General features: G+C 39.7%; 1 protein-coding gene across 1 annotated transcript; it reads left to right on the plus strand.

Annotated features, from left to right (window-relative positions):
- The first annotated feature begins 1,603 nt into the window (after nucleotides 1-1,603).
- On the plus strand, nucleotides 1,604-47,183 carry MMP20 (matrix metallopeptidase 20). Its single transcript, XM_008579626.1, has 10 exons — nucleotides 1,604-1,736; nucleotides 9,339-9,586; nucleotides 13,484-13,632; nucleotides 15,873-15,998; nucleotides 16,820-16,981; nucleotides 19,590-19,731; nucleotides 29,347-29,483; nucleotides 30,439-30,595; nucleotides 45,270-45,373; nucleotides 46,600-47,183. The coding sequence occupies exons 1-10, from the start codon at nucleotides 1,611-1,613 to the stop codon at nucleotides 46,698-46,700; spliced, it is 1,452 nt and encodes a 483-aa protein (XP_008577848.1). The 5' UTR covers nucleotides 1,604-1,610; the 3' UTR covers nucleotides 46,701-47,183.
- The last annotated feature ends 24,906 nt before the right edge of the window (nucleotides 47,184-72,089 follow it).

Genomic DNA, 72,089 nt, shown 5'->3' on the forward strand with positions numbered 1-72,089 from the left:
CCAGATGGCAAGAGCAATATTGAGTAATTTCTGTGACTGAGATGTTCTTGACATTTTTTATACATTTTTTTCATTTTACCTCTGTCCCCATAGTTCTATTCTCTCAATAACCTACTGATTAGTTGGTTAATGTTGGTCCTCCTGTGTTAGCATGCATCATAATTACCTGGAGGGCTTATGAAAACACAGACCTCTGGGCCCCATCCCCAGACTCCCTGCTTCAGTACATCTGGGTGAGGCCTGAGAGTTTGCATTTCCAGCAAGTTCCCAGGTGGTAATGATGCTGCTGGTCCAGGAACCACACTTTCAGAATCATAGATCCAGTCATCCAGTCATTCACTCAAAAAACATTTATTATCTTTCTTGAAGAACCAAGAAAAAAAAAAAAAAAAACATTTATCAAAAGCCTACCAGGAACCGCGCACCAAAATCAAAAGGTAAACTGGACATTATTTTGTAAGAGCTAATGCGTACTGAGCACCTTGCTAAGAGCTTTGTTATGTTGTGGTTTACTCCTTTATGACAATCCTGAGAAGTAGCCATCTTTTCCCCAATTTTACAGATGAAAATACCACAGCTGAAAGAGATTAATCATCCTGTTCAAAGTCAAACGGAGAGATGTCAGAATTCGGATCTGAACCCAGGTCTAATGGATGCCAAGTGCTATTAGCAGATACCATGATATATGCTATGCTATTCCTATAACACTGAGGAGTTTACAGAGAGTAATATTATTGTCATCCTTTTGCAGACTGAAAAAAACTGATGTTCACTGTGATTAAATAACTTACCCAAGGTCACACAGCTAGGAAGTATCTTAAACAAAATTTAATCTGACTCCAAAGTGCTTTTCCCACCACACAACACCATTTCTCTATGATATCTCTAGATCAAAATCCATCTTAATAAGAGCCAGGAAAAAGAATATGAAACCAATTAACCAGAGAACACAGAGTTCTGTAATGTTTTGGTTAACTAAGACATAACTCGAGTAAACTCATTCAAAACCTTTCTAGCAGTTATCAGTTCACTTTCCACCTTAAGTCAGCAAAGTGTAATTTAATGGTGCCTTGAGGATTCAGGATATTACATGTCTCAAAACCATCATCATGAACAGAATTTGTTACTGAGAAATGTCGAAGTGGATGCAGTAGATACAGGCGACTGGTTTGAACATGTGGGGACCCCAGGATTGCTGTGAGGACAAATTGAATTGTATTCTAATCATTTACCTTTTCTGTAAATGGAATGGAAAAAGACCAGCAAACTGAAACTAATCAAATGTTTTGGTTGAGTTGGGTTCAAATCAATCAAGTTTACCCCAATTTTGGTGAGTAGCTGACTAATTTCATTAAAGGTGACTGTTTTTCTTCTTTCACCACCTGATAAATTGCAAAGAATGAAGCATTCCCTGATGCCTGTGTACAGTTGTGCTGCCCCGTCATCAGGGAAAGAAATGAGCTGTATAATTACCATTTGAGACATGAATCATCCTTCTCAGAGGGTCCAGACCTGTTTGACTCTATAAAAGGAGCTCAGGGTCGTAGTGCAAATGTGCACTGTCTCTGCCATCCCCCAGGCTGATATAATTACCAAGCTACCTCGAGGAGATGAGGGTGCTCCCTGCATCTGGCATCGCTGTCCTCCTCGTCACAGCCTTGAAATTTTCCTCTGCAGCCCCCTCCCTATTTGCAGCCACCCCCAGGACCTTGAGGAACAACTACCACCTTGCACAGGTTTGTGAATCTTTGCCCTCTTCCTACTCCTGCCTCAGAAAACCTCATAGCATACGATAAGAAAATAAGTAAAAATCTGTCATTCTTTTTAAATTATTTTATAAGTCCATCGACATCTACTCAATGCTATCTCCTATCCGTCTAAGATTGATGTCTGGGGCATATTAAGGCATGTGTTGCATAACTGAATTAATAAAGGAGTATATATCTACCTAGGTATCTTGCTTCATGCAGAATTCAAGGTGGCTTGTAAAAAACATAAAATACAAAACGACAAAAGTAGTATTTGAGGAATAATGTAGGAAAAAAAAAATAGAGGTAGAAAAATAAAAACCGAGGTATAAAAGTTGCACACCAAAGGCAGGCTGTGAATTTAGTACTAAGCTTTCTAGCAGTCTCAACAAAAAGGATTTCCTGTGTTCACATTTTCTTAATGGCTCTTGTATTCGAGATAACCTTGATCTAAATTTAAAGTGGACAAAGTTTTTCCTGGATGTCAACTGCTTCTCATTTGAGGGGCTTTCTTCTCTAAAGCATATTCCCCAACTACCCTTATTTACTTACACATTCTATATTTTCTTCTTTTAATATCTCTCCCATTTGACTGTTGGAAAGGATCTGATCTAGTTAATTCATACTACAATTTTTGCAAAGACCTCATAACCCAAAATAATTCAATGTGTATTTGCTTCCAAGTGTTTTTGCATTAAAGGAAGGAAGGTAGTAATCCTTAACCTAAAGAAATTGGTTTCCAATGATGGAATTTCTGACATTAGTGGCAGATATGTGGAGGAGATGTTTTTGCACATGGGCCTCTCTTTCAAGAGCCTGTCAAAATTCTAGAAACTCTGCGATGACCAGCTCTGCCTCGGGGCCGCTTTCCCACTGCCAGGCTGCACCTGGTACTGCTTGGGCCATGGCACTGTAAAGCTAATTTTCACCCATGCTCACCGGCATAGGGACCGATTGTTTCCACCACTAGTTCATTCTCACTGGTCAGCTCCCCTGTTACACCAGTTCAGTAAACATTTTGAATAGCAACCCTGCCCTGCATATAGACAATACGGTAGATGCCCAGTAAAGGCCTGTTGAATTCAACTTTGACTTGAGCCCACTTTTAGATGAACTAAATTCAAAAGAACTCAGAATACTGAGATCTATTGAAAATTGTGTTTTATCAGTGCCATCTAGTTCGTATTCTTTCTTCCCAGATGCAATTTCCCCCACCTAGCCTCATGCCACTCTGATTCAGATGCTACAGAGGTTTTGTGACCTTCAGAAGGGTGGCCATGCTGAGGCCAGAACAGATCTGAGGTGGCCGGAGACCCTGATTCCAGTCAAGGGTTCAGGCAAACTACAGTCCACAGGCCAAACCTGGCCATGTGTGTTATATGCCATAACCATATATATGCCATCGCCATATTGTCTATGACTGCTTTTGTACCACAATGGCAGTGTATATAGCCTGCAAAGCCAAAAATATTGATCATTGGCCCTTTATAGGAAAAAAAAATAGCCAGCCCCAGTCTATGCAGGAATGAGGCCAGAAACTCTTTAAAGGAGCTATTCTTGCTGGCCTAGCAGATCAGGGATCAGCTAGATGTGTTTAGAAAGAATGGGGTGGCCTTGGAATGATGGGGACCTTTAGTAACTCCTTACTTCTTCCTCTCCAAAATAAGTCAGTCTCTCTTATGACATACTCAGAAAGACCTTGTCCACATCTTGTCACCTGGCACACAGCAATGGTCCTGGTCATCAGCACTGGGCAGGGAGATTCATCCCTCTTTAGGAGGCTGACGTGATTTGGCCAGACCTCTAAAGTGGGTCCCAGAGACTAGAAGGGATTCATGTCCCACCTTATAGTTTAGAAAAATGTGTAATAACCTTATCCACCTTACAAGATCACAAACAAGAACAGCATGAAAATAGGCAGCTTAGGTTCATTTACTGAATGCTTGCTATGTGTCTGTGCTGGAGGAACACATGGAACAAAATGAGTCAAGTCCCTGCCTTTAGGGCGCTTTCATGGGGACAGCAGAACCAGTGGGGAGGTGCCAGAAAGAGATAAACATGCCAATCAATACGTGCACAAGATTATTTCATAAAATGATGTGATACTGGGGAAAAATTAACCAGGATGATAGGGAGTGACTGGGGCAGTGGGGGAATGCACACAGGGGAGGGACATTTTTAACATAGTAGTCCAGAGAGGCCTCGTGGAGGAAGCGACATTTGAGATGAATCTGATATGTGTGAAAGGACCAGTCAGTCACGTGAAGACCTGAACACAAGGCAGCCCAGACAGTGGAAACAGCAAGCGTGGCAGCCCCAGAGTGAAGGAGCTCGGGGTGCGATCTCAGACCACCGCTGAGAGATCACGGAAGAGGGCACTGCTGAGCCCAGGAACAGGCCAGGCCTGCGGACCATCTGAGGCCCAGGAGCCTGATGCAGGCTAAGCAGAGAACGTGCTTACAGAGACCGCTGTCTTCTTTCTAGATCACTCACTCGCTGAGAGCAAATGGCTTCTTGTGCCTGGAAACACCAGGCAGGCCATGTTCCCAGACACCAGCACTTCTTCCAAAACCCATGGACACAAGAATCTACACTTAAAAAGATAAACAGGTTCTAGTTGATTTATTTAATGTCCACTTGCCTCCTTTAAATTCTCATTTGCCAATTTGCATAAAAGGCTTTTTTTAATACATAAAAAAAATAATAAAGTGCTTACCTCTTCTCATAGTCCAGGGTTTTATTCTGGTTTTTCTGCCTGTTTAAAAAAAAAAAAAATTAGTAGCATCAATACGATATTTAAAACAGGTTTTTTTAATTGTCTTTTAAAATAACAATTTTTTATTACTATATGAACTCATAATTAAAGAAAACAAAAAATAAAAATACAACCTTTCAAATACAAACTATTAAATTCAGGTGTTGTTACTACCATTTTATTTTCTGTGATAAAGATTATTTTTAGTTGTTATTGTCTTCAAAATTTGGTTCTTACTTTTCTCACTATTCTCTCATAAGAAAATTTTTATTTTTATACTATTTTTATCACATTATTTTAAAGCCACAAATATTCCAGAGTATATGTGAGTTATAATCTATTTAACCACTTCCTATATTAAAGAAATAGGTTATTTCTTTATGAATAATGTTTCTGTGAGCATCTTTGTACATCAGCTTAAACTAAACAATTATTTTTTCAGGATAGGTTTCCAGAAGTAGAATTAGTGAGTAAAAGGGCATTTTAAAGTCTTCTGATAAATTTAAAAGCATTTTCACATTGAGGACCTCACTGATCCTCACAACAGTGTGGTCAGTTGGACAGAAACCAGCCCCATTTCATAGATGAGAAAGCTGAAAGCAAGAAATTAAAATAATTGCCCAGGCTTGTCAGTGAAACAGCCCAGACTACAACCTAGGATTTTTCAGACAGCATCGAAAGTTCTCACAATTCCATCTCTATGACTTAGCCAAAAAAGAGAGAAATGTTGAAGAAACCATACCTTGAACTTCACCTTGTCCAGAAGCATACTTAGGTCTGAGCTCTAAACTCTCAATTCTCAGGAAGGACACTAGGAAAGCGCACTGAATGAGGAGTCTGGAGGGAGACCTGGGCCACTGGCTTGCACGGAAGGACCTCCGGGCCTCTGTTATTTTTATTTGTCAAATGTTGGAAAAGAAGTAGAGAGAGTACCACCTGATAATCAACCCTAAAATTCTGTGATTTTAACAGTGGGGGAGTGGGGAAGATGAGGAGCAAATGGGACAGTTCTGGTGAGTCCTGAAATCTTTGGCCCTGTGCCAATATTAAGTGTTGAGCCAACTGCATGCAAACATTAGAATATAACACAAAAGCAATTCTAAGTGCCTGGTAGAGCAGTTTGACTCAGAAAAGTCTGCAAACGCTTGTCAATAACTTTGGCCAGAAAGTTCACAGAATTTTGGGCTCTCAGGACACATGATAATTCTTCAAAGAAGCTTATTTTCATATTTTGCCTAAACAAAAAGAGCTCGCACATTACTGAGCATCTACTCTGAGCCTAGTACTGTGGCAGGCACAGAGCCGTATTTGTGAAGGAGTCACGGTCCCCAAAAGGAAGAAGGTTGCAGCTGAGTACGTGAGAGTGACAAGAAATCAGTGGAGAGGGTGGTTTATAGTGCAATGTAACTGGTGCTTTACTAGTATAAGAACCACGTCCCACGGGAGCACCCGGTAGGGAACAATTCACTTACGTCACCAATTGTAACCAATTTTTGTTCTCTTTTTAAGTAGGAATAGTTTCCATCTTTGTTTTTGCTTTATTAGAAGATACTGTTTTAATCCTACTTACTATAACCAGCCTTAAACCTTTTGTGCCATAGATCGAGAATCTTATGCATATTTTAACCAAAAAAACATTTGGTTATATAAATTGTTTGGTTACAGTGTGGTGTTGACAACACCAAGGTCAAGGGTTTGGATCTCCATACCAGCCAGTCGCCTATATATATAGGTTATACTATATATAAAACTCAGTGATTAAAAAGAAATACTCTTGGGCTGGCCCCGGGGCGCACTTGGGAGAGTGTGGCGCTGGGAGCGCAGCAACGCTCCTGCCACGGGTTCAGATCCTATATAGGGATGGCCGGTGCGCTCACTGGCTGAGCGCAGTGCGGGTGACACCACACCAAGGGTTGTGATCCCCTTACTGGTCACGAAAAAGACAAAAAAAGAAGAAATACTCTTAATTCCATCATTAAGGTATAACCATTGTTAATTCCTATATCTATCAAAACACTTTTTTATGATTCAGGGCCAGGATTCGGGTGAGGCAAGAGAGGCAAGAATGAATCCTGTCTTTATTTAAAATTTCAAAATTTTGTTTATCATGGATTTTTTGCATTAATATTGGTTTTTTAAAATTTTGCATTAAAATATTTATCTTAATTGCTGTGTTTTTGGTGACCCACCACTGTCCTCACCCTCATCCTGAGTTATGACTATACGTGTCACTTTTGTTTATATACACTGCTCATACTGTAACAGTAGTGATGAACATGCTTTCCACTTCATTTATCATGAGCAGCTTCCCTTATATGATCATATTTTATGAAACAAAATTTACAATGTGGAGTGTAACACATAATCTAACAGGGAACAAAATATTTGAAATCAAAATGGTCTCAGAAATGTGGAGCATCTGTTCTTATCCCCAAGCTTGGCTCTGAGGTACATAAAATTCAGACATGATCACTTACATGCATTATCACAGCGTCAACTTGTGCAAACAGGAGTGACTCATCCAATCAACTTCATCTTGCAAAAAAGATCAGAAACGTAAAATGTTCACTGAAGATGGCCTGACCAGAGATGGAAATGGAACCATCTAGTCACGCCTTTGTTTTAGAGCACCTCTTCTGGGTTCCATGTGGTTGCCTCTCCCTTTTCCTCCCCTTGGCTTCTCATCTCACCTAAAATTTTTACAAGAGACACTACCACAAAAGCAAGGTCCTCTCACACGCAGGGCAGGAGTGAAGGATCGGTTGACCCTGCAGTGAGGAAACAGTGCACCCTCTCCAAACAGTAAGACTTATTCCTTTTATTTTTTCCTTAACAATAACAGTCCTACCCCACATCACGGGCACGAGGGGTGACAATCAGCTTTGTATCTCATGAATATTCATAACCAATTAAAAAAAAATAACAGTCCATGTTCATTGTAGAAACCTTTGGGATATAGGAAGGGGTAAAAAAGAAATTAAGCCACCCAAACTTCAGAACCCAGAGGTAATCAACATTAATATTCAGAATGCTTCCTTTTCATTATTTATTGTGTTCTGTGTGTTTGGTTTATTTATGAATTGTGATTATAATCTGCATAAAGATTTTCCTCTGCTTTTCTTGGTATATTGCCATTATATTAAGAGCATTCTTCGATGCTATTAAATATTTATATTTCAAAAGTATGATCTTAGTAGAGGTCTAGTAATGCATCTCATGAATATACAAAATATATCTAACAAATCCCCTATCGTTAAGACATTAAAGTCACTTCCAATTTTTCACTATTTTTATATATATATAATGTGTGCATAATACGTAAGTAAATAATTTGCATAATATATATGGTTAATATATAGGTGAATGATATTTTATTTATATCTAATAAATAAGCAATTGTAAACAGTTGGCCCTCTGTATCCACAGCTTCTGCATCCTAGGATTCAACCAACTGTGGGTCAAAAATATTTGGGGAAAAAAAACAATTAAACATAACAATACAACAAAAAATACATAAATAAAAACAATACAACTATGTACATAGAATTTATATTGTATTAGGTATGAGAAGTAATCGAGAGATGAGTTTTACAGGTGGATATGCATAGATTATATGCAAATACTACACCATTTTATATCAGAAATTTGAGCACCTGCACTTTTTGGTACTGTGAGGGAGTCCTGGAACCGATCCCTCAAGGATACTGAGGAACAACTTTACTATATAAATATAAAATTATATAAAATGAAAATACGTAAATCTTTAGCTGCTCTTCGGTTATTTTCCTGAAATAAGTCACATAGGTAAAATTCCTGGGCCAAAAGCAGGCCTCAACCCTGTTTTTGCATAACCCTGCTTCATCCATTTTACCCTAATCCCAGTCCTGAGTCATAGAAGTGTTTGAACAACTTATACTAAAGGGTTTAAGTCTTTAGATACACATGAAAGCCTTATAATTTACGGCTCATTTTATTTGCCTCACCAGATAAAAAGCTGGCCCTAGAAAACCTGTCCCTTGGAAACAAAGTTCACCTAATGTGTGGGGCACACCTGAACTAAGTGCCTCAGCTGAAAAATAGATCAACCCTCTGCCTTTGAATAGGATGAGAGTTGGAATATAATATCTCTGAAAGTTAAAAACTACTGATTCACATTATGCATGATGAAAATATGATACCAATAACTGTTTACCAAAGAAACCAGCTAGCCCTTTTTTTTGCAAGTTGGATAAATAACTTCAATAACAAATAATTAATCCATGGGAAAAATGTTCACATCAGTTTCCTGCCATAGTTTTTATAAAATTAAGGCAAAAATGCATATTCATTATATTCATTTCAGAAAAGCTATAAAATGCAGATGGACAAAAGAAAAAAATCTAAAAGCCCTACCACCCAATAACAATCATTAATAATTTGGGATATCAAAGCTTTATCTATGCAAACATGTCTAATTTTTTCCAAAAATGGGAATCTAAGCTACACACTATTTTTAATACATTAAGAATATTGTTTCCAGGCCGGCCCGGTGGTGCACTGCTACAGTGCGCCGCTTGGGAGCACGGTGACGCTCCCGCCGAGGGTTCGGATCCCACGTACAGATCGGCCGCTCACTGGCTGAGCGAGGGGCGGGCGCAACACCAAGGGTTGCGATCCCGTTGCCGGTCCCGGTCCGGTACGGGCGCGACGCTGAGGGTTGCGATCCGTTGCCGGTCACGAAAAAAAGACAAAAAGACAAAAAAAAAAAAAAAAAAGAATATTGTTTCCTGTCTTACCTGAGCATGAGTATTTCCCAGACTATGCCCTGGAAGTGTCAGCTTCCCTCTCCATTTCAGGCGTATCTTGACAAGTACTACACAAAGAAAGGAGGACACCAGATTGGTGAGATGGTTGCAAAAGGGGGCAGTTCCATGGTGAGGAAGATCAAGGAGCTGCAAGCGTTCTTTGGCCTCCAAGTCACTGGAAAGTTAGACCAGACCACCATGGATGTGATGAAGAGGCCTCGCTGTGGAGTTCCTGATGTGGCAAACTATCGCCTCTTCCCAGGTGAACCCAAATGGAAAAAAAATACTTTGACATACAGGTAATGAGATCGAGTCTTTCCAAACTCAGAGAGAAACACCTTCGGTCTCTTCTCTTCTTTAAAAAATGTCTTCCCTCTGATCTGTATAAAAGTTATGACTCCTTAGAACCACAACAAAGAGTAAGAACTTTTTAGGGCCAGCTGTTAGACAGTGACAATGGACAATTCACCAGAAAATGTGATTTCAGGATTATCATAATGACTGGCCATTTTAGACATTACACACAATTTTACTAGTTAGCAACATCACATTAATCTTCAAAGGAAAGTAGTTGTCTAGCATTAATGTCCTGACAGTACAAACCAGTTTTCTTAACCTGCCCACTAAAAAAGATAAACTCACCTATTAATAAGTTATTTCATTGACTCTGAAAATTACTTATTGATGATGTATTAAGTGCCTACTACAGGCATTCAATTTTGGAGCTATAAAGGTAAATAGATCACATTTTCTGACCTTAGGGAACTCATAGTCCTTTGCGGGAGACAGACATGCAAACAGATAGCTCCAGCTCTGTGTGAAAAGTGTGAAACCACAGGTGTAAACAGAGAACTGGTGCGGGGGGAATCTAGAGGGAGCTACCAAGTTGCCCAGGAACTGGCGGTGACATCTGAGCCTGATATGAGCTGGCAAAGTAGAAGCAGTTTCGCCCTTAGCCCCAATCTCCTGCCACCCTCTCCTGGTACCCTCCCCTTCCCCCATCCTCTGGCCTCATCCAGTGTAGACCAAGGCGACACACCCAGCCACAACCTTTGTCCTTCCTCCCTATGCTCTGAGTACAGAAGCTGGAATTCCCGAGCCCAGCAGCCTGACCTGCTTCTGGGGACAGCATAGTCCTACTCACCAGGTCACTTCCACCAAGGGTGGGCCATCTACAATACCTGCCCCTTGGTCTGCCTATGTGGGCCTTGCTCATGCCAGATGGATGCAGCATGGGAAGAGAAGAGTGGCCTCCATTTGTAATCTTGCCCCAGGCCTTGCAAACGTCAGGGGTTTTCCAAGTAGAAAAGCAGACCAAGCAAATAGCAGCAGACAGTGGAACGGCCTGGCGCATTGGGCAGCATTCCTGCCGACAGTGCCTGGTGCGTGCACTGGAGTAGAGGGTGCCAGAAGGGGAATGCTGGTTAATGAGATCGTCAAAGCAGCCTGAAGGGCGGCTAGAACATGATGTGAAGGAGTTTGGACTTCATCCCAGGGCAATGGAGAGCCCGGCCAGGATCAGGATCAGACTGCCTTTTTAGAATGAGTCCATCTGAACGATACCTGGAGATGGAGAAAGGCTGGACTGTTACAGTAGGCCAGCAGTGGTGTGCTGGAGCTGGCTCCTGACGGCTCACAGGAGCCAATCTTTATAATGTCAGGAATTTCGCAGCCAGCTGTTAAGTTTCCACGAACTTTGTGAGCTGGTTGCTAAGACACAGCCAGTTAAATTTAAATTATGCAAACTTACAATTAAATAAATCATATTAAAAAATAAAGCTAATGAAAATATATCACTTTCTATTTTCCACATCTCATTATCTGTGTTTATGAGGCTATTACATCTGTTTCGTCCACATAGTGGAAACACTACTCAGTGGTTTGCTCCTGCTCCTCTCTTCCCAACGTCGCATTCAGTGATGGCAACTTGGTGGCTTGAGATTAGCCATAGTGAGGGTATTTACAACGCAGAAACCAGTGAACCATACAAATCAGGAGGGTTATTTTTTCCTTCCAGAAGCGGTCGTTAAACTGTTCCAGCACACGAGTGAGTCCATGTGATCAAACGAGGGGCGCGAACACAGCCAGCCGCCAGGGGATTCGGCTTGGCCACTCGTTACCTGCCATGAGCCTATAAATCCATAAGGTGGCGCTCTGAACAAAAAAATCAAAGCAATTGGAAAAGAAAAATCTCTTAAGGAGTTGAGCACGCAAGTTATTAGGAGATAAGAGAAATGCATATAAATCTATAGAGCCTTTTCATAATTTTCTTAAAATAAACTGTGTCCTAGAATCTTAGTCTATGTACAGTGAAGACAAAGGGCACAGATCAAGATAATGTGGACTTGGAGAGGCATAATATCCTGGCGATAAGTTGGGCACCCCCACACTGCCCACCCACTCCTGCTCCCAAATAACTCACCTGCCCTCTTTCCCTGAAAAAGACACTAGAGGCTATCTTTGTATCTGGATCTCGGAATAACTTCTTATAACATAACCCAGAAGATTAAAAAAGGAAGAACACAGCACAGGGCTTAAGTGCTGCTATAAGCTTTGGAGTCAGACAGACAGAGCTCAAATCCTGACTAAGCAGAAAATGTAGATGATGATGATTATAACCTACCTCTTGCGGGTTGTTGTGAGGATTAGCTAACATACTGCATCAGAAAGGGCTTAGAACAACATCTAGCACATACTTTGTCTTCAAAGAATATTAGCTGTTATTACTATTGCTGTATCAGTCTCTAGACCCTGGGCCAGGATCTTCTCCATATTCTTTTCTGGTGCTTTCTCTTTTCTCCATCCTTGTCTTCTCCAGCCCAACACACAGTCAGCTCAAAGATATGGCTGACTTATCCAACATGTGAGGGGATTTCAAGGCACCCACAATCTAGAGTTGTGATAAATCACAGACTCGTGTTATACAAGGGGCTTGGCATATTCTGAAAGCATTAAATAGTCTCTTCGAAGGTCTTTCTGGTTTCCCTCTTCAACTCTACAGCTCCCTCCTCTTGGCCTCAACCCCTGGGGTGAAGGAGCTCCTTGTTTCTTCCCTCTCCAGTCCTGAAATGAGCTGTTTACCATCTTCTCTGTGGAATATGATTCTTCCTTTTGGGACCCCAGGATTACTGCTGTTGGTTTCCAAATGAAATTATATCCCTTGCATCAGAATAACCTACGATACTTATTAAAATGCAGATTTCTGAACCACACCTGTATATTTAACAAGCTTCCTAGATAGTTATGACAGGTCCTAAAGTTTGAGAACCACTGAGTAGGCCCCAACACCACTGGCTTTTATTCATTAGCTCGTCTATTTATCAAGCATTTGCTGAGCATCTACTATGTGCAAGGCACTGGACTAGGAGCTGGAAAAAAAGAAAGTAGGCTCTGTCCCTGCTCCCAAGTTTGGCACTCACAGAGATCTAGCTTCTCACTTTGCATCCATTATTCCAGCCCAGCCCAACGTCCAGGAAAAAGTTTCTCTCTCCTGACCTTCCTTTGCTTGCTAACAAAAATCCCAGCCCCTGGGCTCCAGAGCAGAAAGTTCTAGAAAACCACCAGCTTTTTCTCCACCTATGTTTGCCCAAAAAGTGCTACATTTTTCTGCCTTCAAATGTCGTTCTTACACCAGGACTTGCTGAAAGGCTCAACCCTTTTTCAGTCCCAGTGAGCATCCTTTTTTAAAGCTAACACTTCCTCTTTAAGAATGCATTATTTTAAGAAAAAAACATTTCCCAACAACCCTGGGGAAATCCTGATGGTCTTTGAATGGGAATTTGCAAAACTTCAAAACTCCACGTGTGTAATTTTATAACTGAAAATTTTCAGTCCCTTTCGGGGAGAAAGAGGTCCTCTCTCAATGAAAACCACGTTAAGGAATGGACTTTTTACTACCTGTAACATTACACAAGGATTATTTTTTTTAATTAATGGTAGTGCAATAGCAACGAAAGCCAAACTCTTTCAGTACCTCAGTGCCCTCTTATTTCTCCCTTTCATTCTTCTTCTTGTTTAACATGCAGCAATTTAAAATAAATAAAAGCAAAATGAGAACTCTTGTTTGAGAGGAAAATAACTAAATTGTAGATTTATGTTCAACATTTTTATTTTTAATACAACCAATAACATAATTCCTGCCTTCTTCACTTGGGAGCATTTACAGAAAGGAAAACCTGTTCCTCTTATTTTCACAGAATATCCAAATACACACCTTCCATGAGTGCTGTGGAGGTGGACAAAGCAGTAGAGATGGCCTTGCAGGCCTGGAGTGGCGCTGTCCCTCTGAACTTTGTTAGAGTCCTCGCAGGAGAAGCGGATATCATGATATCTTTTGAAACTGGAGGTACTGTGCTGCTTCTTGGTTCCATCTACTAATCGAAAGGAGAATATTCCACCAGTTTCTTCTGCATATTTAATCCAAGTGACCAGCACAGTCCTCCCCCACACAGTGCTGTGATGGACAGAGGCCAAGACCACGGTCAAGTCACGATCTTCCCCTGGCCAGAAAATAGAAAAAGGCGTACTTAGGGCCGGCCCAGTGGCGCACTGCTACAGTGCGCCGCTTGGGAAGTGCAGCGGCACTCCCGCCGAGGGTTCGGATCCCACATACAGACCGGCCGCTCACTGGCTGAGCGAGGTGCGGGAGCAAGACCCAGAGTTGCGATCCCGTTGCCGGTCCCGGTCCAGTACGGGCGCGACACTGAGTGTTGCGATCCGTTGCCGGTCATGAAAAAAAGACAAAAAGGAAAAAAAGAAAGAAAGAAAAAGGCGTACTTAGCATTTCCTGTCATCATTAGACACAGCTATAGAGTACAGTCACTGTAACAAGTTTCATTATGGTTTTGCCCCAGTAGGGGACACATTCTGCCAGACTGGCCTTTCCCATTGTCTAGGAGGCCACCTGACCTCCCATTCCTGTCATGTTCATCATTTTATACCCCCTTCCATATAGGCCAAGAATCTCCCATCTTTAATCCTCCCTGAAGGAAATAAACTCCACGGAGACCTTGATGCAGCTTTGCCCCCTGCAGCAATGGTTAGGGAAGTCCACACATGCAGACTACCTTTCAGGAAGTGCATGTGAGGTCCTGCCTCCAGCTTACCCACTCCTTCCTCTTACCCACTCTCATCCTGCTAGGGAGTAGAGGCATAAGTTTGCACAGGGATTGGTGCAGAGCTCTGAGTCCCCAGAGAAACATGTCTGGGAAGTAGATAAAGGAAAGGCCAGATGGCCCATGAAATTCCTTTTCCTTCTCAGCTTCCTGACAGTCAAGGTAAGTGAGAGCCCTGCCTTTTCCCCTCCACAGACACATTTCTAAGTGTCCTTGTCGTTTCAAGTCCTGATCTTAATTTTAACTCGATGTCACTGGGGGAAAACATGCTTAGGAGCTAGGCGAGAGAAGATCAAGCAGGTCCTGAGTACAAACCCTTTAGAAATGGCCCTGGGTGTAACCTGGTCCATGGCAGGTTCTGTTCCTACTGGGGGGAAAAGGCCACCCCTGGTGAAGTAGCAGGACAGTGTGACTCAGGGCAGACTTGGGGGCCATGGAGTTAATGTCTGGTTCTCTCCATCTTTCAAGCTGGTGTCCTGTCTCCTAACACACAAGCTGACTAGTGACTGTACCACCACTGCATTAAGTCCTCAGGACATGCAACCTGACTGAACACCACTAAAACCTGAGGCGTGGCATGCCAGAACTTTGTTTTTGTTTGTTTGTTTGTTTGTTTGTTTGTTTTTAAAAAAACAAGATATCCTCACTAACATTCTAAAAAATTGTGAAATGTTGCTTCTGCTACATCCCTCATTTTGTTCTTCTTCCTTTTCTACTAAATTTGTAATGAGCTATAAATTAAAATATAGATCATAAAACAAAAAAAAATGTAAAGCTTTAAAAGTTAGGATTTTATAATCACTTTTGCTACATTCATGAGTTTTATGCATGAAAGCATATCAAAATTACAGAGAAATTTCCTTTTTGACACTTCCTTAAATTGTATTATATTGTGCTAGAAAAACAGAAAGCACACACATGCTCAATTTACTACCAGCACCTCAGCTGAATCGTATTTTGAAAGCTCATTCTGCAACAGGTTCACATTCTGATCAGCAGATGAGGTTGCTATTGAATGTCTCTCTGTTCTTTCTCCTTTTGTAATGCATGGAGTGAACACAGTCCACAGTGCATGCACTATGTGTCAGTTAACAGAAGTCACAATAAAGACAATAAGAAAAAAAAAGTTTTCTTATCTTTAGGGCTTACTATCTTTGAAGTACAAAATAGCCCTTTTTATTTTTCAATGGGTAGTTACTCATCGACTGGGAACTTCCTATCATTAAAAATAAATATTGAAAAGTAAATGTAAGTGTCGGTGCTATTCAAAATGTTATCCAGGGCTGGCCAGTTAGCTCAGTTGGTTAGAGCGTGCTGCTGATAACACCAAGGTCAAGGCTTCATATCCCCATACCGGCCAGCCACCCAAAAAAAAAAAAAAAAAAATGTTGTCCATTCTCTGTAATGTCATGTGCCCCTCAAGATTGCTAGAAGAACTCAATCCTGTTGGCATTTCTCCCCATTTGTTTAGATCACGGGGATTCCTACCCATTCGATGGGCCTCGAGGGACGCTAGCCCATGCATTTGCACCTGGAGAAGGCCTGGGAGGAGATACACATTTCGACAATGCTGAGAAGTGGACTATGGGAAAGAATGGTATATATGCACAATTCACCATAACCTGGAAAATATTGTACCTTCTTCTGGGCTTCCATCATGAAACCTTGAGGTTCAACGTCCCAAGCCACCCTTTAACTTGGGGGGCTGGCTAGGAAAAACAAGTAAGCCAAAAATCCAAAAGGGAACACCATAAGGGAAAAGACCCACCCCCAGTTGTGCTGTAGACGTGTCTGATCTCTGTTTCATAGCATATACTCTCAAGAACCAGCAATCCCCTCCTCAACACACAGCTCTCTTTTCCTTCAACCACATAGTACAAGGATTTATTGTTTCTCACTCGTACTTGCAAACAGGCTACGTTCAGAAATGACCCAAGGGAATCAGTACTTTCCTGAGAAGCATGATGGGGATGGGTATAAAGGTTTCAGAATATCATGCAAGTCATCTGGAAATCTTCACTGTGAAACATGTATGGATAAAGAGGAGTAGCTATAATAGCAGGGAACTACTAAAGTATTTGTGGTCTAAATCTATGTATTATTGCCAAATATCAGTGCCACTCTTAGCTCTAAGGTCCTTCTTTATCCATCTACGAAGTATCATTGGCAATGAGCAAAATGGATTGATTTATATCTTCATCCTCCCCCACCAGAATCCCCTTCTAGCCAAGGGGAAAAGAACTAAAGTCAACAAAGCTAAGTGCCAGAATAACCTACCAACCTTTGAATCGTCCAGTTATGAAAAGGAGATGAGTTAACTGTGGTTTGGGCATAAGTTCTCCTATAAAGACAGAAGATGGAGAAAACAAAAACCCGTGTTGATGTTGTCTTTTTTTTTTTTTCTCTCATCCTATTTAGGTTTCAATTTGTTTACTGTTGCTGCTCATGAATTTGGCCATGCACTGGGCCTGGCCCATTCCACAGACCCATCAGCACTGATGTACCCAACTTATAAGTACCAGGATCCGTACGACTTCCACCTCCCCAAGGATGATGTGAAAGGGATCCAGGCACTGTACGGTATGATCGCTATACTTCTTTAAAACCCTGAAAAGTGACAAGAACCCTGAAACTGACATTCATTCAGTCTCCAACTTAAAGAAAGTGTATTTTCCAGGAGCTACCTGCATAGGTAAAGATTAAGCTAGAGACCACAGCCACAACTATGCCTTCTTGTGAAGAGCTTATTCACCAGTTATGAATATTGCTTTCTTCTCTAAGAAGTGCAATTAGGGCCGGCCCGGTGGCGCACTGCTACAGTGCGCCGCTTGTGAGCGCCGCGGCGCTCCCGCCGAGGGTTCGGATCCCACATACAGACCGGTTCCCACTCACTGGCTGAGCAAGGTACGGGCGCGACACTGAGGGTTGCGATCCGTTGCCGGACACGAAAAAAGACAAAAAGGAAAAAAAAAAAAGAAGTGCAATTAAATTTTACATCTTTCCTCCAGAGCATATTGGTCCCTGGATGGCCATAGAAAACAAAGTCATTTATCTGTTTTTTTTAATGCAGGTCAGGATTCACACACTAGGAGACGATGACTATATTTTCTAATTCTTATACACGGTGCTCACCCATTTGCAGATAAGTGACCATATCTCCCTAAAAATAGCAGTGATGATGATAATAACTCCATGACTCAGCTGTATAGACCAATCTGCAGTTTACAAAACTTGTTCACATGTGTCATTCCACACCATCCTCAGGACAAGCTGTAGGGAAAGAAATGTTTTCCTCATTTCGTGCCTTAGAAAGCTGAGGTTCAAAGACAGGAAATATCCCAAGATAGTCAAAATTACCTCAAGTGTAATTCTTTCAAAAGGTAATAGGGATTATTAGAAACTCGATATCCAATTTTCCTTAAGGGAAAAACAAATCTATTAATTCATAAGAAGGAATCTTGGCAATTTTTCATTCATGAATAAAAGGCAGAAAAAATCTACATAACTGACTTTCCCCTGAGCCTCGGAGAACTGGCTATTCATCCTTTGCTTGCCACAGCCTCTCTCCTTCCTGCCAGCCTAAAGGGCCTGGAGAGCCCAGACCCCCAGTGCCTTCCTGTGTGTTGGCCAGACCATCTGGCTGATTAGAAATGGGCACACACATCTTGAACAGATTTCACCTGAGGTACAAAAGACAGGTTTTATCCAAAGAAGCCTTTCTGCCAGCTCCATCCATTTCCAACAGAGGGTAGGTACCAGTTCTGCTCCACCCTGCGGGACAGAAAAAATTTTTGTGCATGTCTCCATTCTACAAACTCAGCTCCAGAACATCTGGGGGCAGAGCTCCAACATGGAGCAATTTCCATGGGCAGCCAAGAAGAGCCAAGTCCAAATACTTGCCCTTATAGATCGTTGTGCACCGCCAAGTCACTGCCATTCTGATAGCCATTGTCCCTTGGCCGGGAGGCAAAGCACATATTTTGACATTGCCAATTTTACACAAGTGAATGAAATGTGAAAACATGGGTTTATGTTGCCAGGGAGCATACACATCACCCACCTCTAGCCACCTGGACACTTCTGACATTCCCTACCTTTCTGATCTGATCAGTTTCTACTTTCTGATCTTCTCCTGAAGTCTCACCCCACCTGTGATCCTCGCCACGTTGCTAACCCCTACTCCATCTCTGATCTCAACCCCTCTCTGACCCTGTCCCTTTCCCTGTGTCTCGCTTCTTTCCTGATTCTCTCCTCTGGTTACAACAGCCCACTCATATTTCTGCAGCTGACAGATAGTCCTCAGAGATGCAAAGCAGGAGTTGAAAATTCACCAACAGCTCTCTGAAGGACTGAGTCTCTGTTTTACAACAGGATCCAGCAGAAGATACCTTCAAACAACACCTTCAGTGTGTATCAATTCCACAAGAATTCACCCAGTCTTTCCTGGGTGCCTCATAGAAGGCTTAAACACAGTGCCAGATGCCAAGGAGTATATAAAAATAATAGGAACACACACAAGAAAGTTATAATCTTATTGAGAAAAAAATAACTCAATTACAAAGAAATAATCCATGGCAATTGTTAAATTACATTTCTGATTTGGAACACCAACAGTGATCAACAAAATATGTATAACAATAAAGTAATAGCAACCAATTTTTTGAACATTTACTTTGTGCCAAGCAAGCACTCTACTAAGTACTTTACAGGCATTATTTAATTCTCACAATGACCTTCTGAGGTAGGTACTATTATTACCTCTTCCTATTTACAATTGAGGACGCTGAGGTTTAAAATGGTTAAATTATGGGCCGGCCCCGTGGCGCACACGGGAGAGTGTGGTGCTGGGAGCTCAGCGACGCTCCCACCGCAGGTTCGGATCCTATATAGGAATGGCCGGTGCGCTCACTGGCTGAGTGCGGTGTGGGTGACACCACACCAAGCGTCGCGATCCCCTTACCGGTCACGAAAAAGACAAAAAAAAAAGTGTTAAATTATTTGCCTCAAATCACACAACTCAGCAACTAGGGAAGCCAGGCTTCCATCCCATGTCTACATGTCATCGACAGCCATGCTCTTTATCACATATAGAGACGGAAAGTGTACAAGCTCCCCCAAGTCTCTAGAACAGAGGTGTTCAAACTCCAAAGTCCCATTTCTATTTTGACCAGATCACCTTGAATCCTAGGACCTCGGAAAACATTCCTGGGAAAACCCTCGGTGCCCCTTGGCCCCCCTCATAGGCCATCCATCCCCGATCTCTGTGACTCCAGTTCATACTTTGATGCAGTGACAATGCTGGGAAAGGAACTCCTGTTCTTCAGAGACCGGTAAGCTTCAGACATGCCACCGACTCTTGTTGGGCCTCAGCTCCACCTCTAGACAAGCATGGCTTTAGATGCCCTTGTTGCCACCATGTATGAAGATTATGCAGAAGTGCTGTCCTGTGTGGCAATAGGGTGGGAGGTAGGGATTTGGGGGGAGATTTAGAACTGCCAAAACTAGTGTTTGTGGAGCAGCTACTATGGTGTTGGTGCTGTGCTGTTTTCCATATATATGCAGTATTTCTTCTAACCTTTTCCACTGCAGAAAGAATCCCCGATTTACAGATGTAGAAAGCAGTTCAAAGAGAGCAAGTAAATTTCCCAAGGTAACAGTTAAGTAAGTGGCTTAAACAACAGAAATTCATTTCTCACAGTTCTAGAGGCTGGGAAGTCCAAGATCAAGGTGGCTGCAAAGTTGGTCTCATTCTGCAGCTTCTTCTCTTGGCTTGTAGTCCTGCTGTATGCTCACATGACCTCTTTGTGCACATGGAGAGAGAACACATGAGCTTTCTGGTATCTCTCCTGTATTAGTCTGTTTTTGTGTTGCTATAACAGAATGCCTGAAACTGGGTGATTTATAAGAAAAAAGGCTTATTTGGCTCATGATTCTGGGACAGCTGCATCTGCGGCAGGCCTCAGGCTGCTTCTACTCATGGCAGAGAACAGCTGGCTGGTGGGTACAAGATCACCTCTTATGGCAAAAGGAAGCAAGAAAGAGAGAGGAGAGGCACCAGGGTCCTTTAAACAACTAGCTCATGTGGGAACTAATAGAGTGAGAACTCACTCATCACTGCCAACCCCAAGGGAAGGCGTTAGTCTGTCCATAAAGGATTTGCGCCTATGACCCAAACACCTAACACTGCCACATTGGGGGTGAGATTTTGACATGAGCTTTGTGGTGACAAAGGTTGTGGGGACAAGTATATCCAAGCTATATCATCTCCTTATAGGGGCACTAATTCCATCATGAGAGGCCCTACCCTCAGGACCTCATCTAAATCTAATTACCTCCCAAAGGCCCCATCACCAAATACCATCACATTGGTGTTTCAAGGCAGTGCTCTAACCGACTAGATAACTGGCCAGCCCCTTAAATACCATCACATTGAGAATTAGAGCTTCAACATATGAATTTGGGGGGAAACAAACTCTAAGTTCATAACACAGAGTAATCACATTGTTAACCATGTTGTTGCATAATACAGATTTTTTTCTTTAGATAGATGTATGTATATTTTAAATATGAAAGGGAGGCAAGTATTTCCACTAGCTGTGTTAATTTACAAACTTTTTTCACCCGACAATATTTTATTTTTCCATGTCAATGAATTTTAATTTTTTTATTTTATATATTATTCCAATGAATAGATATATCTTTACTTATTTAACCAATCCCACACGTATCAACATCTAGATTCTTTCTAATTTTTGAAAATGAGGGACAGCTTGAACAAAATTGTCAACAATGGGTAGGTATTCACTTTTCAAAAGCAAGTTAGAGCAGAGCCCAGGAACCGAGGCTTTTACATCAGACTACATGGGTTTAAATTTTGGCCCATGATGAGGTGACCCTGGGCAAGTAACATGCCAGACATACAGTAAAAGGCAGTTACTATTTCCAAGAGTGGGAATCAAAAACTATGAACAATGAAATGAAGACTTAGAAGGAACTTGAGGTACTCATATTTGGAGAACCCGATTTATTCTTTTTTATGATTTATTTTTATTGATGATTTTTCATTTTTTAAGACCTATTGATTATGTGTTATTTTTATCCATTATTACCAGAAAGTCAACCAAGCAGAATTGGTGGGCAGTGACCCGGGAGTGGTAGGCAAGGCACAGGACAGGGGGAGCCTGCAACGTGGTGCTAAGTACCATCGGCTTCCCCTGAAGGATAGGATTGCCAGAGTCCACACCGCTCAGACAGAAACAGCATGTAGCACTCATTCACTGGTGTAGAAATGAGGTTCCAGCCATCATGGAGGGTGTAGCTTATTCTTTAGGTAACTATCAGTGGATGCGGTAGGAGAAAGGAGACAGTGAAGTCAAAGATATTATACCATTTCATACAATGATAGTTGTTTTCTTTAAAAAGCAAACAAGAAACCCCTCTGTTTATCAAACTATGTGCCTTTAGAAGTTACTAATGGCTACTTGAAGGTGATACATCTTTTGACGTGATGTTGACTATAAATACTGAAGGTGGTAACAGTATAGAAGGGCAGGCATAGGTGCAAGAGACACGTAGAAATGAACGATCAGCGGAGGCAGTACAGGAGGGATGGGTGACTACCATGAATCGGCTTCGTCATCCCCTTTTCATCTTCACCCATTTCAGATTTGATGAGCGAGTGTGGTAGGACAGGGAATTCCAAAGAACTAGGAAGAGGTATGAGGAGGACAGAGTGTCAGGAGTGGTCCCTTCCAGCACTGGACTTGCCAGTGACTCACCATGGGACCTTGAACCTCTCTTCCTTCTCTGTAAAATAAGGGCATTGTCTGATAATAATAGTGACCTCAATGTGTTCAGTACTTACTATGCCAAGCACTTTGTTATCAAACCCTTGCAATACCCTTGTGAGATATAAAGTATTACTCTTTTTTTATAAGGCATAGAAAGGAAACTTAAAGAATGAGAAACTTACTGGTGGAGCCGGGATTGACACCCAAATTATCTACTCCAGAGCCATGCTCCTAACTTCCTGCTCTACTGCCTCCTACAGTGCCATCAGAGCTAGAATTCCATGACTCTATGAATCTGAGCCCCTGCCAGCTGCCACCAAAAGTCCCAAAGTGTTTGCTAAACCCAAACAAAGAACAAAGAATTCTTTCAAGCCACAGTTATAACAACAGCCAGGGAACCACTGATTATGAAAGAGCTCCCAGTCTGTTCTCTCCCACTCACCAGCCTGGAATTCCCCATCATCAATAAAAATCTGTTGATGGGACGTTTCAACTTGTGGACATAGTAACCACATGGTTTGTTTCCAAAGCGAGATGGAATGCAGTGCCTTTTAAAGTCACCATGAGATTGTTAGATATTCTCCATAGTGTATAAAAGTACATTCAAATGTTCTGTTTGCAGAAAAATGAACTTCAGCTATAATAAGTTGAAAGGTATATAGATTTTTTAATGTACATACATTTACTCTTTATAATAGACGACAAAATATTAAGGCTATCTCAGCTATTCTTAGGCACTTAGGGAAGAGAAGAGAGAAGTGACTGGATTTGCAGCTGTACCAAATTATATTTGCATCTCTCAGATTATTTGCGGTTTTACCCAATATAATTTTAAGGATAATATCAAGAATATCACAATGAGTTATAGACCTTAGGCAAATAATAGGTTCTACAAATGGAATAAGCATAAAAATTGATCGTGTCCAAATTCTTCGTTTTAGAGATAAGGAAACTAGGCCCAGGTCTCTCAGCCTGGCAGATCCTGCACTGCAACCCAGGCCTTCTGGCTCCCAGTCCAGAGTCCATCCTATCACTAATACAGAAAATGTTCTGGCTCTGAAATGGAACTACCAAGAAAAACACTGAATTTTGTATATGCCTTTCGACTGTTATGCATTTCATTTAGCAAGAGAGGCACTCAGAGCTGTGCCTGTGCTCCCGGGCTCTCTGCCTGCAAGTTGGGTCACCAGCCGCAAGGGGAAGATGTTCCTAGACTGTCTAGGTTCCCCAAAAACGTCTGATATGCTTCTCCACATTTGTTTTTTTCTCAAAATACAATTTTTTATTTCAAAAAGTCTGTCACTCACTAATTGTCACATTTTGAAAGATGTTATGTATCTTAGGTTAGGATGCAAAGCAGGACAGGGACACTAGTGTGGTGAAGAGAACAACGGAAGAGTCAGAGAGGGTGGCAGCCTCAGGGCTGAGAGGACAACAGCGTGGTTTCTTCGCTGAAAAGATGGGAAAGTCAACAGGATTTGCTGGACACGGGAAGAAAAACTCAGTGTTAGACATGTCAGATTTAATGTGATGACAATTCTAATGGGGCTTTATACAAAATGCTCATGCTCAGGGAAGAAGTTAGAGTTGGAGGCTTCCTGGATTTAAATCTCCCACATGGAAAAGGCAGTTAAAGATATGAAGATGGATAGCAGCTCTAAAGAGAGAAAGGAAAGAAGTCTACAGAATGAGCCTAGGAAAGGACAGAAGTGGAGAAGAGGATTCCACAAAGGCCAGAGAGAAGCAGCATTCAAAATAATAGTAGTAATAGTAATAATAATAACTGACATTTCATGATCATTTACAATGTGCTGTGTGTTACGCTAAGCATTTTACAGACATTTGCCCATTTGATCCATGCTGTTATTGTCTCCAGCTGGAATTTTAACTTTGGTCTGCTTGACATCAGAGACAAAATCCCTGTGGTACGGTCCCAAATAAATCAGGGAAAAGATGCCTATCTTTTTTTTTTTTTTTTTAAGTGATCAAGAGTAGAAATTGCTGCCAAGTTTACCAGATTGAGAACTGAAGAAAAGGAGCTGACTGGCAGGATAATTAAGAAATGTAGCTACAGCAGAGGAGTGAGGAAGGAAGCCAGGTTGTGGGGGGTTAAAGAGCAAATGTTGGGGGAAATGGAAATAGAGACAAGGGTCCTTCATTTGAGAATCTTGTTAATAACAAAAGAAGTTATGCTAAGATAAAGCTGGGAGAGGCAGCAGAGTCAGAAAAGGATTTCAAAGATGAGAAATTGTCATGTCTGAAGACATGAAAAGGAGCCACTGGAGAAAACGATATGCAAAATGCTGTGGGATATGCAAAATGCTATGACAGTAAAATCAGTAACCGCCACTGTTAGATAATACGTGTGAAACAGCAGCCGGGGATGCCAGAGGCTTGAGGAAAACCTGCACGACCGAAGAGGAAGTCTTCCTCCCTCACACTCTCCCTGGGGCTTTGTCTTTTCTGGCTCTAAGTTTTCTTCATTGAAAGCCACAAATGGCACTGTATCTACTTAGACCAGTTCTCTGCGATGTGCTGTATTAAGAATTCAGACGAAGAGGTAGAAGGTGAACTAGGATCCCTGACTAGTCGTTTCTTCCCAACTCTGTCCTTCTGAGTGAGGATGGGGCCCTTTATGTGTTCACAGTTATGGCTTATGAATATGGATCCCATCAGGCTCCTCAGATGGCTATCAACATTCTTAATTCAGGAACACTCTGCACAGCTTTGACTACTTTTAATCCACACCACGGTCTACACATGGGTTTTTAATTTTATAAGCTGTGTTTTTCTTGGATGCAGGGACGTGGATACTGCATAATTGATTTCTTGGCTTCCGAAGCATTTTGAGATTAAGCAGCCCTAGTTAGTGAGCCCCATGAAATGAACGACTTCTCTACCAATGACATAATAGTTTGTACGTCAAAGTCTCCAGTGAAACAAATTTAGAAGGAAACTTAGCTATATTGATAAACTCTAAGTTTACATTTTACATATCATCGATTAATAAATTTGCAGAGTGAAAATGTCTTTTAAGTATTTGCAAATAATCATAAGAGTAGTCCAGAGTTTATAAGACACTTTCATATGCATTATCTCAATTAATCCTTTGAAATATTTGTGCAGATATTATTATTATTCTCACTCGTATGTGACAGAAGGAAATTGAGTCTCAGAAAAATAAAGTAACTCACATGAGGTCACACATCCAGCAATAAAAAAAAGTTTCAAGCATCCCTCTTTTCTTTCACTGCACCACATTGCCTGATCTCAGGGGAGTGAGCAGCAGTTAAATTAAGAGCATCAAAAAATAGAAAGAAGGAAGACACCTCTTCCTGAAAATAGCAGCCAGGACAACAGAGAAGAGAAGAGCCAAGGAGAGTGTGGGATTGAAGAGGATGGGAAATGAGGGCATCCATTCAACTTGTGCTGAATCGCCTTCAGAGTCCAGCAAGTAGGAGGCGAAGGCATCTCCTGAGAATGAGAGACAGATGAGATCAGCTTAGGTAGGTGGGAAGTGAACATGGTTGGCTCTAATAAAAAATAAAAATAAATAAAAAAAAAAAAAAACCAAAGGTTCAACAACATGAATCAGGTCCCTAGATGTGCCAGGCACTATGTTAAGTACAAGGATGAAAAGATGAATAATACATGATCCTGCCCCCAAGCAGTCCAAGTGCCTGGAAAAGAGCTGCAATATGCGAGGTGAAGGTTATCAGTGACCTAATCTCAAATTTGATGAATTTGTTACTGTTGTTTAGTAAAAGGGGATAAAAATTTCAGATAATATGAAAATCACTGATCAAAGAAGTTCCGCTCAAACCTCTGGCACTCCTTTGTTTAGCCAACAAATATTTATTGAACCCTGACTACATGCCAGGCACAGCGTTAGCTACTGGCTACATAAAGATAAATAGTGCAGCTAAATATTTAATCAGGAGATCTATAATATCACTAAGCTCCATTGTTTTGCAATCAGATTACAGACTATCGACATGATCTGTATATCTATTTTCATTAGCAGTTTCCAATATATACTGCAGTTGTTCTTTTTCAACAGGCTCATAGATTTTTTTTTTGCCTATATTTTAAATTCATTTACAGATGTAATGGGGGTTACTTGCTATAACTTTCTTTGAGAATTTAACTTTATTACCATGATCTATAGCTCTAAGAATGGAAATCCTCTGAGTATGTTATTGTTTTATTACCCACCAGACATAGTTTTTCTACGTTAGTTACTGAAAATTTTCATGACTACAAATTCTTTTTGGAATTTGTGATAATTTATGTATGTGATGGGTAGCATTTATTTCTATCTTATGCATACAGTATATGCATTATAAAATATCATAACAGTGTTTAAACCAGGGTTTCTTAATTTTGTCACTTCTGATATTTTGGGCCAGCTAACTTTTTGTTGTGTTGAGCTGTTTTGTGCATTGTAGGATGTTTTATGGCATCCCTGGCCTCTATCCATTAAACTCCAATAGCACCACCCATCCTCATCTGTGACAACCAAAATTGTCACCAGATATTGCCAAATGTCCCCTGGGACACAAAACCATACTTGAAATCAAATTCTAAACGGAATGACTATGTCAATTTAGTCCTCACAATCCCTACAAAATCTTAAATCAAGGTTTATTTAGTAAGAATTTAAGATTCTACCACCCGTGAAAAGTTGCAACAGTACATTTTCGGTTTGCCTGAACTCTAACAACTACACTTCACTACCTCTCATGTGGAGGCATTCAGGACATCAGTGCTCTGTAACTTCAAATGAAAGGTAGGATTTAATTTTGCCTAGAGTCACTTGTTGATTTTTAAATAAGAAATGAGAGGGCCGGCCCAGTGGCGCACTTGGTAGAGTGCGGCGCTTGGGAGCGCGGCGGCACTCCCACCGAGGGTTGGGATCCCATATAGAGACCGGTCCGCTCACTGGTTGAGCGTGGTGTGGGCGCGACACCGAGGGTTGGGATCCTGTTACCGGTCACGAAAAAAGACAAAAGGGGAAAAAAAATAAAAAAGAAATGAGAGAAAATATATCCCTGCTTCAGAGTGACCCAGACAAAAGCAACTGGAAGCCCAGCACCCCTCACCAGAGACATAACTCAGGAAGAGCCTAGTTTTCAGAGGATGTATCTGCTCCTCTCCCTCCCGCTTTCCTCCTTCCTCATCCTGACCATTCCAGTCCCCTGAAATGCACGCTCTATGTTTTAGCACAGTGACTTGAATAGAGTCAGCATTTCACAGCTATGTATTAAATTGAATTAATTGGAAAACACTTGCTTTTCAGATTTCTCACCAGGTACCCAATTAACCCAAGAAGTTGCTGAACTCTTTTGAATACTTAAAACTATGCTCATTGTGAGGTGGTGGAGGGAAAAGAGAAGGGGTCCCTCTTGCCTTCAGGAAAGACCGGGTCTGACTGTACGGAGGGTCAAGTTATAAGCAGAGAAAACCCAGAAATCACAAGACTGAAAATGAACAAGTAGATGAGATAGGGTATGTGATGAAAATCAAGACAGGGTATGTGATGAAAATCAGCCCTTAACCACCAGGTGACCTTTGGGCCCATCAGCCTTTCCGGGTCTCAGTTTTTCATCTGTTAGTACGTATGTTCTAGATAAGGCTGTGTTGTTTGGGGGTGAGGCAGTGTACCCCTAAATGGACTCCCGGCACCCTGTGTATTGTCTATGGTGGATGCCCAATTAGTGGATAATTGAGGCCTAGGCAAATAACAATTTTTAAAGTGGACAGTATCTACCCATACAGCACTTTACAGTTTGTAATGCACATTCATATGCATTATCTCATTTGATCCTCATAATGATCTCATAAAATTGGCCAGAGAATTATTATTCCCATTTAAAGGATGATGAAACTGAGACTTGGAGATGCTGGTCAGCAGTGGAGTTGGAACACTTCTGAAACACAATGTGCTTTTCCTTCTTCATCTTGATACCTCTTAGGAAACATGAAGAAATATTTCTCTCTTCCCAATATATCTCCTCTTTAGATTTCATCATCAGCTTAAATTGCCTCTTCAGGGACACTTTCATTAAACCCCTACATGCAGTGGGTGTCCCTCCCATGTGTTCTCAAAGCATCCTGAACTTCACTCTTTGTGGCACTGATCACTCTGAATTATAATTGCCTAATTATTTATCAGTTTCTACTACTAGACTGTAAGCATCTTGAGGGCAGGGCCTGGATCTTATTCAGTGTTTCATCTGTGAATGTCTCTCCCAGTGCTTGGTGATGGGTACTCTGTAAATATGTATTATATTAACTGAACAGGAAAATTCAGAATAAGATTTGGGGAGTTCCTAATTACATGGAAACCTAAATGTCAGAACTTAATTACAGTTTCTCTCTCCACAAATAATCTTAGACATTGTTTCTGGACTTTAAAGGAACTAAGTAAATTATTCGTGTTTTAGAAAAACAATTTTCATCTCTAAAATGCAAAATAGACCATATTTACATTGGAAGCTTCAACCCAGTACCCTCATGTGTATGCTGCCACAATTTTATGAAAATAATATTGGGTAAGTGGATGGATAAGCTGCTAAACCTTAAATTAATGTGTGTATACTAGATTTTCTGTTAATTAGCCATCAGACTCAAAGATGCAAACAACTTCCAATAGCCAATTATGTAGGAAACACCATGACTTATGATTTTTAATGTTTTTGCCATATTTAAAGAGAATAATTAGCATTACCCAACCACAAACTTTTGGTTCATTTATATAATATTCACAATGTTCCCCTTCCAGATCATATTTATCTTTGTGAGATTTTAATTTTTAAAAGATCAGAATAGGAAAGAGAAATTTGTATCAAGTAATATTTGGAACAGGAGGGTGCACGGCTTAAATCATTCATGCTATTTTTTTGCTGTATGCTTCCATGTTTTGAACATCCTTAAATAAATGAAAGAAAGGGTATTCCAGAGATGCTGACAATGAAAAGGGAGAAGAAACTGTTTACTAAGGTCAAAAAAATTGGGTTTTCCTTCAAAACAAGGCAAGGGCAAAAGGTATTTAGCAAGAGCCTCTAAAGTTTGGCTTGCAGCACATTTCAGTCTATGTGCAATTTAAGATCTAAATCAACCCTTGGTCTTGATTTCTTTTGGAACACACAATAGGATCTTCTGGCGACGACAGGTTCACTTGATGGCGGGGATTCGGCCCAGCACTATTACCAGCTCCTTCCCCCAGCTCATGTCCAATGTGGATGCAGCTTATGAAGTGGCTGAGAGGGGCACTGCTTACTTCTTCAAAGGTACCCTACAGATCCCTCAAAGAGAGAAATGGCAGGGGCACAGTGCCCCATCTGTTTGGCATATCCAGGACTGACAGACTTTGTTCAGTGATTGTGGAACATGTTTTGATTGCTTCTTCTCAGGTTTGGTAAAAATTCCCCCATACTGTGTTGTAATAATGAAAGTAATGATGGTGATATCAAACTGTTCTTGGAACCAAGCCCTTTAGCCTAGAGAGGCACCATGCTAGGTGATGGTGCCCAAGGAGCTAGAAACCTGGTCCCTGCCTCTAGGACCTCTGCTCAGAGTGATATAGCATGCTCTTTGTAGAAGCTTTAATTAACAAAAGCCAACATGGAACCCAATGTGAGGTAAACAATCTCCTTGCTGCTATGCCTTACTCAGAAGCAACCAAGAGAGGAAGGATGCCCTGTGACTTCAGGAAGTGACATATGTAATACCAATCTCTGGCTCTGGCCCTTTACTATTTGAGTGACTTTGGGAACTTATCTAACTTCTCTGAACCTTTATTTCTTCCTCTGCAAAGAAATTATAGTATTATCAGCCTTGAAGGTGTGTTGTGACAATGACTAGCCAATGGAGGTTATCCAGTAACTTGATGCTGAGGGATAAGGGTAGAAGGCTGGTGCCAATTTAAGCATTTGCATGCCACGTCCCCTTCCCTCTCATAGGTACGTATATAAAGATGAAATGAGATTATAAATGAAAAAATTAATGTGTTAATGTAAGACACAATTGTATAAATAGTACCACTTCCTAGGACTTTTTGCCTTCAGCGAAGTTCGAAGTCTTTTACTGAATTAAATAGTTTAAGGCTTATGTCTCCTATTGGGTTACAGTTACGGCAAATATCCCGTGAACTAGCCCCACTCACAATCTTGCATAGAAATCTTCATGAGTGAAATGCATCACTAACTGGTACAGAGTTTTTATAATTTTAATTTCTGTTTTCAGGGCCCCACTACTGGATAACAAGAGGATTCCAAATGCAAGGTCCTGCTCGGACTATTTATGACTTTGGGTTCCCAAGGCACGTGCAGCGAATAGATGCTGCCGTCTATCTCAAGGAGCCACAGAAGACCCTTTTCTTTGTGGGAGATGAATACTACAGGTATGGCTTTTCTCCTTTTGATTGTCCAGATGTATTCATGGGAAGGGGAAAAAAAATCTTTTGCAGGAAAGAATGCAAGGCAAGTTTGCAACAGGCCCATTGACTCTTTTCGTCCACTGAGGTGCCATGTACAGATGATTGACTATCTTCAAGATACAGAACCATCCAAATGATAAGTGAAACATTGATTTGATAATCCCATTGTTTGGTCTCTAATACATCAAACACCCTGATCTTTCAATGCACTCATTAACTGGACCCCCCAGTGGCCTAAAAAAGTGCAGCATCCACAAATATTTAACTACCCACTTGGAATGCCTCAGGGGGAGGTGACTGTGCTGTTATGTGAGCATCAATGCATTTCAGAATACTCTGTGATTTGGGCCAAAATGAATGTGGTCGTGACTATGGGACTGTTTGAAGGAAAGTTCTGCTGAAAGGAAATGGCCTTATAGCTATGCCCTTTTATCCAACTTAGACATGAAGATTCTTCTGATCCAAAGGGAACCACATATAATTTCCATGCCTGTCCTTCAGGAGCTTATCACAGGCAGATCTGAATAAGGCATGATCTGTCATCCAGTCACTGAGCACAGGGTCATACCTTATCTCACCTACTGAGTTTCTGTCCTTAGTTGGCTGATGTTGAGGAATGAGTGCACCTCTTTGCCAAGCTCCTTCAAAGACCACCTCTGCCTCTGCACACATTCCCTCTGTTCCCACTTCTCTCTTTAGCAATGCCTGTTTCCCTGAACTTCAAAAGAGAGAAGCAAAAACAGATTTTCAGCATATGACCGTGCTAAATACCTTAGGCCCATGAGAGAGTCTGGATGGAAGCAGGAGACCACCCAACTTTGGTCCAGGGGCTGCCATTTTATTTTATATCACCTATTTTAATAACCATTTATGTGGCATAAAAGAAATTTACAAGTAAATATGTCATTTTCTTCCACCTGACCGATATCATCTTCCCTGATTTCGAGCTAAGAAAGTAATGTAACTGGAGCACACATATATTTCATGACGAGGAAAAATTATTTCATAAAAAATAATTCTAAACAAATGTGGAGCCTACTGACTCTTCAGGGCCACCGAGAGCCCTGGAAGCATCGCTCAAAGTATTATGTGGTGTCATGAGTTGTCACTTCCAAACCAGCATGTAAATAACTAAGCTAAGTATTTTCCTCTCAGACCATCCTGGGCAGAGGATGATTCTCCCAAGGCTTTCTATAAGATAAAGTGGCTATCATCTCAAGAAGATAGGTATTGAAAAATCTGATTCCCCTTGTGATTTTCAGGGAACAAGGTCAAGAGATGCATGTATAAGCATGTGGGGGGGGAGTGTGAGGGCATTTATGTTAGGATTATCCAGTTAATTTGTAAAGAGTGTTCACAGCCTGATTCTCATTGGTGAGATTATCCACCCTCCCATTATCTCTCTTCTCCATTTATCACCTGGTGTTTGCACTAATCTACCACCTACCAGCACCCACAGTAAAGCCTATATCTCCAGTCAGGTTGGATTGAGGCTTAATAGCTAAGGCAAAAGTTGAGGGTAGAAGTTCAAAAGTCTTTGTAAAATTTAGGTTAGGAACAGACAGGGTCTCCGATTTTAATGATGCCTGATGTCCCCAGAGGAAACAATACTGTACCTTTCCAACTGGGCCTCTGTGAGTGTCTACTAAGGAAAAGTCTTTCATAATCTAGATTTAAAAGATTCATTAAAAAGTTGGTCTGGGGTATTAATTCAAATGTTAACAAGCTCATTTTGCTGATCGCAAAAGGAAACCAGTGTAGGCATTTTTAGCCTGCCCAGGTTTGAGAGTGTTAAGTGATATAATACATGCAGATGTCCAGCGCAATGTCTGGCACATAGTAGGTGCTCAAAAAAGAGTAACTCTTCAGTAATAGTAAGAGCTTCTGTGATAATTAACAAGTAATTGCCTAAAAAGTTGTAATAATTAACAACTGATTGCTTAAATCTCGATATTCCTCTAAGCAGAAAGCCAGTCAAAGAGCTGGTCAAAGGGAATTTCCTTTTCGAAAGGCCCCTGCTGTTGGACTGAAAGTACTACTTTTGGCAAAATGTAGACAATCCCTTCAACATTGGGAGTCTTCCACTTTACACACACTAACACACACACTGATGTATGCACTACGGAGTAAGACAAACAGCTCAAAAGTTCAGAAAAAGCTATTATATCTGCCCTATTAATAAACCTCCCTGAATTCTGCACATTGTGTTTTGCAGGGCCTCACGTGTATGACATCTTATTGTCATGCAAAGCCCTACATTGGTTAGAAATTGCATTCAGCTGCTAGTAACAGAGACCCAAAAATTGTTGTGACTTAAACACATAAGGGTCCATTTTTCTCACATATGTAAAAGTCTGAAGTTTAACAGATTAAGAGTCAATGTGGTGGGTCTGTGGTCACTGGCGACCCAAGTTCCTTCTAACGTTTTACTCCACTATTCTCAATACGTGGCTTCCATTCTCATGGCTGCCTCATGATTTGAGGTGGTCAACGTCCCTACTTCAGATGGAGGAAGCTGGGGGTGGGGGGGGTAAAGCAAAGGAAACAGAACTTTATAGATAAGCATATGGCCACACTCAGAAATACAGAAGGCTGCAAGCCTCAAGTTACGGAATAAGAATTTTACTATATTGACATCCACTGACAATGTTAGGTCTTATTTCTTTTAGTCATTGCTCAGGTTCTTCCTTTGTCCTCATGCTAGATCAGCCTGCAACACAAATAATGTGTCAAGGGAAGAAAAGTCTCTGGATATCAGGGAAATTCTCCATGAACTCCTAGAGTTTGGGCCCAATGTCAGTGAATGAAATCCTGTGAGAAACGATTGAGGAACTTTCTCCATAGAGAACTGAAGGTTGGCTTGGGGCCAGATTGGTTTAGGCTCTCAGATGAGAACCCATGTGTCAGTGTATTAGCAACTTACAAGGGAGCAGCACACAAAGTGAAATCCAAAAACAAGGTTCTACCATGTTGATGTCATTACATACCACATCACCAAATGACCTATTGGTTAAACTGCCACCCAAAGGGGGCTCCTTCCCCATACATCCATTCACTTTTATTCCTTCCTTTTCTCTTTCTAGCAGGCCCTAATGGTTCAATCAGCTTTTCTTTCTTTACATTACTTCCACTATCTGTGTCTAATTTCTCCCTGTAGATGTTCTCCCTCACCAACCAATAGCAGAGTAGTGGCTACATCAAGGGGTTATTGAGGGCTGGGAAGGGGGGACCATCACTTCCATCATTCTTTGAGATAGATAGTCAATGATTTCTGAATTTTATGTAAAGTGATTTTATGTAAAGTGATCTACATGTCCCATCCTTTTTCAATCATATTGCCACCCCAAATGACTGTTTCTATAGAGATAGACTGGAGGCATCATTACTGCAAAGTAGGAAACATCTCCCATATTTTCTCCTTCCTGAATGCCCCAGGAACACTGGAAAGGGGTATTTTTATTTAAGGATTTTATAGTTAGTCACCACAGAGAAATAAATAGTAATTAGTAAAAATAAGCAAGATGAAGTAGAGTTCAAAATCTTTTTTAATGTCTTAAATTATCACCAAACTACTAAATTCAACCAGCATTAATTGGGCATGATTATGTGTCTGGCTCTGTACTAGGCCCTTGACACTCAAGAGAAGGCATAGAGTTTTCTGATTAAGAGCATGGACAGGAGTAAGAGAGTCCCGGTGTTAATCTCGACTCTACCGGCAACCACCTGACAATCTGGATCATCTTTCTATCTCAGTTTGATCCTCTACAAAACAGAGGTGAAAATAGTACCTACTTCAAAGAGTTGTGGGATTGAATGAGAAAAATGTGAAATGCCTATCACAAAATAAGCACTTATGTTGGGTGCTATTAATGACCTCAACAGGTCTTACAGTTGAGAGTAAATATATATATAAATAATTAACAGAATCCAAGTGCCAAAAGTGCCCTACCAGAAGACTGCATGGAGATCAATGGACCAAAACAAAGAGGAAACAGCCAACTCTGGCAAAGGTATCAGAAAAGAATTCTTAGAGGAAATGATGACTGAGCTTCATTTTGAGAGTTGTGTAGGAGTTTCCCAGGCAAGGAGTGGGGTGGGGGTGGGTGGCTTCCAGGCAGAGAGAGCAATTGAAGCAAAGGCACTGATGCACAAAATCGCCTGCAAATGTGGGGAAAACCTCGAGCAGTTCAGTATGACCAGAACATGGACTAAAAATGAGAGATGTGGCCCAAGGAGAGAAGAGGATCAGGGGAGGCCAGTGCCTTTCTAGAAAGATCAATGTTTATTCTGTAAAAAAGAGGGGCATGTTTAAATATCTTAAATAAGGGAGTAACCCAACAAGATTTGTGTTATAAAAATATCACTCTGGCAGCAATGTGACTGGACAAGAAGGACAAGACTGGAAGCCAGCTAGACTAGTTAGGCAGAATGCAGTAGGAAGCGTATTCAAAGTACTCAGAGAAAAAGCTTTCAACTAAGAATCCTATATCTAAGAAGGGATCTTTCAAAAGTGAAGGATAAATAAAGACATTCCTAGATAAACAAAAACTGAAAGAATTTGTTGTTTGTAGACTTGCCTTACAAGAGATACTAAAGAAAGTTCTTCAGGCTGAAAGCAAGTGGCCCCCGGTAGTAATTCAAACCCACACAGAACACCAGACAGCACCAGTAAATGTTATTATGTAGTTATAAAAAATAGTATAAATGCATATTTCTTTTTTCTCCTCTTAACTGGTTTAAAAATCAATTATATAAAACAATGTGTATAATTATACTGTTGGGGCTATAACATGTAGAAATGTAATTTATATGTCAATTACAGCACAAAGGAGGTGGATAGGAGCAAAACTGTATTAGGCTAAAGAAATGACAGCAGATGGAACTCAAATTCACAGGACAAAAGAAGAGAACTAGAAATGATAAATAAGAAGATTAATATAACAAAAGCTGCAAATGCATACTTGCTCTTCTTTCTTCTCTTAGCTTCTTTAAAATACATTAAATTACATAAAATAATAATTATAAGGAATATTTTGAGCTTGTAACATGAAGGATATAATATGTATAACAATAATACCACAAAAGAGATGGGAAGGAAATACAGCTGTATAGGAGTAATGTTTCTATATTTCACTGAATTAAATTAGTATAAATCTAAAGTAGATGTTTATAAATTAAGATGTATATGATAAGCCCTAAAGCAACCACTAAGAAAATAACTCAAAAAATTATAGTGAAAAAATTACAAAAGAAATTAAAATGTTACATTAGAAAATTTTCACTAATGCAAAAGAAAGCAGTAGGAAGGAAAAGAGGAACAAAAATATATAAGACATATAGAAAACAAAAAGTAAAATGGCAGACATAAATTCAACTTTATCAATACGTTAACTGAGAAAGGATTAAACAAACCAATCAAATGGCAAAGACTATCAGACTGGATTAAAAAGCCAAGATCCAACTATCTGCTGTCTATAGGAGACATGCTTTAGAGTCAATGACATAAATTGAAAGTAAAAGAATGGAAAAAATATACCATGCAAACCACAATCATAAGAAAACATAAATAGCTATACTAATATCAGGCAAAACAGTCTTTAAAACTTTAAAAGTTCCTAGGGATAAAGAGGGACTTTTTATACTGACAAAAGGACCAATCTACCATTAATGAAGACATAACAGTTATAAACATATATGTACTGAACAACAGAGAGCCAAAATGTCTGAAGCAAAAACTTACAGAAATGAAGGGAGAAATCAATAATGGGACAATAATAGTCAGAGACTCCAGTACCACACATTTAATGATAAATAGAACTAGACAAGTCAACAAGGAACAGAAGACTTGAACAGCATTGTAAACCAACTACACCTAACAGATATCTATAAAATGCTCTACTCAACAAGAGGAGAATACATATTCTTCTCAAGTGCACGTGGAATATTCTCCAGCATAGACAATATGTTAAGCCACAACACGTCTCAGCAAATTTAAAACAATTGAGCTCATACAAAGTAGCTTCTCTGATCACAGTGGAATAAAGCTAGAAATCAATACCAGAAGATAAACTGGAAAACTTACAAATATGTGGAAATTAAACAACACACTATTAGGGCTGAGCCCGTGGCGCACTCGGGAGGGTGTGGTGCTGGGAGCGTGGCAGCGCTCCCGCCGCGGGTTCAGATCCTATATAGGGATGACCGGCGCGCTCACAGCACTCACTGGCTGAGCGTGTTGCGGCTGGTCTCAAAAAGGACAAAAAAAAAAAAAAAAAACACTATTAAACAGCCAATGGAACACCATTTGACCCAGAAGAAATCACAAGAGAAATTAGAAAACAAACAGAAATAAATAAAAATTAAAACCCAACATTTCAGAACTTATGGGATGTAGCAAAGGCAGTGATCAGAGAGAAATTCATAGTTGTAAATACCTATACTAAAAAAGAAGAAAGATCTCAAATCAATAACATTCACTTTAAGACACTGGAAGATCAAGAGCAAATTAAATCTAAAATAATCGAAAAGAAGTAAATAATAAGGATTACAGTGGAAATAAATAAAATAGAGAATCAATAAACAATTTGAGAAAATCAGAAAAATTAAAAGTTAGTTCTTTGAGATCAATAAAATTAACAAACTAGACCAAGTAAAGAAGACTCAAATTACTAAAATCAGAAATGAAAGAGGGGATATTACTACTGAAATAACAGAAATAAAAGAGATTATAAAGTAATACTATAAATCATTGTATGCCAATAAATTAGACAAATTAAATGAAATAGACAAATTCCCAGAAAGACACAAACTAGTGAAACTGAGTCAAGGAGAAATAGTCTGAATAGACCTATAACAAGTAAATAGATTGAATTAATAATCAAAAACTATCTACGGGGCTGGCCCCGTGGCACACTCGGGAGAGTGCAGCGCTGGGAGCGCAGCAGCGCTCCCGCTGCGGGTTCGGATCCTATATAGGGATGGCCGGTGCACTCACTGGCTGAGCACGGTGCAGGCGACACCAAGCCAAGGGTTGCGATCCCCTTACCGGTCACAAAAAGGACAAAAAAAAAAAAAAAACTATCTACAAAGAAAAGCACAGGACCAGATGGCTTCACTGGTGAATTCTACCAATACATTTAAAGAAAAATTAATAGCAATTTTTCACAAGCTCTGCTAAGACATAAAAGAGAAGAAAACACTCCCTAACTCCTCGTATGAAGCCAGCATTACCCTGTACCAAAACCAAAGACATCACAAGAAAATAAAACTTCAAAGGGCTGGCAGTTAGTTCATGTGACTAGAGCACTGTGCTGATACACCAAGGTCAAGGGTTCAGATCCACATACTGGCCAGCTGCCAAAAAAAAAAATCTTGGAAAATAAAACTTCAGACTAATGTCTGTGGTGAAGATGGGTGCAAAAATCCTTCAAAAATACTAGCAAACCAAATCCAGCAACGTGTAAAAAGAATCATATACCAAAATCAAGTGGGATTTTTCCCCAGGAATGCAAGGTTGGTTGGATATCCAAAAATCAGTTAATGTAGCATACCATATCAATAGAATAAAAACCTAAAGCCATATGGTCTTCTCAGTATACGCAGAAAATCACTTGACAAAATCCAACACCTGTTCATAATAAAAATGCCCAGTCAACTAGGAATAGAAAGAAACTTTCTCAAACTGATAAAGAGCATTTTTGAAAATCCTACAGGTGGCATCATACTCTGAGGTGAGAGACTGGATGCTTTCTCCCTAAGATCAGGAGCAAGACAAAAAATTTCACTCTTACTGCTTCTATTCAACATTTTATTTGAGATTCCAACCAGGGCAATTAAGTAAGAATAAATGAAATAAAAATCATCCAGACTGGAAAGAAAGTAAAATTATATCTATTTGCATATCTTTCACGAAGAAAATCCTGAAGAATACTCTAAAATAACGATTAGGACTAATAAATGAGTTCAGCAAAATTTCAAGGTATGAGTTCAACGCAAAAATCAATTTCTATAAACCTCAATGAACAGTCTAAAAATGAAATTAAGAAAACAATTCCACTTGCAATAGCATCAAAAAGAATAAAATACTTATAAATAAATGTAACAAAAGAAACAGAAAACTTATAGTCTGAAAATTATAAAACATTGCTGAAAAAAATTAAATAAGATCTAAGCAGAAAGATATCTCATGTTCATGGACTGGAAGCCTTAGTATTTTTAAGATGGCAATACTTCTCAAATTGATCTAAAGATTTGACCCAATCACTTTCAAAATACTACTAGCTTCTTGGTAGAAACTGACAAGTTGATCTTAAAATTCATGTAAAACTCTGGGCCGGCCCGGTGGCGCACTGCTACAGTGCGCCACTTGGGAGCGTGGCGGCGCTCCCGCTGAGGGTTCAGATCCCACATACAGACCGGCTGCTCACTGGCTGAGCAAGGTGCAGGAGCAACGCCGAGGGTTGCGATCCCGTTGCCGGTCCCGGTCCGGTACGGGCGTGACACTGAGGGTTGCGATCCGTTGCCGGTCACGAAAAAAGACAAAAAAAAAAAAACTCAGAGGACCTAGAATAGCCAAAATATCTTGAAGAACAACAAAGTTGGAGAACTCATACTTCCTGATTTCAAAACTTACTACAAAGAAAGAGTAATCAAGATAATGTAACATAAGCAAAAGGACAGATGTAGAGATCAATGGAAAAAAATTTAGAGTCCAGAAATAAAACCATCTGTCTATGGCCAATTGATGCTAAGGCCATTCAACGGGGAAAGAATGGTGTCTTTAATAAATTGTGCTGGGACAAGTGACTAGCCAGATGCAAAAAGCACAGAGTTGGACCCCTACCTTACACCATATACAAAAATTAACTGAAAATTGTTCAAACATCTTAAATGTAAGAGCTAAAACTATAAAACTCTTAGAGGAAAATATAGAGATAAATCTCCATGATCTTGGATTTAGCAATGAATGCTTAGATATGACACCTAAAGCATGAGCCAAAAAAAAAACTAGACTAATTGGACTTCATCAAAATTAAAAACTTTTCTGCTTCAAAGGATACTGTCCAGAAAGTAAGAAGACAACCCACAGAATGGGAGAAAATATTTATAAGTCATATATTGGATAGAGGACTTATATCTAGAATGTATAAAAGACTCAATTAATAAAAAGACAAATAACCCAGTTAAATGAGCAAAGAATCTGAACAGACATTTCTCCAAAGAACATATACAAATGGCCAATAAGCCCATGAAAAGATACTCAACATCAATAGTCATCAGGGAAATGCAAATCAAAACCACAATGAGAAGCTACTTCACACCTGCTAGGATGCAGTAATCAAAAAGTCAGATAGTAACAAGTGTGGGGGAGAATATGCAGGAATCAGAACCCTCATACACTGCCTCTGGGAATGTAAATTAGTGCAGCCACTTTGGAAAACAATCTCCTGTTCCTCAAAAAAGTTAAACATAGAATTACCATTTGACCCAGAATTCAACTCCTAGGTATATACCCAAGACAAAAATATATGTCACACAAAAACTGTACACAAATATTCATAGCAGCATTATTCAGAATAGCCAAATAGTGGCAACAATTCAAATTTTCATCTTGTTGAATGGATATATAAAATGTGATCATTTGCACAATGGAATATTATTTGGCCACAATAATTAATGAATTATTGATACATGCTACAACATGAATGGATCTTGAAAGCATTATGCTAAATAAAGGTTGGTCACAAAAATTCACATATTAAATTATTTCATTTACATGAAATGTACAGAATGGGGCAAGTCTACCAAGACAGAAAGTAGATTAATGATTGTCTAGGGCTGGGAAGGATGAAAGGTGGAGGTGGGGAGGGGGAGTTGGGAACTGATAGCTGAAAGACATGAGATTTCTTTTTGAGGTGATGGCAATGTTCTGAAATTGATTGTGTTGATGGTATCATGATTCTGTGAATATATTAAAATGAAACAGTGAATTGTTAAATAAGAGAGAAAAAATCTTATTGCAATGATTCTGCCAGAGATGGTGAGTTCGGAGGTTTAGGGTAGATTTGATTATTCTTCAAGCAGTAGAAATCTTAGGTCTTGGTGATTGACTAGCTGGGGGTCATTGCTTTGATCAATGGGTTTTCCATCTTACTATTTACAAAAATAGTAAACTTAAGAAGTGAAGCAGAATTAGGGGAATGAAGAGGAGTTCCATTTTGTGCATGTGGATTTTAACATTCTAGTGAAACCCAAGAATGGGAATGCCCAGAAGAGAGTTGAACATGCAGATCTTGAGCTCAGGAGAACTCAGGGTGGAAAGATAACTTTGGAATTCATTGTATAATCAGGTGGCAACTGAGGCCATGTAAAAGTATGAGACTGTCCAGGAGGAAGGGGCCCAAGGACAGCGTATTATGTTCATTATAGAAAACATGGAAAATATGAAAGGAAAAGAAATTCCTCCAGTTGCCAACACTTGCAGCATCTTTTTGTATGTGTGTGGTGGTGACTGGCCATTACGAGGATCTGAACCCATTTGCAACGTCTTTTGATAATCATGTAATTTCTTTTTTCTATTTCTTTCTAGGGGTATTACCATTTTAAAATAGTTAACTATCCAATTTTGTATCCTGACATTTTTCCACTTACTATCATAGCATAGACAATTTTCCATGCTGTTACAAATTCTTCCAGAATCTTCCCACAGTCATTTTCCTCACGGGGTCCTGCTTCCTGACTCTCCTCTGGGATGATTCATGGCAGCTTCTCCCTCTTCTATCTTCTTTTCATTCCTGATCACTCTCCTCCTGCCCTTCCCTAGTGTAAATTACAAAGGGCTCTTCCTTCACAAAGCCATGTGATTCCCGGCTAGAAGTTGATTATTAACTTCAAAGGGGAATTCCAGATTTCCATTTCATTGTCCCTTTTGACCCACACTGGTAAGGTCACCTTGAGGGAACTTCCTAAAACAATCTTAGATACTTTACCAATAAGGCCTCTTTTTGCCATGCCTTTTCACATTCTCCCTAAGCATCCTTTAGAAGACTCAACTCCCCATTTAGCACTTCAGCAGAGGCAGAGTGGAGTCAGTTATGCCATTGACACATGATAGAAATCATCACAGTCAAAACACTCAAAATGCCTAACAAATCTAAGTTCCAAGCATGCATGTCAGCTTAAACAAAAACAAAAATGCAAGCTCTTTACTAAAATATTCCCCAAGTCCTTAGATACAAATTGGGCAGTAAGCTGACATATCTGAAAAACTACATCAGACATTTGTGGCACTATGATATCACTAGTAAAGTTTAATAGTCAGCGATGGTTTATTTAATATCTATACCTTTTATCAACATTAAATGATAAAACAATTGCCCAAAAGGAAATATGTAGTTACAGATCATTATTTTTAGCTTGATATTTCGATTTCATAAACAAGACCTCAGTGATGAGAAAATGTATGCAATAATTTCAGCAGATACCTACTATAGAGTAGATTCTCAATAAAAATGTATTTCTTTCCATAATATTCAAATTCAGCTAATATTTATTGATGGCTCACTGGGCATCAGGAATCATGCTGGGTATTTTCTCATATTCCCTCATTCTCTTATCTTCCTTCTCAACAATATTGAGAAGTAGGAATTGTTATTTCCACTTAATGGTTAAAAACAGTGTGTCTCAGAGAAGTTATGTGATTAACTCAAGATCACCCAGCTAAACAGCGGTCCCTCTGAAGCTGTATTTCATGTCCTCTGAATCCAGCTCCAAAGGCCATCCTGTCCACCACAGTTCTCTTCACCATTTATTTGTCAGTCAAAATGCTCATGATTCTCATCCTGTCATATACTTTTCTTTTCTTTCATCCTTTTGGCAGTATCAACACACCAGCAGACCTTCCTAATCTTAACCCCTTCTCCAACATGGTTCTCTGGACCACCTCCAAATTTTTCTAGCCCTCCTTTTTCCACCTCTTCTCAACCTTACCTACTACTGCAAAATATTATCCTGATAAAGTATGTTTAAAGATTAAAGATTTCGGGCCAGCCCAGTGGCGCACTGCTACAGTACGCCACTTGGGAGCACGGCGGTGCTCCCGCCGAGGGTTCGGATCCCACATACAGACCGGTTCCCGCTCACTGGCTGAGCGAGGTGCGGGCGCAACACCGAGGGTTGCGATCCCATTGCCGGTCCCGGTCCGGTACAGGCGCGACACTGAGGGTTGCGATCCGTTGCTGGTCACGAAAAAAGACAAAAAGGAAAAAAAAAAAAAAATGAATGATCTCGGAATCTGAATGGTGCCATGTGTATAGTTTTCAATATGGTACAGTTTACCCAGGATAGACCTAGTTTACTCCTTTTGTTCTGGTGTCCTATATTTTGTTTTGTTATGAATGTTTAATTTTTTTAATTAAAGTATTATTACTAATATTTTGCTTAAGTATTAGTATATTAAATATTGTCAGGATGAGTTTGAAAATCTTTACATTATATGAGACATGTATAATAGGCAGACTTCTCACTTCACGTGCTTAAATCAGAAAAATGACCAGCAATAACTGTTAACTCTTTGGAGTTTTTGTCTTTTCCAATATTTTATTTTGAAGTCAGTAGAAACCACTTCACTATGCCTTCATGCCAACAATACTTCTGCCTAGCTTTGCTTTATTTGTGGTAATTCAATTTATCCAGATCTCAGGAAGATATAGTTTGATTAGATAATACCTAAAATAGCTTGAATTTCTTATTCTTTAAGTAGAAGCAAACAAATTAGGTATAGATTATTAGACCAAAGTTTACTCAACCTCATACTAACAAGTCAGAGTTAATGGTTCTTGGGGCCAAAATAACTTATGTAGTCTTATGGCTTGGGCCTGCCTAGGGTGCTACATGTGCCAAGCCCCTCCATGCATGTACATGCACATGCATAAATTATCTTGTCTTCATGACCACTATTTTCCAGGGGAGGAAACCAGGGCTCAGAGTTCAAAGCACATTCTCCTGATCACAAAGCCAACAGAGTCAGAAATTCAGATTAACAGAGTCAGACCTGACTATATACGTTGTACTCTTTGCTCTATAACAGAAATCCCAAAATATCTACCCACAAACAAAGGGTTCCATCATCACAAAGTTTTCACCAGTTCACAGCAAGGAAGAACCACAGCACAGTATTGTAAATGTAGGGAGGTGCGGTATGTGGCAGCATAAAGACAGATTATTGGCAAGAGCTGTCTTTTATTCTGAGTTTATGTCCTTTCTTCCTTTTTGGTGTTAGTTTCTTTTCTTTGTGAAATGATCATGAAAATAGGCAGTAATGGTTTTTTGATGGTTTCGTGGTAATGTTCTTACTTGGTAAAATGAAAAGTAGGTAACCTTGTATTAGTTATATAGGCCCCTGTTTATACAATGTCTACATAAAAGGCCCAAATGCAATATTAATGTTATAGTTAATATATTAATATGTTGAGAAAGTTAGCTTCCACCCCTAACCCCAACACTCCATAAAGCAGCTCAACCCTTTAGTCAGTTTTAGCCTAAACACTTCTGTCCCAATGTTTGACTCCTGCTCACAATCACAAGAGATTTGTCCACTGCCCTATGTAGTCACGTTTCTGGAGATGGTGATTGTGATCTGCTGCCACAGGAAACTACCCAGTAGTCCAAGTACCAGGAGAAATTGTCTGACCTTTTGGTGGAAAAGAAGTGTAGTGTTCATCTGGGAACGTCCCCATTTGGAGCTCTGAGCTAAAGAAGAAGGAACTTTCTCAAACTTAGAATGAAATAGTATCGGAGAGATGAGAGTCATCCCTGCCCAATGCTGAACCCATACAAGTCATGCTGACTCATCCAAGTCACGCTCTTTTTCACAAGGCATAATTTAGATCACAAAGAGATATATTAACCAGTCTTCAGAGTTAGCATTGAATGGTGGTTGCTGATCCAGAAAAAGAAGCCTAATCTACTATTTGGTCGGTCATATAATCTTTCCAAGAAGGAAAAGCAATGAAATGCAATTAAATTGATTTAAAAGGCCTTTGCTTCTTTTTTTTTTTTTTACAGATTTTTTTGTTTCTTATTTACTGATTGTTCACTTGTTCATGCATGTATTTATTTATTCAATGTGCATTATTTGTTCAACCCTTTCTCCATGAGTATATAGCACTAAGTCCATGGATAAAAGCCCCTATAAAAGGCTTTCAATTGTCTGGCAAACCAAGAAATTCACATAGAAAGGGAGAAAATAATTACAACAGTAAATAAGGCATTAGTAATACAAGTAAAGTTACTTTTGAAAGGCCATTTTTTTTTAAGTTTCAGAAAGATTTTGCTATAATACATAAAATAACTGAGTCTAAACAATATATCTGGCAATTTTTTGAAGAGGCTGCTTAGAGCACGTGACTTCCAAATTAGTGGTACCAGAATCTCAGGAACATAGTAAACTAGTATAGAGGCTTGTAATTTGTTTTTGGTATTTCAAGACCCCAATTTTTTTTAATGTGTGTGTGAGAGAGAGAGAGATCAAAATAAGTCATAGAGCAGCCCTGGCTAAATATGCTTGACCAGCGTGATGTCGTCTACAATCAATAAAAGCCTCTTATTAATATTATTTATGAAATAATACTTCTTCCAGCTATGATGAACGGAAAAGGAGAATGGAAAAAGACTATCCAAAGAGTACTGAAGAAGAATTTTCAGGAGTAAATGGCCAAATAGATGCTGCTGTGGAATTAAATGGTGAGTGTTTCTGCCAAAAACTTTGTGGAAATTATAAAAAGAAATCTGGGCTCTGCTTTAACACAACAGAAAATAGGCTTCCAAATGGGAGTCATTGGTTCTTATTTTTGTCCTGGGTTCTTTTATAAGTTTGGCTAACCAGATTATCTAGTAGAAAGAGTAACTATAAAAGGTCTGCCATTGTGGTTCTCTCTTTGCTAATGGAATGATTTAGAAGTATAACTTCAATCCATTAGCTAGATCATAAAGTCCACCCAGGCTTCCTTTTTTATCTTTAACATGCACATAGTCTATAGAAATATAGCCTACAATGATTACCCTGCCAGAAGGCTATAAAGATGAATGAATATGTCAAGTGTCTTTGCTTTTGGTTGGAATTATATCAACTAAGTGTGGAAACACTGGTGGTTTCATGACTATACCTATACATACGATTTTAATAAATGAAAATAGGAACTAAAAAAATATACATACATACTCTCAACCTTTCCAGTGCCTTTTCCCACTCCATCACCAACTCCTGAAATTTAACACATAGTGAGTAAAGTTGAATTGAATTGGGTTAAATAAATTAAATTGAATCTTTTGAATCAGTCAGTCAACACATTCTTCCTGAGAATGTAGCACAGAGCTGGACACTGTTCAGAAATGCAAAGACAGTTCTAGACATGGCCTCTGCTCTCACAGAATGGTGAACACTTTTGAGAAATGCCTATCCATCCTATACAGATGAAGTTGCTGGAAAACAAGACAACGTTTAATTTAGTACTGAATTGTGTGGCAGACTTCCCAATAATAACAAGAGCTGATCTGAGGAAAAAAAAGATCAGAATTGGCAGCAGTCATTGGAGATTTCATGGGAGAACTCTAGCTGGGTTTTGAAGATTGGCTAGAGGTTTGACTAGGTAAAGGAAAGGTGAGGGAGCTTCTTGGAGGAGAATAGCCTGAGCAGAAGCACAAAGCATAATTAAACATGGCATGTTGGATGATTCGAGGAGAAGGCCTTACCTGGCTGGAGCAAAGAGTAAGATGAGAAATGACTTTAAAGTTAGAGGTGTCAGATTCTAGGGCGTGGTGGAGCTGTGCCAAAGACAAGCTAACTGCCACCTGAAAAATTCCCAATTCTCTTTTGGTGCCACCTCAAGAAAGTTACAATAACAAGTCCTCCCATTTACATAATTGCAGGTCATTTTTGGTAACCACCCTTTCAACTTTGTCTCTTTTAGGCTACATTTACTTCTTTTCAGGACCAAAAACATACAAGTACGATACAGAGAAGGAAGATGTGGTTAGTGTGGTGAAATCTAGTTCCTGGATTGGTTGCTAAATAGAAAGGTTTAATCTTTCCTGAGGAATAAAGATGACTGCAAGCAGCTGGTAACTGGATGTGAAGGACTAAAGCGTAACGCAGGATAAGGATTCTTCCCACGGCCTTCAGTTCTAAGAGCAATTTAGAGTTCATTGAAAATAATATGCTTCTACATTTTTTCACAGTTGTGTATTCAGAATTTCAATGCAAATGAGAAATTCCTCTACGGCCAACTTACACAAAATTGTAATCAACACAATGCACTCTTCGATTAGACACCATTTTTTTTTAACCTAATATACTAAAGCAAAATGATCAGTTTGGTTTTTATTTCCAAGAAGAAGCTTATTGGTGGATTTCCTGGCATATATTATAGTTCTTTTAATAGGAAATGTCATTACCATACAAATTATAATTATTCTTTATGAGCAATGGCTTTTGTGGCCATCATTTGTAATAATAAATATAAACTTACCCATTTTTACTTTAAACATATCACAAACAAAACACTGCATAAAGTTTGTTTCTTATTTGTTTGTTTAATTCTGTGTCTACTCATTGCTCTCTGAAGTACATTGTGGTGGACAAACCTATTCAAATGAATTTTTTTTTAGGCAAGAGATGGGCACTTTGCAACAGGAAAACTTTTTAACAAAAGCCAATAAACATGTTATACTAGAACAGTTCCTCATTTCTCTTTTCTGTTAATATTTACTAAATATTACTTTATTTGGCAATAAATTCTGTGTACCTATAAACAACTTAAACCATAAGATAGTATCATGAGTACACAGACCCAGAAAAAATAACAGAAATTCACTCTATTTCCTCCTTCCTTATAATACCCTCAAGGAAACTATCTTTGACCCATTTAAGTCAGTCTCTTCTGAGTAGTTTTCCATTTAGGGGAGTTCATCTTTTTGTTTTAGTTTTTCTTACTTCAAGCTAAACCTTTTTTTTTCCTACCTAGTCATTCATCAGTACGGATAGAATTGTGGCTGTCTGTCATTCTTATGTTTGTTTGTTTTAAATTTACCCTCTAGAATGTAAAGATTCTAAAACATTTTAGCAGGTCTAAAATCGAACAGTAAAATACATGTATCATATGTTATAGACTGCCTGGAACATCTACAGCGTTCAACAGATGTTAGTTATTATTATTACCATCATTTATTAAATTTGCTTCATGCACTCACTAAAAAGACTTAGTATTAAGGAGGGATGAAGCAGGTTACTCTAACTTTGCATTTAGTTTCTGATACTGAATGTGGCTATTTATAGCCAACCAGATTTTGAATATTTGTTGAAGACAAGGTCTGATATCTTTACTTTCCAATGTCAAGGTGCCTCTATAGAGGAGAAAAGTCACTTTTGCCAAAACAGTCAGCAGAGGAGAACTTCTTATTATCATTAATCAAGGAAAGAACAATCTGGTAATTCCTCAAAAGTTTAAACATAGATTTATCATGCGATACTGCAATTCCACTCCTAAGTATATACCTATGAGAAATTAAAACATGTCCACACAAAAAACTTGCACACACATATTTATAGCAGCATTATTCTAATAGCCAAAAAGTGGAAACATGTATATCAAAGGAGGAATAGATAAATAACATGTGGCAAATTCAGACAATAGAATATTATTTGGCACTAAAAAGAACTGAAGTACAGAACTAATACATGCTGTAACATGAATGAACCTTAAAAACATCATGCCGAGTGAAAGAAGCCAGACACAAAAGGTAATTTATTATATGATTCTATTTATATGAAATGTTTATATTAGAAAAACTTATAGAGACAGAAAGCAGACTACTGCTTGTTAGGAGTTGGGGGGTGGGAGTTAATGGGGAGTGACTGCAAATGGGTATGGAGTTTCTCTTTGGGGTGATAGAGATGTTCTAAAACTGATGATGGTGACGCTGTACAACTCTGTGAATATATTAAAAGCCATTGAATTGTCCACTTTATATGGGTGAGTTGTATGTTATGTGAATTATATCTCAATAAAGCTGTTACATTTTTTTAAATAAGCAAGAAGATCAAAGTGGTATGATGACCCATAAATGTTGTGTTCCTGGCAGCTGTGGCAGGGATCACACAGCAATGAAGCATCAGCCTTAAGACATCTGGCGCTGAGCACAACCTGCCAGACATCCTCCTTGTGTGCAGCACTAGCCCAGGAGCACGCACACTAAAGACACTTCACTGAGTAAATGAATGTTACAAAAGCAATGAAGTATGTTCTGAGGTCTCACTGACTGGATTCAAACCCCAGATCTTCTGTTTTTAAGCTGCGTGATGTTGATCAAGTTCTCTAATCTTTCTTTTAGTTTCCTCCTTTGTAAAATTGGAAAGAATAGTTCTTACCTCCTAGTAATATTTAGAGACTTAAATATATGAGTCAGAATGTGCAATGCTCTTAGAGTAGTCCCTGGTACTCTCCAGGGGCTCTGTAATTGTTTTTGAAGCAGTTCATTTTGTTTTTTGAGATATTTTACAGAATTTGTATATGTCCCTTGAGATAGCTAAATATCTGATGAGCCATAACACCACAAGAACTGATTTTATCAGTGATCTGAAATTTTTCTTTCCAAATTCCAAACTAAATCAATAATCAAAAAATGCACTGACTGTGGTAACCCTCATCTCCCCAAATCATCATTCCTTTGTTGAGTTAGAGAACTCTGGTTCCTGGATATATTTAATATGTATTTTGGAAAGACACAGACTCTCTCTGAGACTATGAGTCTCTCTGAAGCACAAGAAGCAGTGACTGTGTTTGTGTCATAACTCAGCCAGAGCACTTATCCTCATTTGATACAAGAACTTTGTGCAGAAATAATTTATAATATATACTCCTCACCTGGATTCAGAGTAACTAAGTGCAAAATGTCTTGTTAAATAACAGTGTAGAACAAAATGTTCTAAATGTTCTAAATGTTTAAGTACTCCTTCAGTGATCGAGACGAAGCAGAACAGAGTTCACTTTCCGATGACCTCTGTGCATTGTCCTGTTGACCTCAGTGGTGACCATCTATGGGCGGAGCCTTTTGAAAGCACCAGAAGGGCTACTAAAGGATGAATGGATTCACCCTCGTGGGGAGCTTCCCTAACAGCTCCACATTTTCTGTGGGTGGAACCAAGCTGTCTTCCATTTAGCCTAGTCTGAACTGGCAGACTAATTTTGTCTATTAGGTCTCTTTTTTTTTTTTTTTTCTTTTAATGTTTATTTGGAAACACCTTAGACTTCCATTTCAAAAGCAGATGGCAAAGAAACTATGCAGTTTTATATCCAGAATTCTGTGTATATTTTTAAATGATCACAGGGTCTTCAGGGTGCTTTTACTTATATATTATCCATGTATTTTCTCTTTATTCCTGTTTTTAGTCATTTCCTTCTACAGACAAGGAAGATTTTTTGTGAATATTCATAGCTAGAATTACCCAAAGAACTGCCATTTGAGAGGAAATGCATAATGTTGGTCAACAGATTAGAGTTTTAGACTCCCATAATGAGCATAGAGTAGTCTAGGCCAAAAGGTTTTCTGCATTTCTCCCCAATAGGCCCGGGTAAAAGGAAGAAACAGCATCCTCTGATGCTCTTGCATCTTCCGAGCCTGTCTTTGGTCCCATTCCCATCAAATGTGGCTTGTCAACATGGCCAGACTAAAAATGTATCCTGTTATACTCAACATGCCATAATCCTGGCTTTGTTCCCAATACCTAGACTCTTGGAATTGAATAGGAGCAGAATTGGGAAGCTTGCTGTTAAATAAATTATAGTGGGAAATTAGTGATTGACTTCAGGGTCCAAAAGAGGACTCTCTTGGGTTTTTTTCTCTGTTTGTTTTTTGTTTTTGTTTGTTTGTTTGTTTGTTTGTTTGTTTTTATGCACATATCCTCATTTTAACCCTTCTCCATTAATCTTAATCCAACATCCTTTCCTTTAATCCAGTATATCATTTGACATGTTTGGGGAAGAAATTAAACTTTTAGTGCACAATACAGCATGTTTTCTAACAAGACTTGGAGGAGAGATCAGAAGAGAAAAGGACAGAAGGAAGTCAATGAGAAAACAATTGCAAAAGACTGGTTGAGAAATGTAACATTTAAATCCATCTCAGATCATCTACAGTGGGGGGAAAAAAAGCATGTCTGTAAAAATAGTTAGCAATTTGTTTGTTCTTGGAAAATCCTGGGTTTGTAATGCAATGATAAATAATGTAAGCATTTGAGGTTGGGCAGTAAATGTGTTTATAGCTGCCTATACAGAGGATGGGATATCAAAAGTCCCATTAGAGCGCATCGTGCTTGAATTGCAGACTGTCCAATGATTGTAGTTGGTCACTGTGCTAAATTTAGGTGAATTCTCATATATGAATCAGCAATTTCTGGAAGTTAATTTTATCAGCACTTTCTTTTGAAAGTTTTGAAGTTTCATTATCTTTTCTCTAAAATAGATTCATCTCTACAAATAATCAATTCAGCCTTTTTGCAGGGTTTAGCTACCCCACCATCTCCACCCTCAATATTCATTCTTAATTCATTTAAAAACTTACTTATTAAGCATTAACTCTGTGTTAGCACCAACCTAGGCTTAGCTGCTTTCTGGCATAAACTTTTGCCCTCAATGAGTTTACATTCTAATAAGAGAGACGTACAATATTCAAGTGAATAAAGAGATCTAGATATAATGAAGGTAGTGAAAATGCTTTGAAAAAATAAATAAAACAGGAAAGGGAATGAAAAGTGTTGAGTGCCATTTTATAAAAGCATGTTTGGGAAAGGAACATACTGAGTCAGGGACATTTATGCAGAGACCTGAGTGAAGGGAGGGAGAGAGCCGAGGGGTTTCAGGTAGACAAAGCAGTAAGTGCAAGGCCTTGAAGTGGGAAGGGCTGAGCCTGGTGGAGGCACAGCAGGAAGGTCAGACTGGCTGCAGACAGTGAGGGAGAAGGCAAGTAGAAAGAGGTGAGTCAGAAGGCAGCCAGCCAAACTATGGGAGTCTGCTGGGCCACTCTAGATCGGATTTTACTCTGATGTAACAGGAAGGGTTTTGAGCAGGAGCATAATACAATCTGACTTAAAAGGGTCACTCTGGCTGCTAGGTGGCAAGCAGATTGTAAAAGCACGAGTGGATGTGGGGACATTGGATAGTGCCACTTCTGGGGTAGAGATGATGGTGGCACTGACCAAGGACGTAGCAGTGAAGATGCTTAGACTGTCAGACTGGGGACTATTTTCTAGGTAAAGACAACAGGATTTACTTCTAAAGTGTATGTGAGATTTAAGAAAAAGAGAGGAGTTGAGAATGATGCCAAGGTTTTTGGCCTAATCAAGTGGGAGAACGGTGGTAAAACGAGGAAGACCAGAGGAAGGGCAGGTTGACAAGTGCAGTTCTGAATTTATTGAGTTTGCGAGGCCTATTAGGTACCCAAGGGAAAGCATCCATATATAAAAAGCCTGAGTTCAAGGGAGAGTTTGCAAATTTGGGAGTTATCATTTTGTATTCTTATCCACATCTCCTTTGATTCCCCCACAGACTACATGGAATTTAGGGCAAAAAATAAATTTAAAAAAATAGAAGGCAGATAAAAATGATCACAAATTTTTTGAATCATCATCCAGTGCTCAGACTACTGGCTCATTCCTCTGCACTTCAAGAACATGGTTTAGTTTTCAACAAAAGTTGCACACTGTTTTTGACGATTTTGGGGGGTGGGGGGGTTTGTTTGTTTCTTGTTTTTGTTTTGTTTTGTTTTGTCTTAGTTTTTACCTTTCTTGTTTCTAAAATCAAAATCTTGAAAAATTGTTCTGGAAGAAAGTATTTTTGTTTGTTTTTGGTTTTTTTGTCCTTTTTGAGACTGGCCGCACCGCGCTCAGCCAGTGAGCGCTGCGAGCGCACCGGTCATCCCTATATAGGATCCGAACCCGCGGCAGGAGCGCTGCTGCGCTCCCAGCACCGCACTCTCCCGAGTGCGCCACGGGCTAGGCCCTGGAAGAAAGTTTTTGGTAGCATAGGAAACTACTTAAAAGGGTAAAAGAACTTTCAACATTTAAAAACATCCATTTTGTTCTTACAGTGAAAACAGCCCTGTTTGTAATCTTACCAAGCCTTACAGAGAAAGCGACTAATAAGGTACCTATCTCATTCCTCTGAGTTGCCTGAAAATCAGAGTCATCAATGTCTTTACTTCAGGTCAAGGCTCTCTTCAGCACCTGAATCAATCTGCAACACAAGTGAGACTCAGTGGAGCCATGTAGTGGGGCTTATATCAAGAGGGCCAGCCTGGCCCTCCAGTGAGCCAGTCTACCAAGGACTTGGATGAATCCAGATGTTGACTCCCTTTCCTGCCTGATTCCTAGCCATGTGTCCCAGTGTGTGCAACCAGGCCTCTGCCTCAGTTTCCTTTTCCAGTACACAGATCCTAACCCTGATTTGAACCCAAGATCACTTGGCTGTCGTGCCAGAATTACATTCAACATTACAGTTTTTCAAGTGTCATTCCATACCTAATTGGCTTTGAGATTCACAATGACTGTGAAAGGTATTATTATTTACACAGTCACACAGATAAGACCAGAAATGTACCTGAATGTGTACAGAGAGAAAAATTAATGCTAGGTAATTGCCACATGACTGACATGGATACAAACAAAAGAAATTCTTCCTGCCATAAGAGAAAATGCAGCATATGAATATACGTCCTACAGGAACCCAAATAAGGAAAATGTGGCAAGAGGAAAGGAGTCTAAGGAGGCTTTGATTTTCCTTCCCACAAACAAACTTGAAGTTTAATTTTGTTACTTTTATAACATTAATACTCTAAGTGGTTAGGTTTAACCTCTAGGAGTTTTACCTTTCCATGAACACATCTACATAATCAATTCCTCTCTGTCTCTCTGCTTAATTACAAGTTAGTCACAAAAAGATTTGGGTAAAGTTTAGCCAGCTATTTTTTTTTTTAGCAAACCAAAATTATTAAATTAGTCTGATTTGCCAAAGATTTAGTGTTATGTGAACCTAAATATTCCTGAGCTAACAGTCTCTGTAAAAAGAATTTTTTTAAAAATCTAATACATTTAACACATTAAAATTTTAGTGAATTAATTTATTCACCCATCCAATGAATATTTATTTAGCATCTATTAAATATTGTGCAATAAGTTCCTGCCAACTGGAGTTTAACATCTAGGACTTATTCAAATACTTAGGTATAGATGGAAAGTATCTCAACATAATTAAAGCCATATATGATAAACCCACTGCTAATATCATCCAGAATGGGGAAAAGCTAAAAGCTTTTCCTTTAAGAACAGGAACTAGACAAGGATGCCCACTCTCACCACTCCTATTCAACATAGTGTCGGAAGTACTAGCCAGAGCAATCAGAGAAGAGAAGGAAATAAAGGGCATCCAGATTGGAAAAGATGTAGCCAAATTGTCCCTGTTTGCAGATGACACGATCCTATGTATCAAACAGCCTAAAGCCTCTACAAAAAAAACTCTTGGAGTTGATAAATGATTTCAGCAAAGTTGCAAGGTACAAAATCAACACACAAAAATCAGTAGCATTTCTATTCTCCAATAATGAACATGCAGAAAGAGAAATCAAGAAAGCTTGCCCATTTACAATAGCCACCAAAAAAAAATAAAATACTTAGGAGTAGAGTTAACCAAGGATATGAAAAATCTCTATAATGAGAACTACAAACCACTGCTGAGACAAATTAAAGAGGACACAAGAAAAATATAAAAATAAAAATAAATAAATAAATAGATAAATAAATAAATCTAATACATTTAACATATTAAAATTTTAGTGAATTAATTTATTCACCCATCCAATGAATATTCATTTAGCATCTATTAAATACTGGGCAATAAGTTCCTGCCACTCTGGAGTTTAACATCTCGTACTTACTCAAATACTTATCTATTTTTCCAGGACTAGCTCAAGTCTTACTCCCTCTATGAGGTGCAATTAGGAAAAAAATGGACTATTATCAGAAGAGTTGAGAGTAAGGAGACTTTGATAAAACCATTCAAAATGATGCCTCAATTTCAAACTTTGTATCCTATCAGCAATATCATTCAGCAAGCTTCCAAACTGAGGATGCTATAACTAAAAAGTCTTCTGTAAATTGTGCCTATATCATACCCACTTTATTTTTATGAAATATTTAAAAAACATTACAGAGGAGAAAAGAAAGGAAAGGAGAGGGAAACAAGTAGAACTGTCAGGCAATTTCATAACTGCATCAAAATTTATCTCAATAAGGGCTTTTTGATAAAACATTACAGTCAAGTGTGAAAGATCTACTGAGGAGAGAATAGAAGAACTTTGAGTTAAATTTCACCAAATGAGAGTTGAATGAGAATGTCCTTAACAGTGAAAACTGCCACGCTCTTTAATGTAATACCTGTCATGCCAAGAGACCCTGCCTAGAAGCCTCGCATCATGGGACCTACCCTTACCTATCTGGGGAAGTCAGCCAATTCCTGCCTGAGATTTAATTACTCTTCTAATAACAGAACCCAGAACTCCAAAACATGGCCCATGGCTAACCTCCCTGTGGTGTGCCAAGAACTGTAAGCCAGTAAAGCTTAGCAATTTAAGTACCAGAGAACATCAAACCACAGCATTATTAATAAAATATAGTATAGACAGTCCCCAAGTTATAATTAGGTCATGTTTCATAATCTTATTAATTGGCTTTTCGGAACTCAGAAAATATTTCCCATAAGGATGATCTTATAAACTAACAAAAGGCTAACATATACGTATGTAACAGAAGTACTGTGGACTAGAAATGAAAAATCATAGAAAATTGCCATAGTATACATTTTTAAATGTTAAAAATATATACTCATGGCAATATATAGTGAGCATGTTTCAAAGATGATTCAAAGACATATATGTGAGACAGGTATATGGATAGAGTTAGTAAAAGAAAAGATGCTAAAATAAGATTGCCAAATCAGATACTAAGTGGATTAACAGCCCATCAAAGTGATATGAAAATTACTTTAAACTGAAAACATCTGAACAATTAGCAGCCACAGGAAAAAACATGATTTACACTTCCTTGAGTCTCACATCTTTGTGGGACTCCCATATATATATATATATATGCACATATATAAAACTGTTTTTCTCCTATTTATCTGTCTTATGCAAATTTAACTCTTAGACCAGCCACAGAACTGAGAAGGGTAGAGAAAGCTTTTTTCTTCCCCTGAAGAAGAAATCACACATAGAAATCAATTATTTCTCTACCAGAAAAAAATTATTTTCAATTCTGTAAAGTTAAATGTTAATTCCTACAGCCTGGTTCTAATCAATAGTAAATAATAATTTTGACTTTGTAGCATTGTTCTAAAGCATCAGATGCCATTTAAGTGAATTTGAAATGGCACATCTATTTCTAAGTTTTCTAAGTTTTGGATAGTTTTTCTTAAAGATAAATTTCTAACTAGTAAAATTGATTGACATTTTAAAAAATTTATCTTAAAAAATTTACCTTAAAAATGTAGATTATTTAAAAAAGAAGATTGGTGCATTATCATTTTCGTTGTTTTCTTTTTAAGTTGGGCTTACTTAGGTATAATGTACATATTGCATAATTCATCCTTTTTAAGTGTACAGCTGTGAGTTTTGGTCATGTAACCAACACCACGATCAAGATGTACAACATTTCCATCACCCAGAAAAGTTCCCTTGCGTCCTTTTGTAGTCAGTTCCCACTCTTCCCCCAGTTCCTTATAACCACAGATCTGTTTTCTGTTCCTATATTTTGTCTTTTCCAGAATGTTATGTAAGTAGAATCAGATCCCATCCATGCCAATTTTGGCAGTGGGGCATTAGCTTTGAGGAGTGTGCTCATTCTGTGATCATAAACCATCTCAGAAATGTGCATATGCATTTTTACAGATAGGCAGAAAATTCGAGGCAGCATTTTGAACTAACTAGCCAGAATGGAACCACAGTTCTGCGAACTATCTGAAGTGTTGACACTAAATTTTTATACATAAAATATGAAGAGGATCATCCTTAAGAAAACCATCTAACTTAATAGTTACACATAGCAGGATATACAATTCAAAGAAAACTGCAATGTTAACTCAGTAAACTAAATCTTGCTAGGAAGATTCTCCTCTATTCTATGACACTGTTTGGTCATTGCCCTCTGCAGATGCTGCCATGGCCACAGATGTCTCATAGAGCTACCTGACACACTTACTGTCCTAGGCAGTGATGATACAGCCTTCATGAATGAGACCTGGGAAGAGGCCCACCAACCCTGTGAATCTAAAGCCCTCATTGTACGTGGCTTCTGCAGAACCCACTATGAGAAAAATCAACCAAGTGGTACCTGAAGTCAGAAAGGACACAAATATTCTTAATTCTCTTGTTATGAGTTTTTCAGGCCCTAGGTCTGAGCTAGTCCTCTGCACAGGGGAATATGCTGACAGGGAGTCTGCCGAAAGTACCAACATAATGACATAGAATCTGTTTTGCATTAACTCCCTTCCTACAACAGGTGAAATATTTGTCATAGAATGACATCTCCTCCTTATTCTCAGAGCTGTCAACCTTTGGAAACTGGTATGTGAAGCCATGAAGTGGTACTCTACCTTGGAGCAGAGTGATCTATGGGAAGAACGGAGAGTTTGAGGCCACACATCTATGTTCAAATCCTGTCTGACTTTATAAACTTGATCTCAAATTGCTCCCTGAGCCTATTTTTCTTGGTGAAAATGGGGAAGCTAATTATGGTAAATTGTTTGCAGTCATTCTTACCAGCTCTATACACATGCCCTCTAGAATGTGACTTTGCTACTCCTTCCATGGTAAAGTGGAACTTATTTCTCCATTCCTTTAAATCTAAGCTTCATTAAGCCTTGAATAGAATCTTATCAAATGTAATGCAAGCAGAGGATTGAAAAGTGTTTACACATTGGAACTTGTGTTCTTTTGCTATTAGAAACCCTGAGACCACCATGTGAAGAAGTGCCAGCTAGTCCTTGGAGAATAGGAGACAATGTAGAGAGAAGCCAGCCATCTAAGCCATTTTAGCTGCCTCAAAAGTCCCAGCTGTCCCAGGCATCCCAGCCAACCACAAGTATCCAAGAGCTCTATAAAATGATTGTTGTAAACCACTACATTTTGGGTAGTTTATTACACAACAACAGCTAATACAATGAAATGCTGACAACTAATGAGCATAAAACCTCTGTAACATGATAGTAGCTCAACAAACGATTACGTGAATGAATGGATGGATGAATGAATATTCAGTGACTTAGTACAATTTAAGCTCCTTGTGGAAAAGGAAAAATTATCCCCTTTACTAAAAATATTTCCTATCACATCCTTCTAATAATTTTTTGAATGAGACTAGTTGCTATCCTTCCTCACAGCCCAGAACTGCTGCAGAATTTTTAATGTAATGAAGAATATACCTCAATATACCTCAAACCCCTCACAACTAAGTTTTCAAGATCTAGTGTTCTTTTCTACTTAGGTGTTCTGTCCTTTAAAGGAGCTCTGTAGTCTAGATCAGTGTGAGTTACTATATAAATATTGTGGGTAATGTATAGTGTTTTGTAATAGGATAGAAAAAATTATAATGCATCACTTAGGGTCACGGGCTTGGGGAAACTGTGAAAACTTTCTTTGAAGGAAATCTGAATAAAAAGAGCTACTTCTCACTCAGAGAGAGGGTAAGCTTTGAAGAGTCTCTCTCTCACAGAAATAGGATGCAAGGGGAGAAGTCCAGTAGGGTTTCCAGTAACTTCCAGTTACCAACACAAAATGGAGGAAGTCAGGAAGCTGGATACAGCAACTACTTTGTAAGGCTTTACTTTGTTAGATGGAGAACATTTGCAGTTTTCCAACCCATTACCTATGTTATCCTTATTTCTGAATATGGAAGAGCAGTAAAGCCCTTGAAATGAAAATAGCACACACATACAGTATATACTCTTCTGTGTGACTCTTTTCGCTCAACGTTATGTCTGAAAGATTCATCCATATGGTGGCATGTAAGTGTAATTGGTTCATTCTCACTACTGTTTAGAATTTGACTTATGAATATACTGCAATTTGTTTGTCCATTCCACTGTTGATGGACATTGGCTTGTTTCCTTGCTTTGATCGTTATAGATACAGTAGTGCTATTATGAACAGCACTTGTCTATTCTGTTAGTGAAACTCTGAGTGGCAGACAGCTTTGAAAACAGCTCGCAGTGATCCCCACCTCCTGCTATTCATGTCTTATGCAATCCCCTCCTATGTGTGTGAAGTGGACCTAGTGATTCACTCCTAACAAAGAGAATACAGCAAGCATGACAGGGTGTCGCTTTCCAAGATTAGGGTATGAAAGACTATGACCCTGGTCCTGCTGGTCTCTGCTCTCAATCTCGCTCTTCTTGCTTGCTTTCTCTGATAAAGGCAGCTGCTGCGTTGTGAGCTGTCCTGTAAAGAGGCTCAGTGGCAAGGAACTGAGGACAGACTTTAGTGAGGAATTGAGGTCCTTACTCCAACAACCCATGAAGAAGTGAATCCTGCCAACAACTACATTTGTAAGCTTGGAAGCAGATCCGTCCCAAGCAAGCCTTGAGATGACAACAGGCCTGCTGGCACCTTGCTTTCTGCCTGTGAAATGCCCTGAGTCAGAGGACCCAGCTCAGTCACACCTGAATTCCTGACCCACAGAAACTGACATAATTAACATTGATTTAGCCACTAAGTTTGGGGGTGACTAGTTATTACATAACTAATACATATGCATTTGGGGGAGTATATACCTAGGAAAATATACCTAATACCTAGAAGTGGAATCGTTGGTTCATAATCATATGTTCAGCTTTAATATATACCACCAAATTGCTTTCCAAAGCAGTTGTCCTAGCATACACTCCCACCAGCCGTGTGTGAGAGGTTTTTTAATGAGTGTTACTGAGCATTTATTATATGCCAGGCACTGTTGAAGTGTTGCACATATTGTTTCATTTAATGTTCACAACAATTCAGTGAGGTGGGTATTGGTGTTTTCTCCATTTTTGGGTTAAGTGAAATTGCCCCAGTCATAGAGCTAAAAAGAAGCAGAATCAGGATTGGGAGGAGGAAAAGGATGGCTTGGGCCAGGCTGGGGGGTGGAGAACCCACGTCAGGTGAGGGCTGAGTGCATCTGACACACTCTGCCCTCTGCGTTGCAGCAGGATCTCATGTGCAGGAGCCGTCCTTAGCAGGGAGTTCTAGGCTCTCCCAGCACTTCCTCCAGGATAATACAAACCCCAGGATCCTGAATGAAGGAGCAGTTTTTGCACATATTTCGCCTTTCCCCGAAAAGAAGATCACTCAGTTATCTTTTCCTAGAACTCCGCCCTCCATTCTTTTGCTCTGCTTGTTGATTCCGAACGGGATTTTCTCCCTCTCTTCCTCATTCCGCTGGTGCTTGTCTAGCGACTAGGAGTGCTAGTTACCACCCTGATGGGAATTCCTCTTAAAATGCTGGCGGTCTCTTTGATCAGCCTCACCTTGCAGACTTGAGGTCAACTCCGGGAAGGATGCCCTGAGCCTGTGGCTGTCTCACTACCTTCCCACAACCCACAAGTGGAGCATTTCTGTGCACGATTATCAGTTTCCTCCTCTTAAAACTCTTGGATTCCCTTGAGGGAGGGAAATCCTGGGAGACTCGATCTGCCTCTTTGAGATTCAACAAAACAGGGCCTGGCCTCACTCTTTGGGTGGACACTTCTCTGAGCCAGCTTAGAGCATTACATTTCAGCTCAAGTGTCTCCAAGTTTCCACCTACAAGGCCACACTTTTCTCTAACATCCAAACACAATCATGAAAGCCCCCATTTAGCACTGGATCTCTAGTTATTTCCCTCCCCGCCACAACACCGCCACTACCCAAATCCTTCAGAGGATTTCCATGTTAGGAGGATGGTTACATTCTCTGCATTGTCCCCATCGCCTCTTCTCCAAGCTCCTTCTCTGAGCATTGTCATGATTATCTGTGCCTTGTCACCCTTCCTGGGCCTGGGGTCTTCCTCCACACAGACGCAGCTTCTCTCCCTCAACCCCCAACTCACCGCTTCACAATGCTGATGAGAGCAGCAGATTTATTGCAGGTTTAAGAGGAAGATTAGAGCACGAGAGAGGAAACGATTTACAATTAAGTATCAGACCTCACTCTTACAACGTTCTCTGGCCCTTCTCATCCCAATATTCTTTCCTGCCTGTTGCTCTGCCTAAGCCCTAGTATCCCACAGTTGCTACAGCCTCTTCTCTCTTTGCTGGCCTGTCTTCTCCCTTTTCCCACTTCTCCAAATTCACAGACCCTTGAATACTTCCTTGAGACCACCAGGAAAAATAGAAAATTTTTATACCTTTATTGCACAAGTCAATTTAGCTTCCTTTGCCTACATTTCTCATTTCCTGGGCCTTGACTTTCATAAGCAAAATGGCATATATGGTACTCTCAGAAGAAAACTGTCCACTGTAGGCTTCCAACTTCAGCTCTAGCTTAGATCTCTGAATTTTTCTTTCACCAGTTTCAAAGTTTCCAGTTCAGGTTTTCTTAGTTTCTTGTTAAAAGTACCTGTACTTTCCTTTCCCAGGATTCTATAGGTAGAAGGAAAGCAGTTACCAATCTAGTCTCCCCCTTTTCTGGGAAAACATTAGGACTAAGGCTCTTTTTTCCTCCTCTTTCATGAGAAAAATACTTCATAACGACATAATCTCCTAGAGAGGAATCACATCTCCAGCATAAAGCAAAAGCTCAATTTAAGGACTGGCCATATCAGAATATGCAAAAATTCTTCTCTTCTTTACTATTTCCTCTGGGAAAATAAGGTATCTCTGAATTGTGGAGCAAACACACCAACAGCCGAACTGAATAGCAAAATCTTGTCACATACAAAAGGAATATGCCAGAGATCTGAAGCACACTTCTAGCTTCAAAATGCATGACTTTTTATATGAGAGATTAGGTCTTATCTCCTGTGGTCCTTATGAAAGAAAATTTTTTGCTCCCCTGTTCTGTGCCAAGAGTATAATTTTCAGAAAAGCCCTGGGAATTGGGATTATTATTCTCACCTAATAAACAGTGTAACTGAGGCACACAGAGCTTAATATTTTAGCTTAATTTAACACAAACTTCCAGAAGAATGATTAAAACCATGTTCTTCGAAGTTCCGGTTCCTAGCAAGTTGTGATTCCCCACAATACAGATAAGTCAAACATTCAAGCAGCAGTCTACTTCTTAGCATTTGCCTCTTACCCCAAGTGCTCCAAAAAATACATCAGATGGTGGTACATAAGAGGAAATGGGACAGTGAAATATGGAGACGAGTTTCCAAAGCAGTATTATCAAACCAATAGAGTCCATCATATGCTGCCCAAATGACCAAGAAGTCTCTCACACCAAAGTTTGTAATGTTAAAGATTAGCATTTATTTGGATGGCCATTCAAAGGGGCTTAAAGACCTCACGTTTCTCAACCACTTAAAATCACAAGCATTTATAGGGCAAAATCAGAGGGTTCCCAGGAGTCATGTGGGAATCTGGTGAGCAATGAGGTCAGTGCAATTATCTCTGGCATCCTGACTAAGGTCCTCCTTGGCTCCCTCAAGTCTGGAGGTGTACAGACTTCAGAGCAAGCTTGTGGTTGTTATCTGCAAAGACAACTTGAGGAGAGGGGTTACAGATGTTATCTTAAGCCATAAGGCATTTATTTAAGGAACAAACATCCTGACCTTCAAATCAAGTCTTAGCCTAAGGAAGTATATGTTTAATCTACTCTACTCTTATCTTATTATTGATTGAATTTTGTTGCTACTCCTAGGAATCCAGCCCATCCTGCTTGGTCAAGTAGATTTTCTTTTGATAGTTCCCACTTCCTCCCAGCCAAGGCCTGTTCTGACTGTGGTTAGGGGAACAGCTAGGGGAAATCAGGGTCTATCCCCTGGTTTCAACAGGAGTAAAGATGAAAAACAAATGCAGGATTAAACATGTCAGCCTGTGTTTATCAAGTATGTTTGTGGGCCTGTTATTTCATAAAAGTATTTGATTTATTAATGTTTCTTTGAAGAAATTTATTTATACTGCTCTGCCCCTCCAGGGTAGGGAGAAGAGATATTTAAAAAGAATAATCATCACAAAATGCTGGAAACGAGTAGCCTCAAGAATACTACGAAGGAAGGGCAGGATTTCCAGCCCAACTGTCTTAGCCATGAGTGAGGGAAATACCAAGAGAAAAAGAAGAAAACATTAGTATACAAGGGAGGTAGATTGCTGATCACTGCATCATTACCAAGGACTAGATGCCTGAGACAAGGCAGCTTAAAAGTCTCCCCAAAAATCTGTAAAAGATACAGACACGAGCAGGATTTTGCTGCTTGAGAGAGCTGTCCACACATTCTCTGGACCTCATAGGAGCTTCTATAGTCAATGTGCTATCATTATAAGGGATTCATTTTTCACTCCCAGAAAGGCCCTTGGTGAACCTGTCCCACCTTCCAGTTATTCACTAAATAATGAAGGTTAAATAACATGCCTACAGTCCCACAAGTTATCAAAGCAAAGCAAGGAACTCAGACCTAGCCTATGTTATGTTCCCAGAATCATAAAGTACAAAGGTGAATTGCTAGGTGGGTGGAGGTGGAAGGGAAGTGGGCAATGGCTGCAGCAGGAGCTCACAGCTTTAGGCAGTCTTGTTCAATGTACTTTGTCACCTTTACCTTTCTGATGACACACATCTTATTAAAACACCACCAGTCTGTGGGGTCTGTAATCAGACCAGTAAGAGCTATATAATTTGTGGCAAATTATTTACTTCTCTAAGCCTCAGTTTTCTCAACTATAAAATGGGAATAATAATTGCGGAATTATTGTTGTGAGAATTGAGATAATCTAGATAAAAGATTTAGCGCAATTCCTGGTTTATAATAAGCAACCAATTAATAATTGGTATAATATTAAAATAATCATTATTTTTAGTTCCCTTCTGAAGCCTTGAGGATATGTTACCTAGTGCTGGGTAACAAGAAATCCGGGTTCTATGCCAGATCTTCTGCTGATGAGCTTTGTGTTCTTGCTTCATCTTTTCAGACTGACTGAAATTCAGTCTGCTTTTTATTATTACCATGTGCAGCAATTCTAAACAATAACATTCACAAAATCTTCCTCCCCAAAAAATCTTGTATGGGCCTATGTTCTAAACAAATGCTGAAGTTACTGTTAAATTTTAGTAATATATATGTACACTTCGAATTAGCATATTTTTATTATTTATCTCTAATAGATGTGTCCCACATGGTAGTTAATTTGGAGAACTTCTAGCTACACAGCTACACAGTTAGCCTCAGACAAATGAGGATCCAGATACACACATACCTTTTGAAAGTGAGTTCATAAAGGTTCATGCTTGCTCTGGCACAGTTTGTTTCTCCAATCCCTGTAGTACTACACATTCCTGCATTTAAATAGTAGATTCAAAATAAACAATAGAAGCATGGGATTATAAAGATGAAAAAACATAACTTGAATTCAATCAATTCTGTCATTATCTATGACATAGAGTTTTAAATGGTATTAAAATTTTTTCAGCTGTGGAGACATATGAAAGTTGCTAAAATCAATATCAAAGAAACAGGCATGAATAACATTGTGATTTCCAGAACCGATGTGCAATGGTATTTTTTATGGCTTTGACAAACTTACCCTTATGCTTTTCCTAACTGTATATTGGTTACTCCGCATGAAAAAAATTTAAAAATTAAAAGTAATAAAAATTGCTATTCAATTAACTATGAGTAGAGATAGATCGACAGATTTGTTACATGCAAAGATCAATTATGTAGAGGTGAGAGAGCCTTTTCTCTCCACTCTGGAGGTTCGATATTTGAGTCTGAAAAATAAACTTGACAACAGACAGGTTAATAGAAGAAAAAGCATACAAAATTTTACATGCACATGTGCACAGAAGTCACACAAAATCTGAGACTCAAAGAAGGATCAGATGGTTTGAAGCTTAAGTAGCATTTTGAGCTACAGAAAGTAATTTTGTCATATAGAGAAAGAGGGTGATAAAAAGTTATTTCATTCTGTTGACCATATATGCTAAGGTTGCTCCTGCCTCTGTAAATGGAGGTAAAGGGACTACACTGGCTCCACAGTTGGAAAAGGGTGGTCCATGGGTGAAAACTAACCTCAAAGCATGTTTTGGTTAAAATGAGTGGCTTTGGACCACATAGTATTGTTCTTTATTTATTTATCTAAATTACTTGATACCTAAAACTCAGAACTCTCATGTAGTAAACATTTCTGACATCTCTTGAGTAGCAATTGCCCTGTTCCAGCTGGTTGTGGCTCTCCCATTCACTGCAGTCACCACTTCTCCCTCATCAGCACCCTGACCCAGAGACTGAGGTTTGGCTGCCAATTAGTACTTGGTTTGCAATGAACTAGAACTTGAAAGTGTCCTCAACTTGCTGTGTCTTCACTTGAAGCTCAAAGAGGCCACATAATTTTCCTCAAGTTATTCAACAGAAAAACTTAAAACCACCACCCCAGGTCTTCTGAGTAAAATCTCCACCTTCATTCTAATGCACTACCTGCCTAACATGTGAGCGTGGGGGTGGGGGGAATAGGATAACTTAGTCAAGCTCAGTGGGCTCAGGTCTGGCTGGGGGTCCAGTAGCACATTCTCATTTCTTTGTAAACAAGTTGTGTGTGGATGGAGTTAGTGCCTATGTGCACCCATGTATCTTTTTAGTTAATTGTTATTGTGTGTTCTTCAGTTTGTGAAGCAGAGCTGGCTGGCAGTGCTCGAGTCTAAAAGTAGAGCATGTTTACTCTGCTGGCAGCTGCTCAGTTTCAGTTTTCCTTTGGACTTTGTCCTAGTAGTTGAGTTTCTGAGTTTCTCTTTGTACTGCCTAGCTCCTAGTGTTGTTTATGCTGAATAAAGACTCTTCCTACTTCAACCAAGGCTCCAAGGACCTTTTTGCCAGTTACCTAGCTCATAGACCTGCATGTGAAGGGTTTGTGAACAGGCTCAAGGCATCTCTGAGCACCAGACCCTAGCCCTAGCTCTACTCTGTGTGTGTGTGTGTGTGTGTGTGTGTGTAAGAGAGAGAGAACCTCATGGCAGGTGTCAGTAGAGGGGCAAGAGGACTCAGTCTTGGCATATTGAGAGGATTTTATTTTTGAGAGGAACAATTACTAGATCAAATACTGGGCCATATTCTTCTGGCCCCTCCCTCCCTTTCTCCATTCTTCAACAAACACATGTTCATAGCTGCATTTATTGAGCACCTATGATGCATTAGGCACTGCCTAATCACTATTGCATTTATCCCCCCAACATCCCTGCACTTAAATTCTCTTGACTCCATGGTTCCTAAACTGCATACAAAATATTTAAAATTTTCAAGGGAAACACAGCAACACTAGATGTTTGTTGGACACTGCACAAACTAGTAGCTTAAGGTAGTTCACAATTTCAATATTAGATTGTGCTATATTCCTTTAGATATCATCAAACTTTGCAAAGGTGGGTTTCTATAGTTGCTGTGATAAAAATCAAGCACTGTATAAAAATCAATGTGGGGCCGGCCCGGTGGCGCACTGGATAGTGCGCCACTTGGGAAGCGCGGCAGCGCTCCCGCCCGAGGGTTCGGATCCCACATGCAGACCGGTTCCCACTCGCTGGCTGAGCGAGGCACGGGAGCAACACCGAGGGTTGCGATCCTGTTGCCGGTCCCCGGTCTGGTACGGGGGCAACACTGAGGGTTGCGATCCGTTGCCGGACACGGAAAAAGACAAAAGACAAAAAAAAAAAAAAAAAAATCAATGTGGATTGATCTTATTCTAAAAATTAAGCTTTACAGAGTCCAAAACGTGCACTCATTCCATTAGTAAGGAATTGTGGTTATCAAAGAATAAAATAAAAGTAATATTTTTTTCTTTCAATTTATGTGTATTATTTTTTAAATAGCTACTAAGTTGTTAGGACATAAATACTCAATAAGTTGACTTGGTCCTAACTACTTAATAAATAGGACTGTCGGACATTTCTTTTGGCCTAGGGACACTGTAAAAAAAGTCACTAAGGACAACTATTAGAAAGCAACTACAGCCAAGTTGGGGCTGCTAGAACTCAGGGGAAGAGGAGAGACCTACTGAGTGCATGAAGGTGGGAGAAGCCACAAAGAGAGAAAGAACAAACTGCTCTGGCCGTTTCAAGCCTCGGCCACTTCAAGGTTGGCCCCGGTGAGCGCACGGAGCAGGAGCTGGGAAAAGCCACTGCTGTGTCCTTCGGATGGAGTTGATTGGAGGCTGATGGAGAGAAGAGGGCCTTGGTGGCACCCAAGCCAGCAAGACCACTAACAGGGTTCCCATAGACCCACATAGGAATGAGAGGCCACAGACAATTGAATAAAGGAACCACTCAGAGGCCAGTGAGTCATCACAAGGGACCAGCGCATGGTCTGTTCCATGGGAAGTGTTTGGAGTGTGGGCAGAGCGGGAGATGGGCCGACCGGGATGTGGGGAAAATAGGATAATTTAGTGAGGCTCCCTGGACATTTCTTGGAAATAATTTGTGTGGGTGGAGTTAGTGCACATGTGCACCAATGTATCTTTTTAGTTTGCTGCTATTGTGTGTGCTTCAGTTTGTGAAGCAGGCTGGCCAGCAGAGAGCTCTTATCTAAAAACAGCATGTTTACTCTGCTGGCAGCTGCTCAGTTTCAGTTTTTCTTTGGACCTTGCTGGTAGCAGTGGAGTTTCAGAGTTTCTCTTTGTACTGCCTAGCTCCTCGTGTTGTTTGTGCTGAATAAAGACTATTCCTACTTCAACCAAGGCTCCAAGGACCTTTTTGCCCTTTACCTAGCTCATAGACCTGCCTGTGAAGGGTTTGTGAATGGGCTCGAGGAGTCTGTGAGCTTCAGACCCTAGCTCTAGCTCTACAATTGGCATCATGAGCAGGATTATGCCACATGGGGGAACACTGGGGTACAGAATGGACAGCTGATCTGCCCCAATCATCACAGGCCCACTCAGTGGAGACTGGTCAGGAATATAGATCTGCAGGGGGTGCAGTTTGCTGAAAACACTCAGGCCCAGACCAGAGTTTCCACACAACCCTGGTGTACTGACCTCACAAGACCTTGAAGTGCCTACAATGTCAACAATTAAAACCTGAGCTGCACAAAAAGCTTTCCCCAAGGAATCAGCAGCAAAGCAGCAATTTAGCTCAACCACAGGGCTCCAGTGCTGGTCCCCACAGGAAGTTCCCCCATTTTAGAAGTAAGCAAAGGACAACAAATTAGTTCTAGTTCAGAATTTAAGTGATGGGGGTAGCTAATAATCCAACACAGAAGCGAAAAAAAAAAAAAAAAATACAAAAAACCCACCGATCAGAGACAAAGTTCAGTAAAGGTCTAACATCACCAATGAATACCTATAAAACCTAGAAGGACCAGAAGCCCCCCAGGCTCCCAAGCCAGGGTTAGGGGAGAGCTGTGGGCTTCAGTCACACCCCCTCAACGTCCACATCCAGCCCAGCAATGACCACCAGGCCACTGCCAGTAGTGCCCTGGGCTCCCCTGCCAGAATGAGGGGGATGATACAGGCCTCGACCATGCCCCCCTCCCTCCCTCCTTCTCTCCTCACCCTATCCCCTTCTCCTTCCCCATTCTCCCCTCCCCCAACTGCTCCACAACACATCTTAGAATGTAAAAAATAATAGTAATAAGTTAATTAATAATAAAAAAAAAATCACTAAGACTCAAGGGATGAAAAATTTTAAAATTTTAGAACCTCTATACTAAGCCTTTTTGGAGGTGAGAAATTAGGCCTAGGAAAGTTAAATAACCTGCTCAAGTAATACTTTTGAGATTTAAATCCAAGCGTACCTAATTCCAAAGTCCACACTCTTTCTACTGCTCTCTACTGCCGCCTGCATGTCACAACAAACAAGTTTTTCGTTGTTGTTTTTAGCAGCTGGCTGGTACAGGGAACCAAACCCTTGACCTTGATGTTATGAGGCTGTGCTCTAACAAACTGAGCTAACCGGCCAGCTCAACAAACAAGTTCTGTGAACACAAAACAGCGTCAGACTTGGTCACTGCCCCGAGGGACTCATAAATGTGGCAAATCTGTTGTTGGTGTTCCACTAACCCTTCCAGCATCAGGCCACTCACCCACATCATTTATAACCTACCAGGAACTTCAATTCTGTTTTCCCAATTCTCCGTCTAGCTTATAAGCTTACAGCAAATTCAGGTCTCTAAGGAAAAAGACTGTCCCCTATACAAAATAACTCTGCTAGTAGTGTATGGAGACATGATGTCATTTTAAGCCAGTGTGTGATCAGGGCTAGATAAGGAGTTGGGGGGAAGTTCAATCAATGAGGAGGACCCCAGAAAAAGGAGAACTGGTAGAGTTTCATATTACTACCAAGAGGAATCCTTCTGACTGTACAAATACCATAGAAAATTCTTGACTGGAATGACTAGTATAAGACATGATGTTAGAATTATTTCCAAGGGATATATTGAACATTAAAGAAGTCTTTCCTTCACCACAAGTGAATACAACTTCTACAAAACAAAGTAGGCAAAAGAAAATCCTGATAGCAAAAGTACTGAATCCATCATTAAATGTTCTAAGCCCCAACAATTATGATGAAGTTTGGGCTCAAGAACAAAAACTGTGACCTCATTTATTACTATGATGGATTACTACGGGGCGTAAATTTTTTCCTTTTTTCAACAGTAATATAATTTTTGTTTGTACTTGAATATTCATTTTATTTTTTATTTGTTTTCCTGGCATAATTATCCACGAAATGTTTAGTAACTGAAAATTTTGCTTTCTGCATTTCTTTTCCAGTTAATATACTTATTCATTTTATTTCCTGTTTATTACTGAAAATAATTGTGTCATATGGAAAAAGCGGACATTAAAAAATGATTCGTTTCTCAGACCATCGATAACCAAAAGAATCTGCTCTGACCAAGTCAGCTAAATTATAGTGCCTTGGGAGATACAGGACAAGTCTGTAATCACGTCCACCTGTCCTGGAACACGTTATCATTAGACCATTTTACTGAGAAGCAACCATCATGGTGCTAGAAAGCCATAAAATAACCTAGAATACTTCTTACTACTCTTACCCTAGATTCCTGCATGTAGGATGTAAACTAGTAACAATCTCAAAACTATATGTCATGTACTACCAATAGAAAGCCTAATTAATTAGGCAGGCTGTCTTTTTTTCTTTTTTGGGGGGGTTGGTTATAAATTTTCATTGGGTACAAAGCAAATTGTCACCACTCATGCCTAAGATGTGGTGGCCAGATCCATACTGGAAGGATGACCATTACCACAAATTGTGATTATACCCCTGTCCCCCACCCAATTAATCACCAACCTCCCTCCCCATCTCCCTTTCCCCCACTCCACTTTGTATCCCTAGGTATATTCTCTCCCTCTGCAAGTCCAATCCACTGTGGTCTTCCTTCTTTCTCTCCTAGCTCCACATATGAGTGAGTACATGCAGTATTTATCCCTCTGTGCTTTGTTTATTTCACTTGACATAAGTTTCTCCAAGTTCATTCATGTTGTTGCAAATGGGAGAATTGCATTCTTTTTTATGGCAGAGTAGTATTCCGTGGTGTATATATACCAGAGTTTCCTTATCCAATCATCTATTGATGGACATTTAGGTTGGTTTCATGTCTTGGCTACTGTAAACAGAGCTGCAATGAACATGGGAGTGCAGGTATCCTTTTGACATAATGATTTCCATTCCTCTGGGTATTTACCCAGAAGTTGGATTGCTGGCTCATATGGAAGATCTATCTGTCGTTGTTTGAGAAACCTCCATACTGTTTTCCCTAGTGGTTGTACTAATTTACGATCTAGGTGGGGCTATCTCTCTTTCTCTCTCTCTCTCCTTTGACCCTTCCCTCTTCTTGTGATTATGAAATGTTAAGCTCTGCTGTCCCTCTTTGGAACACGTTTTCAGGGCTATCTGATCTATGTGTCTCCCAGTTGCAATCATCATATTGGCTCAATAAATCTTTGCTATGTGTATATGCCCTCACTTTTTTTTTTCAGGTCAACACTATATATATGCTAGTTTTGTAATGGCATGCTATCTAATGTATTAGCAAGCTATCTAATTTAATCATGATTTGCATCAACAAAAAAAAGGCCAAAATAATCAAATGCAAATTATCAAAAACCACCAGCTTATTAAGTTTAAGGGAAAGTAGGGGACTTTTCACAAGCTTGGCTATATCCCCCAAGGCCTGCTTCTCTGTTAGGTGCTTAACAGTTATGAATGGGTTGAATTGAATCAAATTATTTAACCCTAAGTGAAATACCGGTATGAATTTAAACATTCTACCATGAGCTAAAGCAAAACTCTATAAGCCTTTTTTCCTCTTAAAACCAACCACCATTATTGGGTGAATTTTACAGCATGTAAATTATACCTCAATAATGCTGTTTTAAAAAAATATTTATCTACTACGCTCTCTTGAAAATTGTACAGGTTATAATTAGAAATTCTCTCTTCATCTTGTAGAAAATGATTTGTTTTTATTGAGATATCTTAGTCACATTTTTTAATTTCTCCAAAATACATAAGTGTGACGTTTGATATTTATACATTGGCTTTGGTCCATGATTCCTGGCTCATGCTACCCTTTGTCCTTCTCCTGACCTCCTTTCACCTGCTCCTTTTTCTCCCCAAGGCAGGAAGTTCTCTGACCTACCTTCGCTGATTGTAAGTCATAAGACCCCCACTTCAAGAGGGGTCCCACCCCATACCCAGGAGGAAGGTGTGCTGCACAGAGAGGTCAAGAAGAACCTAAACGAACAAGCCTTGCTGGGTTTCCCCACCTAGTGTCTAGGTATTAGGTCATATCCTTTTTGTCCAATCACATTTCTACCCCGTTGTCTATGCTTCAATCACGTGTACATAATGAAGTTTCCATAAAAACCCGAGAGGAAAAATACCCTAAGAGGTCTGGATTTAGAGAGCTTCCAGATAGCTGAACACGTGGAGCTTCCTGGACAGTGGCTCACCCAGCGGAGGGCATGGAAGCTCTGCCTCCCTTTCTCCATATCTCGCCCTATGCATCTTTTTATCTGTGTCCTTTGTAGTATCCTTTATAATAAACTGGTAAATTTAAGTACATGTTTTTCTGAGTTCTATGAGCCACTCAAGCAAACTAATGGAACCTAAGGAGTGTGTTATAGAAACCCTGATTTATAGTTGGTCAGAAGTTCCAGAAGCCTGGACTTGTGACTGGCACCTGAAATGGGGGGCAATCTTGAGGACTGAGCCTTCACCCTGTGCAATCTGTATCTCC

Source organism: Galeopterus variegatus, unplaced genomic scaffold (assembly GCF_000696425.1).
Source record: "Galeopterus variegatus unplaced genomic scaffold, G_variegatus-3.0.2 Scaffold1932, whole genome shotgun sequence".
Classification (NCBI taxonomy): Eukaryota; Metazoa; Chordata; class Mammalia; order Dermoptera; family Cynocephalidae; genus Galeopterus; species Galeopterus variegatus.

Coding starts and splice junctions, on each gene's coding strand:
- MMP20 (XM_008579626.1), top strand. CDS start 1,611: ATGAGGGTGCTCCCTGCATCTGGCATCGCTGTCCTCCTCGTCACAGCC. Junction 9,587..13,483: donor AAAAATACTTTGACATACAG/GTAATGAGATCG, acceptor TTATTTTCACAG/AATATCCAAATACACACCTT. Junction 19,732..29,346: donor CTCCTGTTCTTCAGAGACCG/GTAAGCTTCAGA, acceptor AACACACAATAG/GATCTTCTGGCGACGACAGG.